Source organism: Aegilops tauschii, chromosome 3 (genome assembly GCF_002575655.3).
Source record: "Aegilops tauschii subsp. strangulata cultivar AL8/78 chromosome 3, Aet v6.0, whole genome shotgun sequence".
Lineage (NCBI taxonomy): Eukaryota > Viridiplantae > Streptophyta > Magnoliopsida > Poales > Poaceae > Aegilops > Aegilops tauschii.
The window spans coordinates 586,672,774-586,744,862 of NC_053037.3; the positions used below are offsets into that span (position 1 = coordinate 586,672,774).

Here is a 72,089-nt window from a genome sequence, read left to right on the forward strand (position 1 = left end):
AGATGCTGGCCATAAATTGTCGGTATACACCTTTCCTTTGAATTTCTTCATGAAATTTGCATCAAGGTGACGCATGCATTCCCTATGCTCTACTTCAGGGAACACATTGTCCACGGCCACTTCTAAACCTTTGTAGGCATCTATATGAATGACCAACCCATTGGGATGTGCAATAGCCCGGCGCAGATTATGCAAAACCAAGTCCAGCTCTCCTCAGATTCTGTCTCCAGCACACCGTAGGCAACTGGAAATACAAAACTGTGTGCATCAACTGCACAAGCTGCTACTAACTGTGCTTTAAACCTCCCTGTGAGAAAAGTGGCATCAATAGCCAAATAAGGCCTGTAGCCTGCCAAAAAACCCCGGCGACAAGCCTTAAAGTAGACAAAAACCCTCCTAAAGCATTCCTTGGTCTTTGTCACTCCCCTGAATGTGTACTCCACGGCGTGGTGATCAATATCTACAATACTACCTGGGCTTGTCCTCTCCACTTCACCTTTGAATGAATACAACAATTGAAAACTTTCCTGCTAGTTACCATAAATAGAATCCATAGCATGTTGTTTACCATTGAACAACCTCATGTATGGTAAATCTATCTTGAACTTATCTTTGATGTTCTTCTGCAATTCCTTTGGACCCACTTGCTGGTTTTCTTTCACCCACTTCTTTACTTCTTCTGCCACCCGTCTTGACTTGGCTCTACGTACTGATTGTATCCTTCCTAAGGGTTGATTCCTGGCATGAGTGCTTAAAAGGGTTCACTTTGACCTGAACATTAGTGCTATTTCGCATTTTAGATGCAAGCAGCCTCCATGGAATACCCTCAGTCGGACAGTGCACTCTGTAACGTACTTGATCGCTCTTGTCAACTTTGAAAGTACGTTCTACCTTGATGCAGTATGTCACAAGTGCATTTCTACACTCAGTCATGGATGCAAAAACGGTACCTTCTTCCATATGAGGGTTCAAAGGGTCCCATTCAACAGCTGCAAGGTCTTCATCCTCACCCACCACTTCATCATCCACACGGACTGCATTGTGAGCCTCATCTTGGTTTTCAGCCCGAGGTGCCCGTCGTAAATTCTGAATAACATCAGAATATAGCTTCTCTTCATCAACCCCAGAATTGTAGTCATCAGGCTCCACTTCAAGGGGGACCCTACTGCCGTTGCCCACACTTGTCAAGCCACCACGTCGCCGTGCACCAACTGAACTGTTCTGGCTAGAGATGCCATTACGACGACTTGGTTCTCCCCGAGATGTTGCACCCGTCATCCTAGGTCCAAATCCCTGCTCAAGCACATCAATTTGCAGCCTCACATGAAAATTATCTTTCTCTTTATGCCTAGCAAACATGGTAGCCAGCTCTTCATCATTACTAACTGTCACCCATTTCTTTTCCCCATCATAGTATTTGTATACCACTTCATCAAGCAAACCCCAAGGATATTGGCTACAAATTGCCTCCCCAAATTGTCTGAAACTCCAATTACTAGCCATTGGCAACCGATAATCGAAATCTCCTTGGTATTTCTTCTTATCCTTTGCATCGAACATGTACCGGTCCCTTCTAATGTTCACCAAGAAAGCAAACCGCAACTCCATCCTAACGAACGAAAAACAGAGACGCAATCAGCACACTAATTGGGCAAACCTACTCGAATCGACTGTTCAAATGCACAACCAAGCTCAATCTAAACAGGAGGCGTGACTTACCCCTCGGGAACCCAGTCGTGGACGCGGCGGATCTCCGGCCCGATGCCTTCCTCGCCAAATACGCCGGGGTCGCCGCTGCTCGCCATTTCGCCCTGGGGTTCTTCCTCCTAGTTCAAACAGCTCCAGCAGCCCCCACCTTTGAGCGCTCCGGCCGGGCGCACGGAAGGAGGCTGCGCCGCGGGTCGAGCAGGTGGCGGGCGCCCCACCCGTGGCATTGCAGGAAGGTGGCGGGCGTCGCAGGTAGCCGTGGAGCGTCGGCGCAGGACGGTAGCGGCGGAGCAGGCCGTGCAGCTGGTGGCGGGGCAGGTGTTGGCCGCGGTGCAGGTGGCGGCGGCGGCGTAGGACGGCCGGCCGGCGGATGGGCAGAGTGGGCGTCGATTTGGCCGGCTAGAATCCTACGAATGATTTGGGGATTTTGTTGCACGGGCCCACATGTCAGCTCCGGACCCACATCCACGCGGTCCCACGTGTAAGCTCCGGACCCACAACCACTAACGCCGGCGGACGGAATGGACTCAAATCTGGCCGTTTGGCCTCGTCATAGTAGCTGTGCATGGACTAGGGGCAAAACTGAGCACAATTCGCATCTTAGGGCAAAACTGAGCACATGGACACCACTGAGGGCAAAAGGATAATTTACCCATAATTAAATGTTATTTTCATTACTGAGATTAGAAGTTACATACCTTTTACAAATTTCTAGAAAAGAACAGGTGCAAATGTACTGCATTGATCATAGTCCATTTCAGCTCCACGAGCGCCTTTGTTCCGCTACATTAGTTATCCATTTTGTGACGTGAATACTAGAAGGTGTAGTCGCTATGTCCTACTGTGTGCAAGGCAGGGTCAAGGGTTCGAGACACGGAGCTTTATTTTTTTAATTTTCAAACTGCACTGACATATGGGACCCACCTCTCATAGAGGCGAAAAAATAAAATGCCAATTCAAGTTGTTTTTTGCACACGCAAGAAACAGGCCACACGCCCTCCTCTCAGCCTTCCAATCACTGACAGGGGGCCCCATGCCAAGCTGGCATGCCAAGTCAGCTCCTTTCGTATCCAAACGTGATTGCACCATACTTGCACGTCCGGTCCAAACTGTTTGCACCAGTACAATTTATGCCACAAGTTCTAGCACAAAAGTGACAGTTTACGCCAAGTTCAGGCACCACCGGTGTAATTGACTCTTTATTTTAGCTTACCTGGAAACAATCTCAAACAAATTGAAAATTTGTACTTTGTCAGCAGAGCAAGATTATCGATTCTTTATTTCGTTATTGTGCCACATCTTAATTTATTCTTTAAAGAGCCTCTCTATTTCATAAACTACATTTCTTAATTCTAAGCATGTATATCTAGAAACACTTTTCACGTGCAGCCTTGAGATCATAATTCAAGTACTTAATGGGCCAAAAGGCTCGGTGTTCTAGACATACTTTGTCTGGCCAGATGATGATGGATGCGGCCACACCGAGAGGACCCTAACAATATCTCTTCATTGTCAGAGGAGCAAATTCTAGTCTCGAGCTATCTAAACCCTCATCATATGTTTCTAATGAACCCTGAAGTTGCCCTTATGATCAACCTATTACGATTGACGTTAGAGCAAACTCAAAGTGCATCGTCCGGTATGGAGTAACTCGGTACTCTCATGGTCTTCGGAATTGTGCGTACCTTAATTTTTTTGTGTTATGGACTATAAACTTGTGACAGAATCATATCTTTGTATAACATACAACTTGCGTCAATTCAACACGAGTGTTCTTCTAGCATCGTGACCACAATGTTGCATGCATCATCGTAACACTTAACTATGCCCGTGATTAGAAAAACAAAACCATCATGCAACAATTCAGTTAGTCCTAGGGGCAAGACTGGAAATCCTATTTTTACCATTTATAAGTCTACACGTGCATATGACTTTTCCTCTTAACCTCTTGGTTTTTGCAGGTTCGTAAGCCATAAAAGTTATAGCATACAATATAAACATTAATTATAAACTTATAAATAAATAATAACACAATTATTACCAACAGTCTCTGAAATGTCCTATATTAGTTTACAGAGGGAGTATATCTTTATTTTTGAAATGTCTAATGTACTATGTTGCTTGTACAAAATTTTGGAGCCTTTCAGGTAAATGAATTTTGGAGCCTTTCAGGTAAATGAATTTTGAAGTCTTTACATATTACAGTACCTCAACCCTAGAATTAGCAGTGACAGGCTCCAATGTATGCTTGTCATTGGTATTAAAAGGATCGAGATGGGCCTAGTGAATAGTTCTCCATAGATTTTAGTTATTTTTCTTATGATATTAGGCTTTGCGGAATATAAGGTATGCCTAAATGTAATTGCGATGAGTACCACATGTATGGTGCTTGCATAATCAAGGGATAAAGTTAGAATAATGTCATCTTCCGAGTCTTGATTAAATTTGTGGCACAAGCCGTCCAAGTCTATTCTATGTCTTGTTTTAAACTAAACAATCTCATGGTCAACAAGCTCTAGAAATATTAACATCACTTCACCTTACTCAACGTGTTCATGTTTCATAAAAAAATGTTGAACTCAAGTGCCTTACTCTCTGACCTCCTGTAACCATTATCCCCCTCAACCAACCTCTCTCACCCGTGAAGACAACTCGGCCTAGCACCCTCCACCTTATACCACCGACTCTGCATGCAGTGCTTGCTTCATAACTAGGTTGGCCACATGTTATCCGTCCATCACCCATGAAGGTAGATCTTCAGTCTTCTCCACAATAACATGGCCTTTCAATGCCCTACCGCCATGCAATTTACAAACTGGAGCAAGACTGATGCTCATAGCTTCAGGAGGTGCTTTCCTCAGTGCCTCACAATCTCAGCATGTTTCACACGTCCAACTTGTACTATTCGACATTGCTCTCTCCAGATTTTTCACTCCGTCCTAATACAATAGAGTTTACATTGGCACGAAATTGATATTTAGAGTAGAGTACTACCAAGGTAGTGGAGTGCCTCCCTTTTAAAAGAGGCAATGCCATATTGGTAAAGATTGGTTGGCGAATGGCTGTACAGTACTCCCTATCAACCCAAAATTACGACCATATCTTTTAGTAAGTACTGATGCCCCAAGGTCTTAACACCCATAAATGCACTTCAACCATGTCAAACAACAATGTTGTGCTTCCATTCAATATTGTCTACACCCGGTGAAACATATATTTCTAGAATGACATGTCTTGGGGAATACTTTGTTCTTGGTTGATTGCAGTGTGTGTGGCATCGTGAGTGTGGTTTGCGGACTGTGTGTATCAGCTTACTTGCAAAACAAAATAAGAATGGAAAACAAATACACTTGTTTTACTTCATAACAACAAAATCCTACACGTCACCTTTTGTGAACTAGAGGGAGTAAGAGTGGCACATGAACATATGACGTGCAATAATAGTTATCGGGTGCATTTGAAACCCATGAAACTAATATATGTTCTACTAAAAAAAGGGAGAAAAAAATATCAAGTCTCAACAATGCAACCATGTGCTTCATTTAGTAGTTCGTGCTGGTAGATGTAAGGAAATGATGGAATGAATTAAGGTAGTGGTTGGTTGCTTTTCCAAAACAAAACCAGAATGTACACGTGTTCTAGACATGTTAACATCACTTCATCATACTCAACGTGATCATGCTTCATCACTAAATATTGATCTCATTCGGTGTACTTTGTTATCTCCTCTAACTGCCCTCCTTCTCAACCAACCTCTCTCGCCCATGAAGGCAGCTCTGCCTAGCACCCTCCGCCTACACCACCGACTCTAGGTGCAGTGTAGCACTTCCTTCACCACCAGCCTTGCCACATGTTATGCACCCCCACATAAGTAGCTCCCGTGCCTCCTCCACAACTAACACGGCCTTTCAATGCCTTACTGCCATGCAATGTACTAACTGCAGCAGACGGACGTTCATAACCACAGGGAATGCTTTCCTCAGTGCCTCACAGTCTCAGCAGGTTTTGCATGTCCTTTCAGATTGCTCTCTTCAGATTCTCCACTCCACCCCGATGAAGTAGAGTTTATACAGGCAAGAGGTTAATATTCTAGAGGACAAGAAAGTCAGTGGAGTGCTTCGCATTTAAAAGAGGCCAGGTCATATTTGTAAAGGCTGTTGGGTCAACAAGCTATACATTTCTTCCTATCAACCTAAAATTACAGCATATCTTGTACTGTTGCACAATACTAAAAACTTATGTCTCAGCGTCTTTTTTTCGCGAATACGCAAAGCTTGCGTATCATTCATTAAAAGGGAGGAGAGTAGAGTTACAATGAGTTGGGGTAGGAGCACTAGGACACTACGTACACATGAAAGGCGAAGATCCTAGTGCAAGCATGAGGGAAGATGGGTGTGCTCAGCCCCAAACGTCCCTAGGTAGCTACGGTGTAAGAGTGGCGAGACCATTGGCCCCCGCCTTGGCCCAGGAACATGCTTCCTCCTTAATGTCGTGGAGAAGTCGAGAGGTGGAGGGGGGGGGGTGCTGTCGAAGACGCATGAGTTCTGATACTTCCACATGAGCCATGCAACCAGGATGATGAGCGAGGCGATCCACTTCCGGTGTGCTGCCGGAGCCGTGGATGTCGTGTCATGCCACCAATCCAAGAAGTGCATGCTGGGAGCCGAAGCAAGGGCCTGAGGGTAGCACCAGGTGAAGCAGTCATGCCACACCTGACGCGAGAATGGGCAGCCAACGAGAATGTGCTCCATAGTCTCAGTCTCCTGGTCGCAGAATAGGCACGTGGCGTGGTACAGGAGACCGTGTCGAGCCAGGCGAGCCGCCGTCCAACATCTGTCTTGGAGAGCAAGCCAGGTGAAGAACTTGACCCGTAAGGGCGCCCAGCTCTGCCAGGTGAGCTTCCAGTGTGGAGCGCGTATGGAACCAGCAAAGAGAGCCGCGTAGCAGGATTTGGCGGAGTAGATCCCGCTCTCGGTCCAGCGCCCTCGGAGGCGATCCGGCTGATCAGAGAGCGTGAATTGCTGCAGACGGCGCCAGAGATCGACGTACTCCACCATGGCATGTGGCGTCAGGGCGGCCTGGATGTGCCTGATCCAGGCGCGATCGGCGAGTCCGTCGGCCATGGAGTAGGTCCGGCGTCGTCGGCGGGGCACGAGCTGGATGCTATGGGGTGCGACATCCGCGACGGATTGGCCATCGAGCCAGTGGTCTTCCCAGAAAAGACAGGAGCGACAGTCTCCAAGGCACCAATATGTGGACGCGCGAAATATGGCGCGAGCCTCTGGGTCATTTGGGAGCTAGTTGAATCCACGGGCGAGAAGGATCGGTGCGCTGCAGCCATTACCAGCGCATGCGAAGTGCTATACCAAAGCGGTGCAGGTCTAGGACGCCAAGGCCGCCATACTCGAGTGGTCTACACACCCGCTGCCAGTTGACAAGGCAATGACCACCGTTGGCGTCTCGGCGACCATGCAACAGGAAGTTATGGATGATGTGGTTGATGCGTTTGAGCACGGGCTTGCAGATCGCCATTGGCATGAGCATGTGGGTAGGCATCACGGAGAGAACATGGCAGACGAGGGCCAGCCGCTCGCCCCTAGATAGCATGGAGGCGCGCCAGGTGGAGAACTTCTTAACCATGCGGTCCAGCAAGGGCTGCAGAGCCGACGTGGGCACCTTGCGAACGGACAGAGGGAGTCCGAGGTAGGGCAAGGGGAACTGAGCTAGAGGGCAGGATAGAATGGCCGACACATCTGCGGTCTCGGTGTTGGTACAGTGGATGGGGGCTGCAGAGCACTTGCAAAGTTGGTGTGGAGCCCGGAAGCATGTCCGAAGACCTGAAGGATGGCTCGAACCGCGAGCAGCTGATCCATGCTCGGGTGGCAGAAGATGGCGACGTCGTCGGCGTAGAGGGATACGCTGGGGGTGGCGAGGTTGGGGCTTAGCCGTCTGAGGAGCCCGGTCAACATGGCGTGAAGCATAAGAGAGTTCAATGCATCGATGACCAGGGTGAAGAGCATAGGGGACACGGGGTCGCCCTGCCGGAGCCCTTTTGCATGGTAGATGTGACAGCCCGGGACGCCGTTCAGGAGGATGCGAGTCGAAGCAGTAGCTAGGAGGATATATATCCATTCGCACCAGCGCCTGCCGAAGCCCAGGTGGCGCATGACATCGAGGAGGAATGGCCAAGAGACGACATCAAACGCGCGGGCGATGTCGAACTTGAGGAGTACCTTGTTCGCCTTCGATCGATGAAGGTATCTCGTCGTTTGCTGCACGAGCATGAAGTTATCATGGATGCTTCTTCAGGAAATGAAAGCGCTCTGGCTAGGGGAGACGAGCTCGTTGAGCCTCTCGGCAAGTCTGAAGGGAGGACCTTCGCGACAAGCTTAGCCACAAGATGGATGAGGCTGATCGGTCTATAATCGCCAAGAGAAGCGGCATCCGCACGTTTGGGGAGTAATGTGACAAACTCCTCATTGAGGCACTGAAAGCCTCGTCCATCCATGCGGTAGAGCTTGGCAAAGGCGTCCATGAAGTCGTCCTTCACCACAGCCCAACTGGAGCGAAGGAACTCGGCCGCGAATCCATCGGGGCCCGGTGATTTGCCGGTGGGCAGTTTCTTGACGGCGTTCCATACCTCATCCTCGGTGAAGGGCTGGTCCAGGGAAGAGAGGTCAAAGGAGTGAGGGTCGATGGCGTCAAGATCCAGAGAGTGCTCGCGCGTGTCCGCGGTGCCAATGATCGCCGCAAAGTGATGAAAGGCCGCCTCAGTCATGTCCCGATCCCCGGAGATGGTGTTGTCGCCGTGGCGAAGGGATAAGATGCGGGTGCGCTGCTTGCGGTGGGAGGCTTGAACGCACAAGAAAGCAGAGGAGGCTTCGCCATCACGTAACCAGGCCAGCCTCACCCGTTGCCATACGATGGACACTAGTAGAAAAGAGGGCTTTGGTTCAGGCCGGGTCAGCCCATTAGTCCCGGTTCAGTCCAGAACCGGGACCCATGGGGGCACTGGTCCCGGTTCATGAGGCCAGGGGCCTGCCGGGCCTCGTGGGGGCATTGGTCCCAGTTCGTCCGGCCCCTTTGGTCCCAGTTGGTGGGACGAACCGGGACCAATGGGCCTCGTTCCTGGCCCACCACCATTGGTCCCGGTTGGTGGCTTGAACCGGGACCACAGGCTGCCCTTTAGTACTGGTTCATGCCACGAACCGGGACCAATGAGGTGCCTATATATACCCCTCGCCCGCGAGCAGAGCACTCCAGTGCTCTGTTTTTCTCAGGCCGGCGAGGGGAGGGCTTTGTGGTGCTCTAGCTCACCTCTTATGCACATGAGGTGTTCGATGAAATGCCCGAGCCACACTAGTTAAGCTTTCTCCTCTCGAAGCTCGACCTCAAAGCTCCATTTTCCTCGAGATTTGTCTAGGTTTAGCGGCCCGTCACGTCCCATTCCTGAGAGATTGGTCGAACAACAAGTTCTCGTATATCTATCTGACACTACCGGCTACATATATACAAAATTATGTCTTACAATATAATCTCCTAATTAAATTGTAAGAACACAGGGTCCACATAGTATTCTCCGTTTTCAGCGATCACGTGGTCAAGGAAGAATGCCGCCAATTCCTCTTGAATTGCTCGCATACGATCTGGTGCTAGGAGTTCATCCCGCATCCGAAAGATCTAATTTGAAAAAGGGGGTCAATACATATATATATGAATAAATGAAACTCGACACAAATGATAGTAATAAAATAAAATTGTGAATATTATTGCTTACGCACTTCATATTGTTCGTCAGAGTAGCCCCGCTCACAGGTCGTGTGGCGGATAGACTCGCAAACGTAGTATCCACAGAAATCATTCCCTTGTTCCTGCCACAACCACTTTACAAGAAATAGAGGTCAATCTAACTGATAGGCAAGCATACTAAATGGCATTGATGAAACTAGCACTTGAATCACTAGGAGATGTGCGGAACATGCTACTATAGTACTTACTTTCGGGTGTCTAAATTGCAGCTTCTTCGGCAGTCCCGGAGCTTTTGTGGTGAATTTTCTCCAAACCCTGCCAGACAAAGAAAACAATTACTTGATATCAGGAAATGAACAAAGTTGCTGATATGGTGGATAATGATCGATTTAACTTACTTCTCGAGCATTTGAGTCATGTCCGCATAGTCCTGGGGATCTTTTCGTCTCGAGTCTAAGACGGTTACTACTCCCTGCTCAAGCTTAATCTCTAGGAGAATATAGTGGAAGCTGCGCATGCATGCATAAGTCATCAATTACATTACCATAACCTGGACTAATAAGGGAAACCGAATATGCACAAGACAGTAACACTCACTTGAAGTTGTAAGGAAAGAGTATTATATCTTTGTTTTGATTTAATACCAACGATCGTAGCAAGTTGGCCTCGGCTTCTTTGGCATGTTTTTCAACCGTATATGCATCTATGAGATTTGTGTTAATGAACCCAATATCACCGATTTGTCTTTTCTTCAATTCAGTGATCTTCAATCTGCATAATATAGTGAGGATAATTATAAATACATGCAATGAAAGAGCTGACCTATATAGAGAGACTTAATGACAGAAGTAGTACTACTTACAGACAGTAGCAAGTGATCGTTGATTTATCGAGGGCCTTTTGATTGAAAAACTAGAATAACTCCTCAAATGGAACATTCAGCAGTTCAATTCCAACGAGGTCATGCTCCGGTTTAACTCTCAGCGTCAAAGTATTCATCCCATCAGACTCTCTGCAGGTTTTCATGTACCAATCATGTAATCTTCACATCATCGTTGTTAGAATAGTTTCATCTTTGATGAAAGGCTTCCCGTAATGGTATTTGTGTTCGTCCACCTCCATGATTTCATAATGTACATCGTCGGGCAGGTAATCTCCAATATCGCTAGACACCTTGAGCGGGGGGCACGATTGGTTCGCTCGTTCGCCGAGCTTGGCAATTTTTTCCCAGCTCATTGTTCTTTTAACCTCTGATCACTGACAGTACTTCCCGACCGCTCCGTTTCGGCAAATGTCTTTGCAAGAATGCGCTCATAGTTGCCTCTCGGCGGAGACTTTGGTGGTTTTGTCAGGGCAGCCAGAGTGCGCTTTGCTTTCACCGGATCTACCTTGTCCTCCGGAGGTGGATGTATCTTTGCTTTCACCCCTTCAAAGAAGTTCGTCACTTCGGCTCGCATGATCTTCGCGGTTTCCTCCTCGGTCCTCTCGTATGCTAACTTCTCAGGAGTCTTCAGAGAAGGACCGAATCTGTATTGCCTCCCGCCTCTCGCAGCTGTACTGCTAGACGCCGGCAGAGCAGACGGAGCGGCTGCGGCTGTCTTCTTTCCTTGCTTACGAGGCGGAGGAGAAGGACTACGACGCGCCGGAGCGCCGGCGGGTCTCTTCCGCCCTTGCTGACGAGGCGGAGAAGGAGGAGGCTGGCTGCTCTGGCACGCCGGCGCAGGCGAAGAAGGAGGCGGAGTGCCGCCACGCGCCGGAGAAGGAGGCTGAGTGCCCTGATCACTCGCCGGAGGAGGAGGCGGAGGAGGAGGCGGAGTGCCGCCACGCGCCGGAGAAGGAGGCTGAGTGCCCTGATCACTCGCCGGAGGAGGAGGCAGCGGCGGAGTGCCCTTACTCGCCGGAGGCGTCCAGTTCGGAAGGTTAATGAGCTCCTTCCGCCATAGGCACGGAGTCTTCAGAGCTAAACCCAGCCGAGTCTCCCCTTCATCGGTAGAGTGGTCAAGCTGGAGGTCCTCAAATCCCTCTGTTATTTCATCCACCATCACCCTAGCATATCCTTCTGGAATCGACCGGCAGTGGTAGGTTGCGCCGGGTTCAGGAGGTAAAACAGAGCCAACAACCGCCTTGACTTTGAAGTTCTGCCATTGCGCCATAAGGTGGCAATGTTGAGACTCCGTGATAGCATCCACGGGGTAGCTAGCAGGAGCCGTCAAAACATGCTCCGGCTGAAGCAGCTCGGTGGAAGCCACGCTGCTTCTCCGCTGAGATGGCGGGGTAGCTTCGGGGGTCGTTTCGGCATGTCGATTGCCGTCTCGTTCGTCTAGCGCTTGAACCCTTTCGTGCAGCTTCTGAATTTGGATCTGCTCCATTTTTTTCCTCCTCTCCTGGCTTTTGTAACCGCCTGCGTCCGGAAAACCAGCCTTCCATGGAACGGAGCCTGGCGTGCCTCGTGTCCGTCCAGGGTGCTCAGGATTCCCGAGGGCCATTGTGAGCTCGTCGTTCTCTCTGTCTGGAACGAACGTCCCTTCCTGCGTTGCATCGATATATTGCTAAATCTTCTTGACTGGTATTCTCAAAAGCTCGTTCGTCCAAACGCACCTCCCTGATACAGGGTCCAATTTTCCGCCAGCCCCGAAGAACCAAGTCCGGCAACGGTCTGGCCAGTTCATTGTCTGTGGTTCGATCCCTTTTTCAAGCAGACCATTCTCAGCCTTGGCCCCCTTAGGCCGGGCTTTGAGGTAGCCACCTGACCCCGTGCGATGGTGAAGCTTCTTCTTCGCAGCATTCTGCTTGTTTGTCGCTGACATCTTCTTACTCTTTTCCGATGTCTTGTGGGCCACAAATGCGGGCCAGTGATCTCTGATCTTCTCATACCGGCCGATGAATTCTGGTGTCTCTTCTTTGTCGACAAACGTTTTCAGCTCATTCTTCCACCTCCTGAATAGGTCTGCCATCTTCTTAAGAGCATGAGACTTGATTAATTGCTCTTTAACTGGCTTCTCCGGATCCTCCTCTGGCGGTAGGGTGAAATTTGCCTTCAGCTCAGTCCAAAGAACATCTTTTTGCATATCATTGACATAAGACACCTCAGGATCTTCCTTCTTAGGCTTATACCATTGGTGGATGCTGATCGGGATCTTGTCCCTAACAAGAACCCCGCACTGAGCAGCAAATGCTTCCTTTGTCCGGATGGGTTCAATCGGTTGGCCGTCGCGCGCAATTGCTATGATCTCAAACCTTTCATTCGAGCGCAACTTTCTCTTCGGACCTCGTCTCTTTACCGAAGTTGTGCTTGATCCGGAGGGCTAGAAAAAAGAAGAAAGACGAGGGTTAATTAATATGTGTACATACCAAAACAATGAATGCATCAATTAGCTAGTCAGCACATGCTTAACTAATATATTTACCTGGCCGGACTCTGTTCGGTCACCGGAGCCGTCACCACGGGCTCCTTCTTGCACCAGCATTGGGTCACCGGAGCCATCATAATCATGTCTTTCCTCCTCCACTCTTCGATCACCGTAGCCTGCTTTTTCACCCTGTTCTTCCAGACCATCATTGTCGTTCAGATACGACAAGATATCACCTCCGGCTAAGATTATGTCCCCAAACACCTCTTCTGCTTGCTCGTCTCGTCCGTGCTCCATTGTTTCTGCAAATATTACAACATGGCAATTATTACACAAACATGGCAGCAGGTGGATATATTAGTGCAAATGTAGACCTAGCTTATTCCAGGTTTGGGGTGGCCTCGGCAACGCTTCAAGGGTAGGGGCGCGGCGGGAGGGGGTAGGAGACCGACATCGTTTTTTTCTAGGGTTTGGGTGTCCTTGAGAGTTTTGGTCGAGCGAGAGGGCCCGGGGGGTGCTCCCGTGGTATAAGTTATCACGGTCGAAGTTATCCGGGAGGGGTTTATCCGGGAGGGGGAGGCAACTGGCGATGAAAACTAAAACTTTTCACAAGTGTTTGTTATATAGTCCGATGTCCCCCCCTCATGTCGAAGTTATCGGGGAGGGCCTGGGTAGACGACAACGACGACGCTCTTTTTCTAGGGTTTGGGTGGCCTCGATAGTTGGTCGGGCCAGCGGACCGCCTCTCTCTCATGGATGTCCGACGTCCCCCCTCATGTCAATGTTATCGGGGAGGGGGTAAATTTTACAAAGTTTTCATACAATCAAAGAACTCTATATATATCATCATCATCTATCATCACAATCAAAGAACTCTATATATCATCATCATCATCATATCATTTATAGAAAAATTCTAAAGAGAAAATAATCTATAGTACCGGTTCGTCCGGCCCCTTTGGTCCCAGTTGGTGGGACGAACCGGGACCAATGGGCCTCGTTCCTGGCCCACCACCATTGGTCCCGGTTGGTGGCTTGAACCGGGACCACAGGCTGCCCTTTAGTACTGGTTCATGCCACGAACCGGGACCAATGAGGTGCCTATATATACCCCTCGCCCGCGAGCAGAGCACTCCAGTGCTCTGTTTTTCTCAGGCCGGCGAGGGGAGGGCTTTGTGGTGCTCTAGCTCACCTCCTATGCACATTAGGTGTTCGATGAAATGCCCGAGCCACACTAGTTAAGCTTTCTCCTCTCGAAGCTCGACCTCAAAGCTCCATTTTCCTCGAGATTTGTCTAGGTTTAGTGGCCCGTCATGTCCCATTCCCGTCTTCACCGCCGTCGATCGCCCACGCCGATCTCGTCGTCGGCACCACCGTGGTGAGCCTCTTGTTCTTATCTTCTTTCTGAAAGAAAAAATTCTTACTTTAGATGTATGGTTTAATTAATTAGATGCTCTGGAGAGCTATATGTTGTTAGATGAGAACTATGTATGTACTTTGGTTTTAATGTGATGATGAACTTCTATTAATTTGGTCACTTAATTATCTATTCATGATGTTCTGTAATGGTTTTTGACACACTTAATTATATATAATGCACGCAGATGAACCGGCAATGGATGTACGGTGACATACACACCTCCGAGTACATTAAGGGCGTGCATTATTTTCTCGAAGTGGCTGAGGCAAACAAGCAGAATGGTTTTATGTGTTGTCCATGCCCTAAATGTGGGAATACGAAGTCTTACTCTGACCGGAAAATCCTTCACACCCACCTTCTTTACAAGGGTTTCATGCCACACTATAATGTTTGGACGAGGCACGGAGAAATAGGGGTTATGATGGAAGACGGCGAAGAAGAAGAGGACGATGACAACTATGTGCCCCCTGAATACGGTGATGCTGCAACGGGGGAAGCTGCTGAAGATCAAGAGGAACCAGACGATGTGCCCGATGATGATGATCTCTGCCGGGTCATTGTCGATGCAAGGATGCAATGCGAAAGTCAAAAGAAGAAGCTGAAGTTCGATCGCATGTTAGAGGATCGCAAAAAAGGGTTGTACCCCAATTGCGAAGATGGCAACACAAAGCTCGGTACCGTACTGGAATTGCTACAGTGGAAGGCACAGAATGCTGTGCCTGACAAAGGATTTGAGAAGCTACTGAAAATATTGAAGAAGAAGCTTCCAAAGGATAACGAATTGCCCGACAGTACATACGCAGCAAAGAAGGTCGTATGCCCTCTAGGATTGGAGGTGCAGAAGATACATGCATGCCCTAATGACTGCATCCTCTACCGCGGTGCGTACAAGGATCTGAACGCATGCCCGGTATGCGGTGCATTGCGGTATAAGATCAGACGAGATGACCCTGGTGATGTTGACGGCGAGCCCCCCAGGAAGAGGGTTCCTGCGAAGGTGATGTGGTATGCTCCTATAACACCACGGTTGAAACGTCTGTTCAGAAACGAAGAGCATGCCAAGTTGATGCGATGGCACAGTGAGGACCGTAAGAAAGACGGGAAGTTGAGAGCATCCGCTGACGGGTCGCAGTGGAGAAAAATCGAGAGAAAGTACTGGGATGAGTTTGCAGGTGACCCAAGGAACGTATGGTTTGGTTTAAGCGCAGATGGCATTAATCCTTTCGGGGAGCAGAGCAGCAATCACAGCACCTGGCCCGTGACTCTATATATGTATAACCTTCCTCCTTGGAAGTGCATGAAGCGGAAGTTCGTTATGATGCCAGTTCTCATCCAAGGCCCTAAGCAACCCGGCAACGACATTGATGTGTACCTAAGGCCATTAGTTGAAGAACTTTTACAGCTGTGGAATGGAAACGATGTACGTACGTGGGATGAGCACAAACAGGAGGAATTTAACCTGCACGCGATGTTGTTTGTAACCATCAACGATTGGCCCGCTCTCAGTAACCTTTCAGGACAGACAAACAAGGGATACCATGCATGCACGCACTATTTAGCCGACACCGAAAGTATATACCTGGACAAATGCAGGAAGAATGTGTACGTGGGCCATCGTCGATTTCTTCCGACCAACCATCAATGTCGAAAGAAAGGCAAGCATTTCAAAGGTGAGGCAGACCACCGGAAGAAGCCCGCCATGCCCGCCACGCGTACCGGTGATCACGTATTTTCTATGGTCAATGATTTACACGTAATCTTTGGAAAGGGTCCCGGCGGAGTAGCTGTTCCGAATGACGCTGAGGGACGCGCACCCATGTGGAAGAAGAAATCTATATTTTGGGACCTACCCTACTAGAAAGACCTAGAGGTCCACTCTTCAATCGACATGATGCACGTGACGAAGAACCTTTGCGTGTATGGGAAGACAAAAGATACAGCTGAGGCACGGGAGGACCTACAATGTTTGCAGGAAAAAGATGGCATGCCTCCAAAGCAGTATGAAGGTCCTGCCAGCTACACTCTTACCAAAGAAGAGAAGGAAATCTTCTTTGAATGCCTGCTTAGTATGAAGGTCCCGACTGGCTTCTCGTCTAATATAAAGGGAATAATAAATATGCCAGACAAAAATTTCCAGAACCTAAAGTCTCATGACTGCCACGTGATTATGACGCAACTGCTTCCGGTTGCATTGAGGGGGCTTCTACCGGAAAACGTCCGATTAGCCATTGTGAAGCTATGTGCATTCCTCAACGCAATCTCTCAGAAGGTGATCGATCCAGAAATCATACCAAGGCTAAGGAGTGATGCGGTGCAATGTCTTGTCAGTTTCAAGCCGGTGTTCCCACCATCCTTGTTCAATATCATGACGCAGGTCCTAGTTCATCTAGTTGACGAGATTGTCATTCTGGGTCCCGTATTTCTACACAATATGTACCCCTTTGAGAGGTTCATGGGAGTCCTAAAGAAATATGTCCGTAACCGCGCTAGGCCAGAAGGAAGCATTTCCATGGGCCATCAAACAGAGGATGTCATTGGGTTTTGTGTTGACTTCATTCCTGGCCTTAAGAAGATAGGTCTCCCTAAATCGCGGTATGAGGGGAGACTGACTGGAAAAGGCATGCTTGGAGGGGACTCAATAATATGCAGGGACGGATATTCTTGGTCTCAAGCACACTACACAGTTCTACAGAACTCTACCTTGGTGACCCCGTATGTCGATGAACACAAGAACAGTCTGCGCTCCAAACACCCGGAGCAGTGCGACGACTGGATTACATGTGAACACATCAGGACTTTCAACAGTTGGTTGGAAACATGTCTCAGAGGTGATAGAGCACTGTTTGTGATGAGCTGTACTCGTTGTCCAGGGGACCATCTTCGACTGTATTGACTTACAAAGGATACGAAATAAATGGGAATACATTTTACACGATCGCCCAAGATCAAAAGAGCACCAACCAAAACAGCGGTGTCCGCTTTGATGCAGCAACCGAGAGGGGAAAGGACACATATTATGGTTACATAGTGGACATATGGGAACTTGACTACGGGCATGATTTTAAGGTCCCTTTGTTTAAGTGCAAATGGGTCAATCTGTCAGGAGGCGGTGTACAGGTAGACCCACAGTACGGAATGACAACAGTGGATCTGAAAAATCTTGAGTACACTGACGGACCGTTCGTCCTAGCCAATGATGTGGCACAGGTTATCTATGTGAAGGACATGTCTACCAAACGAAAAAGAAAAGATAAGGAAGCGAATACATCATATGATGAGCCAAAGCGCCACATAGTTTTTTCAGGAAAAAGGGACATCGTGAGAGTGGAGGGCAAGACAGATATGTCTGAAGATTATGAAAAGTTTCATGAAATTCCTCCCTTCAAAGTCAAGGCTGACCCAAGCATCCTGATAAACGATGAAGATTATCCATGGTTACGGCGCAATAAGCAAATGACACAAGCGAAGAAAAAGTGAAGACTTTCTCCCGCAACTATTATGATGATACCATGCCAACTTTGTAACGGACGAGTATGATACCATTGTCCGTTTTGTACACGAAGTGCATCCAGTTTTTGCCGTAACCCTCTCAACTTTCTTGCACATGCTATGTGGATGAAATGATGATACCATGCCAACTTTCAACCTTTTCAGAGTTCATTTGAAATGCTTTTCAATTTCAGGGTCTTATAGCTCAAAATAATCAATAAATGCATGAAAAATAACAAATGAAGTCAGAAAGGGCAGAAAGAACCGGTACTAAAGGAATCAACTAAAAAGCTTTTATAAACCTCTAGTATTATTGAAACTGAAATTATATATAATTTATGTAACTAAAATTATCAAATTATTTTCTGTTCAAAACATTAAAAGCAAAAATAATTTTCATAAAATAAATACAAAAAGCAAAAAAGAAAATAGAATAAATAAGTATAAACAAAATAAACTTTTATAAATAAGTAGAAACAAAATAAAATAGAATAAATAAGTAGAAACAAAATAAAATAAATAAAATAAACCTTTAAAAAATAAATAAGTAGAAACAAAATAAAATAAACTATAATAAAACAAAATAAATAAACCTTAATAAAATAAATAAAATAGAAACAGTAAGTATTTTGTTGTGAGTAGAAACAAAATTAAAAAATAAAGCAACAAAGAAAACAAAAAAACATTGGAAAAAAAATGCCACCTCCTCGGCCACCACGGCCTGAATACGACTAGAAACCCAGCTAGTTGGGCCAGGATTCAGGCCCACGGGCAAAGCAGTGTCAAATTAGGCCCATAGGCCTGCAGTTCAGAGGAGTTCGAGAGAGAGGAGGCAGCAGTGCTTATGAACAGGTAGTCGACGCTCTCAACTAGCGAGGTGGGACTAAAGTCCCTCCACCACGCCGCTGTGCAGGGCCATTGGTCCCGGTTGGTGGCACGAACCGGGACCAATACCACCATTTGGTCCCGGTTCGTGGCAACAACCGGGACCAATGCCCCCCCTTTAGTCCCAACCGGGACCAAAGGCCGCCGCTTCCCGCCCTTTGGGCTGCTGAAAAGAGGCCTTTGGTCCCGGTTGGTGACACCAACCGGGACTAAAGGGTGGCATTGGTACCGATTTGTGCCACCAACCGGTACCAATGGGTTTGCTATATAAGCCAACACTTGTGAAAATTTTGTCAGTTCTTCGATCCCTCCGACGACGCCGCCAGGCTGCCCGAGCTCGCCGTGCCTCTGCCGCGCCCCCGACCACGCCGCCGTTGCCCCGCCCCGACCACGCCGCCGTCACCCCTGCCCCCTGACCACGCCGCGCGCCCTCGCCGTGCCTCTGCCGCGCCCCCGACCCGCCCCGTCGACGCCGTCGCCGCCCTCTGCCCCGTCGACGCCATCGCCCCTGCCCCGACAACGCCGCCGTCGCCCCTGCCTCCCGACCACGCCGCGCGCCCTCGCCGTGCCTCTGCCGCGCCCCCGACCCGCCCCGTCGACGCCATCGCCCTTGCCCCGACCACGCCGCCGTCGCCCCTGCCCCGACCACGCCGCCGTCGCCCTCTACACCGACGTCGACGCCGTGCCTCTGCCCCTGCCCCGACCACACCGCACCTCTCCTTGGTCAGGCCGGCGCCGCCCCCTGTCCTCCCTCTGTTTTTTTACATATTTATGATGTTTTTTTCCAGATTATATGTATATGTGTGAGTAATGTATGTGTGTATATCTGATTATATGTCCTTTTTTTAGATTTTTTCTTCATATATATGATGATTTGTTTTTTGCATTTTTATAAAAATGTATATATGTATGTATGTTCTCTGTGCATATAAAAGTTAGATTTTTAGTACATTTGGGTACATTTTAGGTTAGTTTTATCTATATATGTTCTCTGATTTAGTACATTTTAGGTTAGTTTCATTTTTAGAAAAGTTTTATATATTTAGGAAAAGAAGGAAGAGAAGGAAGAAGGAAGAGGAAAAAAAGAAGGAGAGGAAAAAGGAAAATAAGAAGAAGAAAAAAGAAGAAAAAGAAGAGGAGAAGAAGAAAGGAATAGAGGAGACGAAGAGAAAATAGAATATTCTATTTTCTCTTCGTCTCCTCTATTCCTTTCTTCTTCTCCTCTTTTTTTTCTTCTTTTTTTCTTCAATCTTCTCCTCTATTAATATCTTCTTCTCCTCTTTTTATTTCTTCTTCGTCTTCTTATTTTTTATCATATATGTCATTGTCGATATACCCCGTGTCCCGATAACTTCAACACGAGGGAGGGGGGGGGTTCGACCTACCCCCTCCTCGATAACATTATTTTCCCATGTATGTATGTCGTCGTTGTCGATATAACCCCCTCCCGGATAACTTCGACCGTGATAACTTATACCACGGGAGCACCCCCCGGCCCTCTCGCTCGACCAAAACTCTCGAGGACACCCAAACCCTAGAAAAAAACGATGTCGGTCTCCTACCCCCTCCCGCCGCGCCCCTACCCTTGAAGCATTGCCGAGGCCACCCCAAACCCGGAATAAGCTAGGTCTACGTTTGCACTAATATATCCACCTGCTGTCATGTTTGTGTAATAATTGCCATGTTGTAATATTTGCAGAAACAATGGAGCACGGACGAGACGAGGAGCAGAAGAGGTGTTGGGGGACATAATCTTAGCCGGAGGTGATGTCTTGTCGTATCTTAACGACAATGATGGTCTGGAAGAACAGGGTGAAGAAGCAGGCTACGGTGATCGAAGAGTGGAGGAGGAAAGACATGATTATGATGGCTCCGGTGACCCAATGCTGGTGCAAGAAGGAGCCCGTGGTGACGGCTCCGGTGACCGAACAGAGTCCAGCCAGGTAAATATATTAGTTAAGCCTGTGCTGACTAGCTAATTGATGCGTTCATTGTTTTGGTATGTACACATATTAATTAACTCTCGTCTTTCTTCTTTTTCTAGCCCTCCGGATCGAGCACAACTTCGGTAAAGAGACGAGGCCCGAAGAAAAAGTTGCGCTCGGATGAAAGGTTTGAGATCATAGCAATCGCGCGCGACGGCCAACCGATTGAACCCATCCGGACAAAGGAAACATTTGCTGCTCAGTGCGGGGTTCTTGTTAGGGACAAGATCCCGATCAGCATCCACCAATGGTATAAGCCTAAGAAGGAAGACCCTGAGGTGTCTTATGTCAATGATATGCAAAAAGATGTTCTTTGGACTGAGCTGAAGGCAAATTTCACCCTACCGCCAGAGGAGGATCCGGAGAAGCCAGTTAAATAGCAATTAATCAAGTCTCATGCTCTTAAGAAGATGGCAGACCTATTCAGGAGGTGGAAGAATGAGCTGAAAACGTTTGTCGACAAACAAGAGACACCAGAATTCATCGGCAAATATGAGAAGATCAGAGATCACTGGCCCGCATTTGTGGCCCACAAGACATCGGAAAAGAGTAAGAAGATGTCAGGGACAAACAAGAAAAATGTTGCGAAGAAGAAGCTTCACCATCACACGGGGTCAGGTGGCTACCTCAAAGCCCGGCCTAAGTGGGCCAATGATGAGAATGATCTGCTTGATAAAGGGATCGAACCAGAGACAATGAACTGGCCAGACCGTTGCCGGACTTGGTTCTTCGGGGCTGGCGGAACCTTGAACCCTGTATCAGGGAAGTGCGTTTGGACGGACGAGCAAATGAGAATACCAGTCAAGAGGCTTGAGCACTATATCGATGCAGCGCAGCAAGGGACGTTCGTTCCAGACAGAGAGAACGACGAGCTCACAATGGCCCTCGGGAATCCTGAGCACCCTGGACGGACACGAGGCACGCCAGGCTCCATTCCGTGGAAGGCTGGTTTTCCGGTCGCAGGCGGTTACAAATGCCAGGAGAGGAGGAAAAAAGTGGAGCAGATCCAAATTCAGAAACTGCACGAAAGGGTTCAAGCGCTAGAGGAACGAGACATAGCTCGCAACCAGCGACCTGCCGAAACTACCCCCGAAGCTACCCCGCCATCTCAGCGGAGAAGCAGCGTGGCTTCCACTGAGCTGCTTCAGCCGGAGCATTTCTTGACGGCTCCTGCTAGCTACCCCGTGGATGCTATCACGGAGTCTCAACATTGCCACCTTATGACGCAATGGCAGAACTTCAAAGTCAAGGCGGCTGTCGGCTCTGTTCGACCTCCTGAACCCGGCGCAACTTTTCACTACCGTCCGATTCCAGAAGGATATGCTAGGGTGACGGTGGACGATAACGGAGGGATTTGAGGACCTCCAGCTTGACCACCCTACCGGTGAAGGGGAGACTCAGCTGGGTTCTGCTCTAAAGACTCCATGCCTATGGCGGAAGGAGCTCATCAACCTTCCGAACTGGACGCCTCCGCCTCCTCCTCCTCCTCCGGCGAGTAAGGGCACTCCGCCTCCTCCTCCGCCTCCTCCTCCGGCGAGTGATCAGGGCACTCAGCCTCCTTCTCCGGCGCATGGCGGTACTACCCCTCCTTCTCCGCCTGCGCCGGCACGCTCGAGCAGCCAGCCTCCTCCTTCTCCGCCTCGTCAGCCAAGGCGGAAGAGACCCGCCGCCGCTCCGGCTGCTCCGGCACGTCGTAGTCCTTCTCCTCCGCCTCGTAAGCAAGGAAAGAAGACAGCCATAGCCGCTCCGTCTACTCTGCCGGCGTCTAGCAGTACAGCCAGAGGCGGCAGGCAAAACAGATTCGGTCCTTCTCTGAAGACTCCAGAGAAGTTACCATACGAGAGGACCGAGGAGGAAACCACGAAGATCGTGCGAGCCGAAATGACGAACTTCTTTGAAGGGGTGAAAGCAAAGAAATATCCACCTCCGGAGGAGAAGGTAGATCCGGTGAAAGCGAAGCGCACTCTGGCTGCCCTGACAAAACCACCAAAGTCTCCGCCGAAAGGCAACTATGAGCGCATTATTGCAAAGACATTTGTCGAAGCGGAGCGGTCGGGAAGTACTGTAGTGATCAAAGGTTAAAAGAACGACGAGCTGGGAAAAAAATTGCCCAGCTCGGCGAACAAGCGAACCAATCATGCCCCCCGCTCAAGGTGTCTAGCGACATCGTCTCTAATGATCCGAGGATGGTGCCCGGTTATAGCAATCTTGGAGATTACCTGCCCGACGATGTACATTATGATTTCTTGGAGGTGGAGGAACACAGATACGAGTACGGGAAGCCTCTCGTCAAAGATGAAAGATCTCTAACAACGATGATGCGAAGATTACATGATTGGTACATGAAAACCTGCAGAGAGTCTGGGGGAGGAATACTTTGACGCTGAGAGTTAAAGAGGAGCATGACCTCGTTGGAATTGAACTGTTGAATGTTCCATTTGAGGAGTTCTTCCAGTTTTTCAATGAAAAGGCCCTCGATAAATCAACGATCACTTGCTACTGTCTGTAAGTAGTACTACTTCTGTCATTAAGTCTCTCTATATAGGTCAGCTCTTTCATTGCATGTATTTATAATTATCCTCACTATATTATGCAGATTGAAGATCGCCGAATTGAAGAAAAGACAAATCGGTGATATTGGATTCATTAACACAAATCTCATAGATGCAACTGAGGTTAAATATCATGCCGAAAATACCGAGGCCAACTTGCTACGATCGTTGGTAATAAATGAAAACAAAGATATAATACTCTTTCCTTACAACTTCAAGTGAGTGTTATTGTCTTGTGCATATTCGGTTTCCCTTATTAGTCCAGGTTATAGTAGTGTAATTGATGACTTATGCATGCGTGCACAGCTTCCACTATATTCTCCTAGAGATTAAGCTTGAGCAGGGACTAGTAACCGTCTTAGACTCGAGACGAAAAGATCCCAGGACTATGCGGACATGATTCAAATGCTCGAGAAGTAAGTTAAATCGATCAATATCCACCATAACAGCAACTTTGTTCATTTCCTGATATCAAGTAATTGTTTTCTTTGTCTGGCAGAGTTTGGAGAAAATTCACCAAAAAAGCTCCGGGACTGCCGAAGAAGGTGCAATTTAGACACCCGAAAGTAAGTACTATAGTAGCATGTTCCGTGCATCTCCTAGTGATTCAAGCGCTAGTTTCATCAATACCATTTAGCATGCTTGCTTATCAGTTTGATTGACCTCTATTTCTTGTAAAGTGGTTGTGGCAGGAACAAGGGAATGATTTCTGTGGATACTATGTTTGCGAGTCCATCTGCTACACGACCTGTGAGCGGGGCTACTCTGACGAACAATATGAAGTGCGTAAGCAATAATATTCACAATTTTATTTTATTACCATCATTTGTGTTGAGTTTCATTTATTCATATATATATGTATTGACCCCTTCTTCAAATTAGATCTTTCGGATGCGGGATGAACTCCTACCACCAGATCGTATGCGAGCAATTCAAGAGGAATTGGCGGCATTCTTCCTTGACCACGTGATCGCTGAAAACGGAGAATACTATGTGGACCCTGTGTTCATATATAATTAGGAGATTATATTGTAAGAGATAATTATTGTATATATGTAGCCGGTAGTGTCGGATAGATATACGAGAACTTGTTGTTCGACCAATCTCTCGGAGAAGGAGAGGTGGTCGATATCACTTCTCTCTGTATGCATATATATGTTCATGAAGATCTTCTGTTTCCTTCATTTGCTTACTAGCTAGCGTGTCTAGTCCTCTCTATAGGTATATAGTACGTAGCGTCGACCAAGCACGGAGATAAGAGAGGACACTTCTCTCTATTAATTAGCTAGCTAACACAATATATGAAACACCTAAATTAACCCCCCAAAACCCCCAACCCCCCTCCCCCTTTCAAAAAAAACAAAAACCCCAGCCCCTGAAATGCTGACGCGTGGATGCCTATTGGTCCCAGTTAGTGCCACCAACCGGGACCAAAGGCCCTCCTGCCTGGGCTCGCCGCACCGGCCACGTGGAGGCCCATCTGTGCCGGTTCGTGTAAGAAACGGGACTAAAGGGCTAGGGCATTAGTAACGACCCTTTAGTCCCGGTTCAACAACCGGGACAAAAGGCCCTTACCAACCGGGACAGATGACCCTTTTTCTACTAGTGGGAGCGCTCCAGAGATGCGAGACCCAGGTATGCCTGCTTGAGACGCCGACGCAGCCAGAATTCTTGGCTGGAAAGAGGCCTGCAGTCTTGGGCCGCGTCGAGCCGCGCAATGACCTCGCATGCAACCAAGAGCTACAGGGACACGTTGCCGATGGTCTTGGCGCTCCAACTCTGCAGGCGGCCAGCGGTGAGGCGCAGACGGTCGAAGAATTGACGAAACGGGTCGGGGTCGAGTGGGGCACTAGACCAGGCGTCCGAGACCACCTGCATGAACCCAGGCAACTGAGGCCAAAACTTCTCGAAGTGGAAGCGACGCACACCCGGAGAACGCAGGGTGCAGTCAAGCATCAGAGGGCAATGATCCGAGGCCGCGGAGGACAGGCAATGCAGGAGGCAGCTGGGAAAGGCGGACTCCCAAGAGGTGGTGCAAAGGACTCTGCCGATCCGGACCAACGTATGGTTTTCGCGCTCATTGGACCAAGTATATCGCCTGCCATGAAGGTACAGGTCCCTGAGCTCCATGTTAGCCATGAAACGGCGGAAGCGCCGAATGAGACGCAAGTTCAGGCGAGAGTTGTTCTTGTCCGCGGCCGCGGTAATCAGGTTGAAGTCGCCGCCAAGGATCCATGGGCCGGCGCACGAGGCGCGCACATCCTGCAGGTCTTGCAGAAAGGACATCTTGTCGGCGTCGCTCTGCGGCCCATACACTCCTGTGATCCAGAATGGGTGCTCGCCCAAGAGTGAAGAAACCGCAGCGGTTATGTGGTTAGCGCCAATGGTCGGGTTAGAGATGGCAAGTTCGGAGGAGCGCCAGGCGAGAAGTATTCCACCGCATGAGCCAATCGCAGGCAGGGAGTAGAAGGTGTCGAAGGAGGGGCCAAGCGTTTCCGAGACCAGGAGGGGGTGACGTCGTCGAGCTTGGTCTCCTAGAGGCAGGCGATGACCGGCAGGTCCGAGGAAATAACACTACAGACGGCCATGCGCTTGGCGCCAGAGTTGAGGCCGCACACATTCTAGAACAAGATTTTAGGTTTACAATCCATAAACATGGAGATGGGTCCGGGCAAGGAGAGAACGCAGAGTGGGGGGGGGGGGGGGGGGGCTAGGCTGCCATGACGGTGGGCGAGGAAGGTGGGGCCGAGGCGCGGGCTTCAGGCGGCACCTCCCAACCATAGAACTCCGCAAAGGCCCGAATCACATCCGGGGCTAGCGGCTCCTCAAACAGCCTCGCGTAGCGGGCTAGTGCCACGGCATCAACCGGCTCGTCCTGCTTCAGCAGCCCCAGGCGAAGCAAAAGAACCCTCTTGGCCTTCATCTCCGAGTCCAAGACTCCCCCCGGGGGAGGGGGGGGGGGGGGGGGGGGGGGGGGGTCCGCATGCACTGCTAGAGGACGAAACGAGGACACGGCCGTGATTAAGCCATGTTTCTAGACACTCATGCACTCGCTTGATTTATAATTCCCGCCGGCTGTCGTAGTGCAGAGGCATCCAGTCCGGCCATCAGGTTGTTTATCACCGTAAGTATTTTTGTATATCAAGCATTGAATTTTCAAAGCCAGATCGGCCTGGACAATCTACCACTAGTAACCACTACTATTTAGTCTAGTTAATTTGTACACTGCATGTACAATGATCTACTCTCTTTGTAAACAAATATAAGATTCTAAAACGTCTTATATTTGTTTAGAGAGGGAGTACTACTTGGATGATTACCAACTCGAGAAAAAATACTGATTCGATGTGTGTTTATTTGAAAACAATTGTTGCAATGCATGATCGTTCGTGTTGGAAAGAAATGCTACAACTTGTTTGATGAGCGAGGCATGGTCATAGAGATTAAGCTGGTATAAATGAATTTTTATTACCGAAGCACATATTGATATGCTTGGCTATCTACACATTATCTTACTGAGACTTATTATATCGTAACGTGTGTTGTCCTTTCTTATCCCCTTAAAGTCTAGATCCATGACGTGTGTTGTCTTCTTTGTCTCCATTAAGCGCAACTCCTTGCTCCACCCCTGCCCCCATGAAGTCACAGCTCGCCGGCCTCCTCCAACAACCAAAACAACCTTTCCCATTCAATTCTCTCATGCTATGCAATGCATTAACCAGAGAAACGTCGATGTTGGTGACAACAGGGGATCTGTTCCTCAACGCCTCGCATTCCCAGTAGGTTGCAACGTCCAACTGCTCCAATCGACATGCGTTGTTCTCTACACATTCTCAATGCTACCTTGTTCAAGGTGGAGGCACTAGGGAGTGCCTCCCTTGTAAGAGAGGCCAGGCCAATGTAGGTAAGGTTGGTGAACGAACAAGCTATAGAGTACCTTTCAACACCAAATACGACCATACCTTACCTTCTACTCCCACCGTTTCTAAATATAAGGCTTTTTAGATATTTCAATACAGACTACAGACAGATGTATAGATGTATTCTAGAGTGTAGATTCACTCATTTTCCTTCGTATGTAGTCCATATTATAATCTCTAAAAATGTGTTATATTTAGGAACGGAGAGAGTTGTAAAATGCCTTTTAAGATCCATACATGCACTCACAATCATGTTAGAACACTAGTGTGCTCCAAACCACGTGAAAGCATATAAGAGATAACCCCTGAATGACACAGGCGAGGCAAGAGAAATGAGCTAGGGAATACTTGGTGCTTGGTTGCTTCGCACAGCTGTGTGGTTGTGGGCTTGTCACTGCTGTGGTGTGTGGATGTGTGCCGACCTAACAAAAAAGAAGAAAAACAGAAGGAAAAAAACACCCTTGCTGCTTCATGATCAACATGTTCACCACGTAATTAAATCCTTACACGATCCAAGCTATGCGGAAAGCATCATCAAGCAGAATTCACAACACGTGCCGTTCGAGTAATGGCACATCTCATGATTGTGCGAACAGGTTGAGTTTCGCTTCTACTAGCAAAAAGAAGTGTGTTCAAGGGATCACATCAGTAACTACAGGAGCGCGCGGCTCGTATTTACGGGACGAAGTGTTCATTATATTGCAGGTTAGCGGCCCGGACCTCGCAGAAGCTTCACATTTTACATGGAAAAGGCGGTACCTGCAATGCACACGCAGATGTTCAGTTCAGTTGGCTCTTCATAAAACAGAAACTATACTAGGATCAGAGGAGCACCAGGGCAGCATACCTTTCAAACTCTAGCTTCTGGACGACAATACCATTCAGCAAAAGCTCCGAGTCGAACACTCCCAAACCTGCAACAGTGGCAACAAAGAATTACAGAATTGATCCATAAATTCGAGACATGGAGAAAGCACAGAAGAAATAACTTAAAGAACAAAAGGCATGTGGCGCCAGTGTATTGGTAAATACCATTCTTAATGAACGGTAAACAGATGTTGCAGTCTTGTTCACAAGAGATTACAAAGGCTCCTTCAAAATTCTTATTCTTCATCATAGACACTGTGATCCTCTCCAACAGCTGACAAGCCAGCAAACATAATCAGCATAAAAGCAAGTTAATAAAAAAAGATAATGATGTCTAGAAGACCTTCAATTGTATCCATGACAGCAGTGAAAAAATAAACTGGCAATCGTTCAATTTATCGCAACACAGGTGCACATCAAGAGGAAAGAACTAAGTCAAGAAAAATGAATGCAACGCAGGTAACAAGAAAATCTTCCAAGTAACAGATACAGGGCTGCAATTTGGCTCCGTAGCATACTTCTGTACCTCACAGATTTCTTTTTAGTCTGCATTGCAATCACAGTGTCTCAGAATTTTTGGTGCAATTTACGTAACATGCTACAAACTGCTACAAAATTAGTCACTTGGACAATTCATCAGATCCAAAAATTAGTATATCTATTCAGAACATTAAACTCACACTGGAAGCCAGTGGAGAAGCCAACTGACACTAAGAAATGAATGCAGCAAAGGGTAATATAAATTTTACTGCAAACCAAAACATGATGCGGATCACTACCAAAAGAAAAGGGACATTGTCATGGATAGTCACAGGATAACCAATTTCTTCGGAAGATAAGGATGTAGGATAACCAGTTGCATACCTTGCCACCAGCTGCCACTACTAAACATTTCAGAAGCTCCTTGCTAGGCTTAGCATTTCGCGTGATTAGTACTCTTCTACCCTACAATGGATTTCGGGGATAAATGAACATCACAATAAATTTTCTAAGATATTATGATTATACAATTGTCCTCTGCAACTATTTATTTTTCTCCTATTTTGATCAGAAATTTCAATGCTAAAAGATTAGACACTAACCTCTAACAGTGGCTTTTTGCAGGCTTGGCTTAGTGCGACGGGCATGCTGAAGCGTAGCTCCTTTTCCTTCTTTGTATCCCTCATTATGTATTTTTTCTCATCAATGAAGCACCTTGCTTCTCCACAGCATTCAAGCCATGATGGTGTGACTACAGGTATGCCCATGGCCATTGCTTCTAGCATGTTCTTTGTACGAGCAAACTTTTCAGCAACAAAGTGTGTAGCCTCTGAAATAGTTGTTGCCACTGGTAATCCGAAGTGCATCAATATCTGTCAATGTCCAAAAAATTGAAAAGGTGAGGAACATCAAGCTATCTTCAGTTACTTGTATATAGTATATGCAGATGCTGAAATGAAATACCTTTGTTTGATCTTTGATTGTTTCGCTGTCCATGCTTTGGCTGAACAGAACACGGACTGTGGACATATTTCTCTTTCTTCGCCTGCTTGATTGCAGAACCGGAGATGCTTCACTCCGAAAAAGACTAGCAAGCTCCCTGGAAGCTGGTGATTTCAGAAGGCCTCTTTTCAGTGGCTTCTTTGATGTATGTGCCTTAGATTGGGGCTCTGTGCTACTTAACTCTCTCAGTGGTACTCTATTCGCCAAACAAGAGTCACTGACTTTCTGTTCAGATGTTGATTGTTTTTTCAGTTCAGCGCTTAGTGTTCTTTCAAGCTGATTGGTATCCGAAGTTTCTTTCTGAACTCCTTTCACCTTGCTGCGAGTTGTTGTAGCTGATGCTTTAAGATTACCTGAAGAAGACTTGTGGGTCAATTTCATGCCTTTTATGGTATCAGGATCAAATATGCTTGCTGGTTTTGCTCTTGGTAACTCTGTTACTTCTGTAGTTTCGGCTCTGTCTGCATTTGATCTGGTAGCTTTCTTGAACCCAACTTTTGAGCTTCCTGAGGTAAATGTATATGTTCTCTTTCTTTTAGGGTGGATTACAGCATTTTTACCTAATAAACAGGGACTATTTGAGCCCTCTGTACCAGATCCCATGATTACGTCTGACACCTCATCATTTATGGCTCCTCTTGAAACCCGACTCTCCATGCTTCTTTTTGCTTTCCCGGTCATCTGTTTTGCATTCCTCCTTGTTTTTGACTTACTGGGACAATTCATCAAAGGGATTGAACTTTCACCCCTTGGTCTTTCTATGTGGTCTACCTTGAGTTGCTTGAGTTGCGATGTCATTCCCCCTGAGCTCTGAGGTAAGCAGGCTTGCTTTTGCTCTTGAACTAGCAAGTTTACTGAGCAAATTGTATCCACTTTGTTTTCTTTTCCCAAAGTGTTTTCCAGGTGTTCATGCTCCCTGACATCAGAACTGACAGTTGGTCCATTGAACAGTGCTTCCATCGCTTCAGCTGCCATTTGAGTGTTTGGCCCAATATCATATGCTGCATATGAATCTTCAGTAGCACCAACTGGTTCTGGTTTCTTCAGATAGTTCATGCCCAAGTCCTCATCAATACATTCTAGCATGGCCCCAGCCCTGGTACCTGATCCATAGCCACCACATCCCTGGGAGTTCAAACGATTTTTGACATGAACTCTTGGATTTTCCCTGGAAACGTTACCACTTATGCAATCATCGAGGTTGGGAGTATCCAACCAGTCAAAAACAGCTGCCTTCTCAAGTGGGTAACTCTGGTCAACCCTTTTAGCCAAGAACTGAGCTACTTTTGAGCCTAAAGTGGGAGGTGACTTTGTCGCACTTATCTGCTCAACGGTTATTGTCTGAGAAGCTTCCATGTCATCTTCTACTAGCAGCCTATCCACAATATCAAAAGCACTGGCCTGCGATGCATCTCCTGGCTCCTGCGAATTAAGGTACTCCAACCTTGCACGTTCTCTTGGAGCAGTCATTGCTCGTGCTGTAAGCAAGTCCCTGTTACCAACACTACATAGATCATTATCTGAGAGCGAAACTGTTAAAATAACAAGGGAACGGAACTGGCACTGAAATTTCTCAGATTAAATTGATTGGAATGGTAATAAAATACTTAGGACGCCAAGGTATCCAATTCATATACAGACACCCAAATGTGAATACTACAGCAACACAGAATGAATGGTGGTCATAACATATTTGGGATGCCAAAGTATCCAATCAGTATAGGCATGCGCAGATGCACTTAAAGAGAATGTAGGAACACAAGGAATGTAAATGAGTTGTGCTGACTGCGGAGTTGTTCAGGGATACGGAGCGTTAAGACAGTACAGGCAACTGCAAGCAGAGCTTGCCAATAGACAGGATTTTGAGGTGACCGGTGGTTGATGGACACTATCAACGATTAAAAAAATGTTAGGTTCAGATTAGACAGTGTTCACACAACAGAAAGTGCATATCAGAATTTGCATCTATAATGTGGATTTCGGATGGTTTAGGCTGCCACTAAGATCATTTTCAGATATGCATCACAGTGACTAAAAGCTTATTGATATTGCTAAACGATACTGCAATCAGTTGCATGCGCGCTATTTCCTCTAAAACACAGCAACATTAGTCCTTCTCCACGGCGCAGATTAGGCATCCGGAGCGTAGAGAGTAAATCAAACTAGCATATATTCCCGAATTCGAATCGGACAGTGATGAGGAACATGGCGACTTCAGCATCCTACAAACCAGCAGCACGAAATTTCTCGACGGCACCAGAGACCACGAACCCAGAGATCGATCGGTGCGGCGCGCACCCAGAGATCGCGAACGGCGGCAGGATTTAACCAATCGTCGGATGGAGAACAGCCTCGTACCTCGGAGCCCAACGGCCGGCGACTGGGGCGGGGCGGAGTCGCAGCAGCAGGGAACGCGATGTTCCGGCGAGGGAGAGCGGGAGACGGCGACGCGGGTGAGAGGCGGAGGGGCGCGGGGCCCGTCGGGTCGGAGCGCGGGTGAGGAGGCGTCAGCGACGACGCCGAGGTACGGGCGGCGGCGGCGGGGTGAGGGAGGGAGGGAGGGGAGGGGAGGGGGCCAGTGGGAGGGAAGGAAGAAAGCCCGCGCACAGGGAGGGGGAGGGGGAAAGGGAAGTGTGCGGGAGAAGCCAAAAACATCGCGCCGCGGCTCCCCCTTTTTTTTTGGTTTTCTCTTTTCTGAAATCTTTTGGAGCGAAGATGATCTTGCCCCGATAATCATGTCTTTGGTGGAGTTTCTAGGACGAAAATAAATAATGGATTTTTTTTGCGGGGCATAAATAATAATGAAATGTTACCATTACCTACGATTTGAAATGTGTGCCGTTCTCCACTAAAGTAATGTGTGCCGTTCGATTACCTTCTCCGCACAGTCTGTACGAATAACTGTGGCAAACACCTATATATATGCACATACACTCGCCCCTATGAACGCACGCACAACCTATCTCGATGCGCACCTCCAAGGGGCTGGGTCGATACATCATTTTGAAATTGATAAAGTCATCACGGACGCATCTGTAATCAACGGAGGCGTCTCCTCTCACTGAACGAATATCGTCGAAAAGCCAAAGATAAATCTAGCAAAATGCGAGCACCAGCGACTTGAACCAAGCCGACAAGGCCAAAATGGAAACCATGAAAGAGATGAGCCGATCGTCGGGCAGCAATAAGAATGATGACTTTTCGTCGTAGGGTTGTCCTTATGTCCTCAACGAGATGCTTCAATCTTACTACATTCAGGCTCATGGTGTGAGATGGATCGTTCCCATATGCCTCTCACTCATACCGCCCAACCCATCGTAACGGCTCTTTTGCTCTCTCTCTCTAGTTTGGCTACTAGCACTAACATATTTAGGAGAGTAATGCAGAGGCAAAACGACCTTTATAAGGGCAAGTCATGCGTGGATCATGGAAGGTTGTTGACCGCATTAGCTATCCATCCCTATGAAATCCGAACTAACGTCTAGCAGAAAAGAAATCTAAACATTAAGGTGCTCAGAAAGGAGATAGTACTTTCTTAATAATATCCATCCATGCCTTACCTTGGCCAAACCACACATTTTAAGATACCCTCACAGTCACTTGCAACAAAAAATCATTTTGTGCACCAGACTTAGCAAAATTGTTCTGTAAATTTTCATCTATCTATGTCATATCTCAAGAACGCAAAGAAAAATTAATAGTAGAAATTGCCACATTTAGGAATAGAACATGTTCAACACAAAAGTAGGATCCTTCTTGCAAATTCATGCAGATAAATTACGCGATACACGCTAAACCAAGAAAAGCATGAAGATATGCAATAACATGGCAGGTGGATGCATTTTTTGAACTAGAAAGCACACATCATCAGACGTAGTGACCTGATCAAATATCCATACGAAGAAAGGTACTAGAAACGCAAATCACTGAAGGACAACATTTGATCTTTCTTTGACTTACAGCTAGGGCACCTCCCTTAGTGGCATGCTATTAGAGCGATGATGATGCTTTTTTCAACCCAACCTTCTTCTGCAGCGCCCTGCTAATAGTAGGCGCAGCCCCGCGGTAGTGCTTGGTTGATGTATATGGTAGAAGAAAATGATGGAGGTGACACCACTGTCATGGAGGTGCATATTGCAGAACTCCGCCCCGCCTGATGTGCTTGCACACAATGAGGCTCATACCGACTCTTCCACAACCCCAAGACAATTTATCCATTATGCTTAGTATTAGGATTAGGGCTCTTGATAATCTCCAAGTGCAAGGAATTGTCGTGGCACTTCTCAATGATGGAGGTGGTAAGTATGGAGTGTCAACACACAAGAAGCTAAAGGTAGGATTGGCATTCGCTCAGGTCCTATCTGCCACTGATACAACCTTACATACACCGAACGTTTGATTTATCTAGAAAGGATAGGTTTACTAGATACTAAAGAACGTAAAAATAGGATATGTTCCCTAGATACTAAAGAACGTTGAAATAAAAGTTAGGTGCTACCTAAGTAAAAGTACAATACAAAAAAAAAAATACAACAAGTAGTGAGTGGAATAGTGTGGTGGTATGGTGTACGTAATTGTCCCTAGCCAATCAACTAAGTGTTGGGGAACGTAGTAATTTCAAAAAAATTCCTACGCACACGCAAGATCATGGTGATGCATAGCAACGAGAGGGGAGAGTATGTCTACGTACCCTCGTAAACCGAAAGCAGAAGCGTTTATCAACGCGGTTGATGTAATCGTACACCTTCACGATCCGTCCCGATCAAGTACCGAACGTACGGCACCTCCGCGTTCAGCACACGTTCAGCTCGATGACTGATACGTCTCCGTCATATCTACTTTTCCAAACACTTTTGCCCTTGTTTTAGACTCTAACTTGCATGATTTGAATGGAACTAACCCGGACTGACGTTGTTTTCAGCAGAATTGCCATGGTGTTATTTTTGTGCAGAAATAAAAGTTCTTGGAATGACCTGAAACTTCACGGAGATTATTTTTGAAAATAATAAAAAATATTGGCGAAAGAATCAAGGCCAGGGGGCCCACACCCTGTCCACGAGGGTGGGGGGCGCGCCTACCCCCCCCCCCCCCCCCCCCCCCCCCCCCGGGCGCGTCCCCTGCCTCATGGGCCCCTGGTGCTCCACCGACCTCAACTCCAACTCTATATTTTCACGTTCGGGGAGAAAAAAATCAGAGAGAAGGATTCATCACGTTTTACGATACGGAGCCGCCGCCAAGCCCTAATCTCTCTCGGGAGGGCTGATCTGGAGTCCGTTCGGGGCTCCGGAGAGGGGAATCCGTCGCCGTCGTCATCATCAGCCATCCTCCATCACCTATTTCATGATGCTCACCGTCACGTGTGAGTAATTCCATCGTAGGCTTGATGGACGGTGATGGGTTGGATGAGATTTATCATGTAATCGAGTTAGTTTTGTTAGGGTTTGATCCCTAGTATCCACTATGTTCTGAGATTGATGTTGCTATGGCTTTGCTATGCTTAATGCTTGTCACTAGGGCCTGAGTGCCATGATTTCAGATCTGAACCTATTAGGTTTTTATGAATATATGTGAGTTCTTGATCCTATCTTGCAAGTCTATAGTCACCTACTATGTGTTATGATTCGGCAACCCCGAAGTGACAATAATCGGGACCACTCCCGGTGATGACCGTAGTTTGAGGAGTTCATGTATTCACGATGTGTTAATGCTTTGGTGTGGTACTCTATTAAAAGGAGGCCTTAATATCCCTTAGTTTCCAATAGGACCCCGCTGCGGGAGGGTAGGACAAAATATGTCATGCAAGTTCTTTTCCATAAGCACGTATGACTATATTTGGAATACATGCCTACATTACATTGATGAATTGGAGCTAGTTCTGTGTCACCCTATGTTATAACAGTTGCATGAATAATCGCATCCGGCATAATTATCCATCACCGATCCAATGCCTAGGAGCTTTTCACATGTTGCTCTTCGCTTAGTTACTTTACCGTTGCCACTGTTACAATCACTACAAAACTGCTATCGTTACTTTTGCTACCATTACCGTTACTTTCATACTACTTTGCTACTAAATACTTTGCTGCAGATATTAAGTTATCCAGGTGTGGTTGAATTGACAACTCAACTGCTAATACTTGAGAATATTCTTTGGCTCCCCTTGTGTCGAATCGATAAATTTGGGTTGAATACTTTACCCTCGAAAACTGTTGCGATCCCCTATACTTGTGGGTTATCAAGACTATTTTCTGGCGCCGTTGCCGGGGAGCATAGCTCTATTCTTTGAGTCACTTGGGATTTATATCGGCTGGTCACTATGAGAAACTTGAAAGACGAGAAAACCAAAATTTAACCCTCAACTACGAGGGGAGGTAAGGAACTGCCATCTAGCTCTGCACTTGATTCACCTTCTGTTTTAAGTAAACTTGTGACACATAAACCTGCTTCTACTATTAATTCTGATATGTCGCATGTTATTGATGATGTCACTTCTACTATGCATGATACTTATGATGAAACTACTTCTATGCTTGATAATACTGTGCCACTAGGTGAATTTCTGGATGAACAACTTGCTAGGGCTAGAGAGAATGAAATAATTGAAACTGATAATATAGATGAAAGTGATGATGAAGATTCTCCCCCTAGATATGAATTGCCTGTTGTGCCTGAGGGTTATGTTATGGATGAAGAAACTGCTAGAGATTTTCTTGCCTGCAATGATAGGAGTGATCTTAAGAAATTATTAGTTAAGCTGAAAGAAAAATCTTTGAATGCTAGAATGAAATATGATCCTGCTTATGCTACTTCACCTATTTTTGTTACTGATAAGGATTACGATTTCTCTGTCGATCCTGAGATAATTACTCTGGTTGAATCTGATCCTTTCTATGGCTATGAATCTCTTACTAAATTAAATGATATAGCTACCCTATTCACTAATGATGAGAAAACTCGCTACTATTATATCCTTAAGTTATTTCTGTTCTCATTAAAGGGTGATGCTAAGACATGGTTTATTCTCTTGATCCTGGTTGTGTGCGTAGTCCCCAGGATATGATTTATTACTTCTCTGCTAAATATTTCCCTGCTCATAAGAACAAGCTGCTTTAAGGGAAATATATAATTTTGTGCAAATTGAAGAAGAGAGTCTCCCACAAGCTTGGGGGAGGCTTCTCCAATTACTTAATTATTTGCCTGATCATCCTCTCAAGAAAAATGAAATACTTGATATCTTTTATAATGGACTAACCGATGCTTCGAGAGACCACCTGGATAGTTGTGCTGGCTGTGTTTTCAGGGAAAGAAGTGTTGATGGAGCTGAAATTCTATTGAATAATATGTTAACGAATGAAAACAATTGGACACTCCCTGAACCAACTCCTAAGCCAACTCCGAAGAAAAGGGGTATTCTATTTCTCAGTCCTGAAGATATGCAAGAGGCAACGAAATCTATGAAAGAAAAAGGTATTAAAGCTGAAGATGTTAAGAATTTACCTCCTGTCGAAGAAATACATGGTCTTGATAACCCGACACAGGTAGTAAAGGTAAATTCTCTCTATAGATATGATAAAGCTGAAATCCCGCCTACTAAGATTGCTAGCCAATGCTTAGATGAGTTTGATAATTTTATGATTAAGCAACAAGATTTCAATGCTTATTTTGGTAGACAATTGAAACACAATGCTTATATGATTGAACACTTGAGTGATTATATGTCTAGAGTTAAAGGTGAACTTAAACTCATTAGTAAACATGCTTCTATGGTTACCACTCAACTTGAACAAGTACTTAAAGCTCATAATGACTTGCTCAATGAATTAAATAGTGAGAAAAATGATAATGTTGTTAGAGTTATGACTATAGGGGGTAAAATGACTCAAGAGCCTTGTATCCTGAGGGCCACCCTAAGAGAATTGAGCAAGATTCTCAGAGAACTAATGTAGATGCACCTAGTCCTTCTAAGAAGAAGAAAAAGAAAAATTATAGGACTTTGCATGCTTCTCGTGAACCTGTTGTTGACACACCTGAGAATCCCAATGATATTTCTATTTTTGATGCTGAAACACAATCTGGTAATGAACATGAACCTAGTGATAATGTTAATAATGATGTTCATGTTGATGCTCAACCTAGTAATAACAATGATGTAGAAATTGAATCTGCTGTTGATCTTGATAACCCACAATGAAAGAATCAACGTTATGATAAGAGAGACTTCATTGCTACGAAGCATGGTAAAGAAAGAGAACCATGGGTTCAAAAACCCATGCCTTTTCCTCCAAAACCATCCAAGAAAAAGGATGATGAGGATTTTGAGCGCTTTGCTGAAATGATTAGACCTATCTTTTTGTGTATGCGTTTGACTGATATGCTTAAAATGAATCCTTATGCTAAGTACATGAAATATATTGTCACAAATAAAAGAAAGATACCGGAAGCTGAAATTTCCACCATGCTTGCTAATTATACTTTTAAAGGTGGAATACCAAAGAAACTAGGAGATCCAGGAGTACCAACTATACCATGCTCCATTAAAAGAAACTATGTTAGAACTGCTTTATGTGATCTTGGAGCCGGTGTTAGTGTTATGCCTCTCTCTTTATATCGTAGACTTGATTTGAATAAGTTGACACCTACTGAAATATCTTTGCAACTGGCCGATAAATCAACTGTTATACCTTTCGGTATTTGTGAGGATGTACCTGTTGTGGTTGCAAATGTTACTATTTTAACGGACTTTTTTATTCTTGATATTCCCGAGGACGATAGTATGTCGATTATCCTCGGTAGACCCTTTTTAAATACTGCAGGGGCTGTTATTGATTGCAACAAAGGCTATGTCACTTTTCATGTTAATGGTAATGAGCATACGGTACACTTTCCGAGGAAACAACCTAAAGTCCACAGTATCAATTCTATTTGAAAAATTCCAACTATTACTATTGGAGGCTTTGAATTTCCTCTTCCTACTGTCAAAAAGAGATATGATATTCTTATTATTGAGGACGTGCATATCCCCGTTGAGGTAACCTAGTGCTATTCGAAAATTCTTCGGTTTCATGCGATTCGGAATGAGTTTGTTAACAAGACCTCATCAACCTTGTTAGTGGATTCCTTTTGATGAGCATGAGATGGATGAAGTTAGAAAGCACAACTCTCTGTACCCTCCTTATACTTTCCTTTATTTAGATTAAATAAAGCAAAAATAGTATTTTCTGTCTGTTTTCTGATTTATCCGTGCAATAAAAAAATACCCCGAAAATAAAATTTCTCCAAATGCCCTGAAATTGAAATATGATTTTTTCTGGAATATTAGACAATATCTGGCACTGAGAACACAGCATGGGGAGCAAGCACCTGGCCAGGAGGGTCCAGGGCGCGCCCACACCCCCTGGGCGCGCCCCCTGCCTCGTGGGCCCATGGTGGCTCCCCTCCACTTATTCCAGCCACCACACGCTCCTTCTTCCTCCCCAAAAAATCATCATCCAGCTCAAGCACGAGTTTTAGCTCATCTTGCTGCCATTTTCGATCTCCTTGCTCAAAGCTCCACTCACAAAACTGCTTTGGGGGATTGTTCTTCGAGGAAGAAATATGTTTAGGAAGATGTACCAAGGTGGTTCTTCAAGGAAGCAAGGACCCAGACCTGCAATACGTGAGCCGGACCATGAACCACCAAGAGAAGCTCAAGTGCGGCCCTGTGAATGGCCATCAAAAAACTTCATGGTCCGAGCAGGAATTAAGGAGGAATTTGAGGCATATGTGTGTAACGCTGATTTGGAGGGCTTCGTGTCAGATAAGTGCCTCCAACACTATTACCTTACTGATTCCTTTGTGAGAAGATTTAGATTTTCATCATCACGCAACTCTCACACAGTCCTGTTTGATCTTTATGATAAATCCTATACCATGGACCTAGAGGATTTTACTACTGCTTGTAAACTCCCGCAGTGGGGTAGTGCTAGTGAACCCCGCAAATATGAGTTTAGAGATTTTCTTGCTAGTATCACAGTGGGGGAATCTAGAGAAATAACACAAGCTACCATAGGGAGCATTCATTTTCCTGCTATACATTATTTTGCTCTCTTTATAGGTAGATGCATAAATGGTAAGGATGAAGCTTGCCACATGTGTGTTCCTGATCTCAGCGTTCTCAGGAGTGCTGTGTTAGGAGATAAACAATATAACTTGGGGGCTATTGTTGCACGTAGGTTGCATAATAACGGTATAAATGGAGATTTGTTTGGTGGAATTTATGCAACCCGCTTAGCTAATTATCTTGAGATACCTATTCGTGATTATGATATGGAATTGCCTCCTGCTTGTCTAGATTTTAATGCCATGGTTCGCCATCAGTTTGTTGAGAGGATTGAACAGCCTCTCCAGTACCGACTAATCTTTGACAGGCGTCACGCTGTCAATATTGTTCTCCCTGCTCCTACTCTCTTTGACTTTCAGGCAAAGGGGAGATATGTCATAACCAGGGAGGACGCAAATGAGTACGAGAGGAGGACGAGGGCAGCTCGCCTCCAAGCTGCAGCCCACGATGCAATAGCCGCTGCATCTCAGTACGACTCCAGGTACAACTTCGGATATCCGCCAGGCCAGCCGTGGCCATAGGCCAACTTAGGCCAAAAGCCTAGGCTTGGGGGAGTACGTATTTCTCACCGACATTACATTTATGTTCACACACTCACGCTAGTTGTCGGTGCTCATACTTTTTCATTGTACTATCCATGCTAGTTTATTTTCCTTTTTATGCTTTCTTCGTGTGTGTTTGAAAAACCTTAAGAAAAACCAAAAAAATAGTTGTAGCTTTTAGCTAGTTTACTTTTCATGCTGTAGTGGTAGTAATTAAAAGAAAACTCAAAAAGATCTCTTGTTCTTCTTTTGCTTGTTGGGAGCTTTCCCGTGTAAATAGTTTTATTTCTTTTCTTTTCCTTGGGGGTCGAGAGGGGGAGACCATTATGAAAATATTGAAGTGGCTCTTATATGCGTTATTGTTGATTTAACCAACAGTCCATATTGCCTTGTCTTCTCATGTTTATTGAATGCTTGCAGATTCCAGCTTAGTCCAAAGCACGTGCACTATTATTATTATCATCGTTCGGTCGTGCAAGTGAAAGGCAATTATGACGATATATGATGGACTGATTGAGATGAGAGAAGCTGGTATGAACTCGACCTCTCTTGTTTTTGTAAATATGATTAGTTCATCCTTCCTGATTCAGCCTATTATGAATAAACATATTTGCAATGATAATTAGAGATTATAGTTGCTTATGCCATGCTTAATTAGCTAGGAGTTTATAATGGTTTACCTTGCGTGCCAACATGCTATTAAAATGGTTGTGATGTGGTATAGTAGGGTGGTATCCTCCTTTGAATGATTCGAGTGGCTTGACTTGGCACATGTTCACGCATGTAGTTGAAACAAAATCAACATAGCCTCTACGATATTTATGTTCATGGTGGATTATGTCCTACTCATGTGTGACGCCCCCGATTTGACCGTACACTAATCATGCACGCAAATGTGTACGATCAAGATCAGGGACTCACGGGAAGATATCACAACACAACTCTACAACATAAATAAGTCATACAAGCATCATAATACAAGCCAGGGGCCTCGAGGGCTCGGATACAAGTGCTCGATCATAGACGAGTCAGCGGAAGCAACAATATCTGAGTACAGACATAAGTTAAACAAGTTTGCCTTAAGAAGGCTAGCACAAAAGTAGCAACGATCGAAAAGGCAAGGCCTCCTGCCTGGGACCTCCTAACTACTCCTCGAAGCCGAACTCCATGTAGAATCATCCTCGGGATCTCTAGCTCCTGGACTCCAGCATCTGGTTGCGTCAATCAGGTATAGAAAGGGGAAAAGAGGGAGAAAAGCAACCGTGAGTACTCATCCAAAGTACTCGCAAGCAAGGAGCTACACTACATATGCAATGGGTATATGTGTAAAGGGCCATATCAGTGGACTGAACTGCAGAAAGCCAGAATAAGAGGGGGATAGCTAATCCTGTCGAAGACTACGCTTCTGGCAGCCTCCATCTTGCAGCATGTAGAAGAGAGTAGATTGAAGTCCTCCAAGTAGCATCGTATAGCATAATCCTACCCGGCGATCCCCTCCTCGTCGCCCTGTTAGAGAGCGATCAACGGGTTGTATCTGGCACTTGGAAGGGTGTATTTTATTAAGTTTCCAGTTCTAGTTGTCATAAGGTCAAGGTACAACTCCGGGTCGTCCTTTTACCGAGGGACACGGCTATTCGAATAGATAAACTTCCCTGCAGGGGTGCACCACATAACCCAACACGCTCGATCCCATTTGGCCGGACACACTTTTCTGGGTCATGCCCGGCCTCGTAAGATCAACACGTCGCAGCCCCACCTAGGCTCAACAGAGAGGTCAACACGCCGGTCTAAATCCTATGCGCTCAGGGGTCTGGGCCCATCGCCCATTGCACACCTGCACGTTGCGAGGGCGGCCGGAAGCAGACCTAGCCTAGTAGGCGTTCCAGTCCAATCCGGCGCGCGCCGCTCCGTCGCTAACGTCAAGAAGAGCTTCGGCTGATACCACGACGTCGGGATACCCATAACTACTCCCGCGTAGATGGTTAGTGCGTATAGACCAAATGGCCAGACTCAGATCAAATACCCAGAACTCATTAAGCGTGTTATTTATCCGCGAACGCCGACCAGGGCCAGGCCCACCTCTCTCCTAGGTGGTCTCAACCTGCCCTGTCGCTCCGCCATAAAGTAACAGTTGGGGGCCGTCAGGAACCCAAGCCCACCTCTACCGGGATGGAGCCACCTGTCCTTTCTGCCCCCTCATCAGAATCACTTGCGGGTACTCCTCGAGCCGACCCGACTTTAGTCACCACATGTGTCATGTAGATAATGTATATAGTATATACCCGTGATCACCTCCCAAAGTGATCACGGCCCAGTAGTATAGCATGACAGACGGACAAGAGTGTAGGGCCACTGATGGAACACTAGCATCCTATACTAAGCAGTAGGATAGCAGGTAAGGGTAACAACTATAGCAACAATGACAGGCTATGCATCAGTATAGGATTAACCGAAAGCAGTAACATGCTACACTCTTCTAATGCAGGCAGTATAGAGAAGAATAGGCGATATCTGGTGATCAAGGGGGGCTTGCCTGGTTGCTCTGGCAAGTAGGAGGGGTCGTCAACTCCGTAGTCGAACTGGGCAGCAGCAGCGTCGTTCTCGTAGTCTACCGGAGAGAAGAGGGGGGAAGAAACAGTAAATACAATGCAAACATAAGCATGACGATGCGTGACATGACAATGAGCAGTGCTAGGTGTGTCCTAACGCGGCAGTAGGTGGTACCGGCGAAGGGGGGGAACATCCGGGAAAGTATTCCCGATGTTTCGCGTTTTCGGACAGACGGACCGGAGGGGGAAAGTTGCGAGTTCGATAGGTTAGGGATGTGTGGTGGACGAACGGGCTGCGTATTCGGATTCGTCTCGTCGTTCTGAGCAACTTTCATATACAAAGTTTTTCCATTCGAGCTACGGATTATTTTATATTAATTTTTAAATACTTAAATCATTTTAGGATTTATTTAATTAATTTATTCAACATTATCTAGAATAGTAAAATATGACGTCAGCATGACATCATGCTGACGTCAGCAGTCAACTATGCATTTGACTGGGTCAACTACGGGTGGGTCCCGCATGTCATACACTTCTTAGCTTAATTAGGGTTTAACTAATTAATTACTGTTTAATTAAATTAAATAATTAATTAGATTAATTTAATTAGGATTAATTAACTTAATTAATTTAGTTAATTAATTAATTAAATTTATTCTTATTATTTGTTTTATTTATATATTTATTAATATTTATTAATTAATTATTATTATTATTATTATTATTATTAATTTTTTTAATTCTTTTTTTTATATAAACGTTCTGTGGGCTGGGCCCCACATGTCATTGGCCCTAGGGGCCTTGGCGGGTTTGATCGCTAGCGGGCGTGGGCACCAGCCCACCCGATAGGGCGCTGCGGCCAGTGGTGAAGGGGGCCGGCGCGAGGCCCAGCGCGGCGACCGTGGCCGGAGCGAGGCGGCGCGGCAAGGCCAGCCGGAGCGAAGGGAGGCGCGGCGGCGGGCCGCGTGGGCGCAGGGGGGTTGCGGGCGGTGCGGTGGCGCGGAGTAGGACGCGCCCGGGGCGGCGATGCGCACGGGGGCGAGGCACAGGTCGCGGGTTGGCAGGGGCGACCACGGTGAGGCATGCGAGCGGGGAGACGCGGGGAAAGGTGGCCAGCGGCGGGGTCCGAACTCGGCGGAGGTCGATCCGCAATAGCACGCACGGTGGAGGCAAGGCGATGGCCGGAGCGGGCGTGAGGCGCGGGAGAGAGGGGAGGTGGAGGCCGAGCCTCACCGCGGGTGTAGGGAACGTAGCAGTGGGGCGCGGGGAGGAGACGGAGACGGCGTGATGGAGAGGAGGCAGGCCGGCGATGGCGTCCGGCGAGGTCCAGGCGGCGGCGCGGGCTCCGGACGGCGTCGGCGCGACGACGAGGCGGGTCGAGCCCTCGATCTCGATCCAGATCGAGGGGGGAGTGGGCGACGGCGAGCATGGGGTGTGGCATCGGGGTGGCGACGGTGTGCGCTGGCGGAGGCTCCGGGCGAGGGAGGGGGCGGCCGCGTCGGGGGCGGGGCGTGCGCCCGATCCAGACGGGGAGGAGAAGGTGATCGGGAAGAGAGTGGGTGAGGCCTAGGGTTTCGGGGGGGGGGGAGGGTATGTAGGCCGGGGGAGTGGGGTGGGCCGTGTGGGCAGGCCTGGCCGGCCGGCTGAATGGCCAGCTGGGCCACGAGGCCCACGAGGGCAGGGGGTTTCTCCTCTTTTTATTTTTATTCCTTTCCAGTTTCTTTTATTTATTTTCTTTTCTGTTTTATTTTATTACTAGTAGATTTTTAGTTTTATGAAAATATGAGACCAACACTTAAATTAGTGTTTTAAATTACCCCTCTGCCACAAGAAGTTTCACACTTTAATAAAATAGGTTTATATTTGTTTGCTAATTAAAAGCATTTAAGTAATTGTTTAGCCCCTGTTTTAATTAATTTCTTGCATCTAAACATTTTATCAAAATGTGGTTTCTCCACCACAATCACCCATGATTTATTTTCTAATTTTGAACAATTTAGTTTTCAGTTTTTAGTTTAGTTTTCATTATTTGAAAACTTTTATTGTTGGCCTATATTTTAAATTTTAACTTGAATCGTTTTTGAACTAACTCGAGTTTATAAACAGTAACCGAGGTGACGTGGCACCATTAGCAGAGGTTTACTGTAGCTTGATCATCCGGGCGTCACAATTCTCCTCCACTACAAGAAATCTCGTCCCGAGATTTAAGAGGGAAGTAAAGGGGGAAGGTTCGGGTTACGAAATTCTAGGGAGTGTTCTTGGTCTTGGTTGTTCTTCTCGAAGAGGTTGATCCATTACATTGATGACTTCATTCTGCTGTTTCAGTTCATCATGTTAAAGTTGTCATCCTTTCTTCGGGAACTCCATCGTACTTACGACAGAGTAAGGGGGTATTCTGGAAGAACGGACTTCTGCAGGGTTTACTATCTGGTCAATATCATCGGGGAAGGTGGCAGAAAGTATCTCTCGAACTAAATCTTAAGAAAAGGCGAGAGCAAGTAAGAAAGTACCATGAGGAGTTTCAAACGGGTAGGCAATCGTTCGAAGCCTGAAACAAAGTGTGAAAGGGGTTCAAAGCAATCGGAATAAGTATTATGTCTGATGCCAGTATAGATCAGTAGGACGGTGGTCCGTGAATTACATACGAGGCCACGCACGATGAATAAATTTGGGAACAGGGGGGTGCACAGGAGAGTCAGGTTTCGATCCTGTGGAACTGTGGGTTGTGGGCCCACCATGTGGGTTAAAAGTAGGAAGGGCGGTGACATCTTGCACGATCATGATAGCAAGGCATGTCAGAGGGTAGCCTGTCAGTTATATGTCAGCCACATCGTCGGTACCAAGGGCGAGGGACGAAGAGAACCATTTTCCTGCTCGTTGAAACGAGGCGGACCATTAGGCAAAGTTCTCGTCCATCGGTGGTTACCGAAATGTCACCAACAATAGTAACAGGGTCTTACTGACAGAGTTGTACACCGAGGTGTTTACATAAGCAGGAGAATATTACTGCTTAGATCATATAGATCACCAGAAAGGTTAAACCAAACAATGGAAAGGAAAATATGATTATCAGATTAAACAGAAGAATGGAAAGGAAAATGTGTTTAAACACATATTTCAAGGGTATATCCTTCCCAAGGACAAGCAGAGCATGATATCCATGACATGATATAATGTAGAAAACTCTTTAGGTACGGGAGAGAATTTTCATGACATTACCCATACAACGGTGTTTGGATAATTGTGCAGGAAACATTTAGCATTGTGCTTCAATGTTCCCGTTGAAAATGGGAGTACCATAGACATGCTTTGAGATAGCATTGACATCGTCAACAGGTGAAGATCATAATTTGGAAACAAAAAGGATCCATCAGGAACAACTTATAGAATAAGTCTTACAATTTCCTCATGGAAGAATGGCTAACCTTGCTAAAAAGGAAACTATAACAATAGGTCCACCGGACAGGTGTGTTAAGCATGGCATCACCTTACCGGGTCTTATAAGGACCAATGTTATAACTCTTGGAAATATGTTCCAACCATCATATCTGACCGAGATTCAGATCTGATTGATGTCAGGATAACTCAGACTCAGGATGCCTGAGAAGAAAGGTGCAACACAAATTGTCGAGATGACATTGTAAGATTCTCGAGAATTGAACTATGGAAGCGAGTTCCGAAACAAGAGTTCATCATTAAACCAAGGAGAGGATGAGGGGGTGGCTGATGGATTCAGCGACAATTCCTCGAAATTTCCAAAAAGATGGATTTCCATAATCATGTGAACAAGGAGATAACATTTGTCAGATCAAATGGTATAATGATGTATGCTCGAGGAAAACATACACGATTAAACATTGGTTGAAAGGTGCACCCGAAATATGGGCTGGTTTGCACGACCAACGTCGGAATGGTGATTCAATAATCAATAGTCTAAGAATGAACGGCCGACCATTAACTTCAAAGCAATAGGGTTGCTAGAAGGGCAGGATCCAAACAGCACCGCTCACTCGTTGGTACCCTGGTTGGAATCAACACGAGGACCCAAGAAGGAATGGTGATGGTGAGAAGTATCACCATACCAAGATTTCTTAAGAGGTGGTGAAATTCTCACAACATTGAGGACAAAAGAGATGTTAATGTTCCAAGGTAAGGAAGAACAATTGCTGGATTGCAAGGAACTCAAGGTATAACACAAAACAAGAACAAGTTTGTGTTGGAGGAAAGGTAGTAGAGTGGTCGATGATAATACTAATCATCGAGGGCAAGGATGGTCTTTCTCATCATGAATTCCATTGATATCCTGGAAGAGCTCGGAATACTGATGATGATCACGACACATTTGTCGAGAGAATTCATGAAGATGTAATCGATTGGCGATGACATCAAGTCAAGGGAATGATGAAGCAAAAGGTTATTGGAACCAGGGGTACGACACAAACTCGAAATCAAGTTTGTTGTTCAAGGCTAAATGATATGGCAAGGAAAATCGACGTAAGATTAGCTCACTGTCGAAATTTGTGCACTGGGAAGGACCAGGTAGCACAGTTAAAATCGGCACGATAATGACATAGCTGAGCAGGCTAGGGATGACGTGATCGAGTACGAACTCGTAAGCAAAGGAGATTACTAAGAGTTGTTTAATCGTGATGCGGACTCGGTTCAGTTATCGGTGTCTTTGCGTGATCAATAACTCAGAGCCCGTGAAAAATTGGAATCGGTGAGAATGTAGCACTTGATGAAGAACTCATAAGAAGTTATGCAGTTCCGTGATAATCTTGAGATACCAGGGGGGTAATACTCGACGACAAATCAAAGTAGAGGTTGGACTGGGGTATTACTCTGCAGAAGACAAGTGCTTAAACTTGCACGAGAAATGGTATTTAAAGGAGAACATGGTCAGAAACAACGATCATAAATGATCGAACCACGGATACAAGATGAACTTATAACAAGGGGGGTAATTATTTTTACAAGCAGCTTCCATGATAAGTTATACATCGTGTCCATGGGCATGAACGCAAGGTTCAAGGTCGACTCCCACTTCTTCAATGTATAACCTTCCATTCACTCCTCGCTTTGATAAAGGCATTAGTGTTGAAAGTTTTACCTGGTGAAATACCAGATGAGTATGACTCGTGAAAACTTCTGAGTTCACACATATTAAGGAAGACATAGGTTCGACCCATCAGGGCATCTTAGGAACATATACCACAAACTTCAGGAGTAAATAACACAAGCTCAAAAGTAGAGCATGGTTGACAAAGCAGAGGATACAATTTACCAAAGGCATTATGTATCCGAGGAAAAGCTCACAGGCTTATTGAATAAGAAGGATGTTGTCGGATAAAATCCAACAAAGGATCTGGTGGTCCACAAGGGATCTGACGTGAGCAACGGTACTACACTAGAGGAAGAAGAATGCAAGGAGATCAGATTATAGAAACAACTAACTAACTCAACGCTCAAAGGCAATGGAATTATGATTTCCAAATCAAGGGATCCGAAGCAATGCTCTGATTAGGGATGGATAAGTTGAATAGCCTTAGGGATACAATCGACAGTAATTTGATTAGTCGAGAACCAGCTCCTGTTCAAATGACATCTGAGCCGGAAGGATGAATTCTAGGATTGGACCGAGGAATGCGAGCATCGCAAAATATTGAATCAACCGACTCAAATGATAATGGCAAAGGATGCTAATAAGATTACCAGACTTATGGGATTAATCATAATTAAAGCAAGCAAGAAATTCCAGAGCAATAGGTTGCTGAGGATTTTCGAAAGATCGAATGGTATTTCGAAGACTTTGTGAAATACATGAATCATTTGGGGATGAGCGGATACTCGATAAGTGCGAGAAATTATTCGTAGGGGTATTCAGGTGGAAAAGAACTGCAAGGCAGTGGTACAAGGGATTCTTAAAAAGCCGGAGAGCAATTCGATGTATCTGGTAATAACACGAGAAACTCAGAGTAATTGTATGAACAACAAGTGTATGTTGTTATCCATATGGATATATCGGTAGTAGGGAATTGAAAAGGCAGAGGGCACAAGGGTCTCGGGAATGATCGAAGAGTATCTTCAACATCTTCTGGTGCAGTCGGCGACCATCTGTGATAAAGGGCTCTCCGGGAGAAAGTATTTACGAGAACCTACAGTTAGTCCTTTTAGCAAAATCATTTAACCCGAATAGGAGAGAGTTCAGAGTCCTAGAGTATAGACAAGGAGTAAAAGATCCTAATACCACCCAATGGCGACGTGGGCCCGTAAGCCACACAGCCATGTTAGTAAAAGTTTTGTAAAGGCTAGACTCAACTTCGGCCAAGGAGTTGGAAAGGGGGATTCCTACAGGCAGTTGGCTCTGATACCAACTTGTGACGCCCCCGATTTGACCGTACACTAATCATGCATGCAAATGTGTACGATCAAGATCAGGGACTCACGGGAAGATATCACAACACAACTCTACAACATAAATAAGTCATACAAGCATCATAATACAAGCCAGGGGCCTCGAGGGCTCGAATACAAGTGCTCGATCATAGACGAGTCAGCGGAAGCAACAATATCTGAGTACAGACATAAGTTAAACAAGTTTGCCTTAAGAAGGCTAGCACAAAAGTAGCAACGATCGAAAAGGCAAGGCCTCCTGCCTGGGACCTCCTAACTACTCCTCGAAGCCGAACTCCATGTAGAATCATCCTCGGGATCTCTAGCTCCTGGACTCCAGCATCTGGTTGCGTCAATCAGGTATAGAAAGGGGAAAAGAGGGAGAAAAGCAACCGTGAGTACTCATCCAAAGTACTCGCAAGCAAGGAGCTACACTACATATGCAATGGGTATATGTGTAAAGGGCCATATCAGTGGACTGAACTGCAGAAAGCCAGAATAATAGGGGGATAGCTAATCCTGTCGAAGACTACGCTTCTGGCAGCCTCCATCTTGCAGCATGTAGAAGAGAGTAGATTGAAGTCCTCCAAGTAGCATCGTATAGCATAATCCTACCCGGTGATCCCCTCCTCGTCGCCCTGTTAGAGAGCGATCACCAGGTTGTATCTGGCACTTGGAAGGGTGTATTTTATTAAGTTTCCAGTTCTAGTTTCATAAGGTCAAGGTACAACTCCGGGTCGTCCTTTTACCGAGGGACACGGCTATTTGAATAGATAAACTTCCCTGCAGGGGTGCACCACATAACCCAACACGCTCGATCCCATTTCGCCAGACACACTTTTCTGGGTCATGCCCGGCCTCGTAAGATCAACACGTCGCAGCCCCACCTAGGCTCAACAGAGAGGTCAACACGCCGGTCTAAATCCTATGCGCTCAGGGGTCTGGGCCCATCGCCCATTGCACACCTGCACGTTGCGAGGGCGGCCGGAAGCAGACCTAGCCTAGTAGGCGTTCCAGTCCAATCCGGCGCGCGCCGCTCTGTCGCTGACGTCAAGAAGAGCTTCGGCTGATACCACGACGTCGGGATACCCATAACTACTCCCGCGTAGATGGTTAGTGCGTATAGACCAAATGGCCAGACTCAGATCAAATACCCAGAACTCGTTAAGCATGTTATTTATCCGTGAACGCCGACCAGGGCCATTCCCACCTCTCTCCTAGGTGGTCTCAACCTGCCCTGTCGCTCCGCCATAAAATAACAGTCGGGGGCCGTCAGGAACCCAGGCCCACCTCTACCGGGATGGAGCCACCTGTCCTTTCTGCCCCCTCATCAGAATCACTTGCGGGTACTCCTCGAGCCGACCCGACTTTAGTCACCACATGTGTCATGTATATAATGTATATAGTATATACCCGTGATCACCTCCCAAAGTGATCACGGCCCAGTAGTATAGCATGGCAGACGGACAAGAGTGTAGGGCCACTGATGGAACACTAGCATCCTATACTAAGCAGTAGGATAGCAGGTAAGGGTAACAACTATAGCAACAATGACAGGCTATGCATCAGTATAGGATTAACCGAAAGCAGTAACATGCTACACTCTTCTAATGCAAGCAGTATAGAGAAGAATAGGCGATATCTGGTGATTAAGGGGGGGGCTTGCCTGGTTGCTCTGGCAAGTAGGAGGGGTCGTCACCTCCGTAGTCGAACTGGGTAGCAGCAGCGTCGGTCTTGTTGGAAATATGCCCTAGAGGCAATAATAAATAGGTTATTATTATATTTCCTTGTTCATGATAATCGTTTATTATCCATGCTAGAATTGTATTGATAGGAAACTCAGATACATGTGTGGATACATAGACAACACCATGTCCCTAGTAAGCCTCTAGGAGACTAGCTCGTTGATCAATAGATGGTTACGGTTTCCTGACCATGGACATTGGATGTCGTTGATAACGGGATCACATCATTAGGAGAATGATGTGATGGACAAGACCCAATCCTAAGCCTAGCACAAGATCGTGTAGTTCGTTTGCTAAGAGCTTTTCTAATGTCAAGTATCATTTCCTTAGACCATGAGATTGTGCAACTCCCGGATACCGTAGGAATGCTGGGTGTACCAAACGTCACAACGTAACTGGGTGGCTATAAAGGTGCACTACAGGTATCTCCGAAAGTGTCTGTTGGGTTGGCACGAATCGAGACTGGGATTTGTCACTCCGTGTAAACGGAGAGGTACCTTTGGGCCCACTCGGTAGGACATCATCATAATGTGAACAATGTGACCAAGGAGTTGATCACGGGATGATGTGAGTTACGGAACGAGTAAAGAGACTTGCCGGTAACGAGATTGAACAAGGTATCGGGATACCGACGATCGAATCTCGGGCAAGTAACATACCGATAGACAAAGGGAATTGTATACGGGATTGATTGAATCCTCAACATCGTGGTTCATCCGATGAGATCATCGAGGAGCATGTGGGAGCCAACATGGGTATCCAGATCCCGCTGTTGGTTATTGACCGGAGAGTCGTCTCGGTCATGTCTGCCTGTCTCCCGAACCCGTAGGGTCTACACACTTAAGGTTCGGTGACGCTAGGGTTATAGAGATATTAGTATGCGGTAACCCAAAAGTAGTTCGGAGTCCCGGATGAGATCCCGGACGTCACGAGGAGTTCCGAAATGGTCCGGAGGTAAAGATTTATATATGGGAAGTCTTATTTAGGTCGCCGGAAAAGTTTCGCACTTTATCGGTATTGTACCGGGAGTGCCGAAAGGGGTCCGGGGGTCCACCAGCCCCGGGGGGCCACATGGGCTGTAGGGGGTGCGCCTTGGCCTATATGGGCCAAGGGCACCAGCCCCAAAAGGCCCATGCGCCAAGAGATAAGAAAAAAAGGGAGAGTCCTAAAAGGGGAAGGCACCTCCGAGGTGCCTTGGGGGGGAAGGACTCCTCCCTGGCCGCACCCTTCCTTGGAGGAAGGGCCAAGGCTGCGCCCCCCCCTCTCCCTTGGCCCTATATATAGTGGGGGGGAGGGAGGGCAGCAGCAATCCAAGCCCTGGCGCCTCCCTCTCCCTCCCGTGACACCTCTCCCCCCCGTTAGTGCTTGGCGAAGCCCTACCGGGATCCCCGCTACTTCCACCACCACGCCGTCGTGCTGCTGGATCTCCATCAACCTCTCCTCCCCCCTTGCTGGATCAAGAAGGAGGAGACGTCGCTGCTCCGTACGTGTGTTGAACGCGGAGGTGCCGTCCGTTCGGCGCTAGGATCATCGGTGATTTGGATCACGACGAGTACGACTCCATCAACCCCGTTCTCTTGAACGCTTCCGCTCGCGATCTACAAGGGTATGTAGATGCACTCTCCTTCCCTCTCGTTGCTAGTAAACTCCATAGATTGATCTTGGTGATGCGTAGAAAATTTTGAATTTCTGCTACGTTCCCCAACAGTGGCATCATGAGCTAGGTCTATGCGTAGTTTCTATGCACGAGTAGAACACAAAGTAGTTGTGGGCGTCGATGTTGTCAATTCTTCTTGCCGCTACTAGTCTTATCTTGTTTCGGCGGCATTGTGGGATGAAGCGGCCCGGACCGACCTTACACGTACTCTTACGTGAGACAGGTTCCACTGACTGACATGCACTAGTTGCATAAGGTGGCTAGCGGGTGTCCGTCTCTCCCACTTTAGTCGGATCGGATTCGATGAAAAGGGTCCTTATGAAGGGTAAATAGAAATTGGCATATCACGTTGTGGCTTTTGCGTAGGTAAGAAACGTTCTTGCTAGAATCCCATAGCAGCCACGTAAAACATGCAACAACAATTAGAGGACGTCTAACTTGTTTTTGCAGCATGTGCTATGTGATGTGATATGGCCAGAAGATGTGATGAATGATATATGTGATGTATGAGATTGATCATATTCTTGTAATAGGAATCACGACTTGCATGTCGATGAGTATGACAACCGGCAGGAGCCATAGGAGTTGTCTTTATTTTTTGTATGACCTGCGTGTCATTCTATAACGCCATGTAAATTACTTTACTTTATTGCTAAGCGTGTGAGCCATAGAAGTAGAAGTAATCGTTGGCGTGACAACTTCATGAAGACACAATGATGGAGATCATGATGATGGAGATCATGGTGTCATGCCAGTGACAAAGATGATCATGGTGCCCCGAAGATGGAGATCAAAGGAGCAAAATGATATTGGCCATATCATGTCACTATTTGATTGCATGTGATGTTTATCATGTTATGCATCTTATTTGCTTAGAACGACGGTAGCATAAATAAAATGATCCCTCACTAAAATTTCAAGAGACGTGTTCCCCCTAACTGTGCACCGTTGCGAAGGTTCGTTGTTTCGAAGCACCACGTGATGATCGGGTGTGATAGATTCTAACGTTCGAATACAACGGGTGTTGACGAGCCTAGCATGTACAGACATGGCCTCGGAACACATGCGAAGCACTTAGGTTGACTTGACGAGCCTAGCATGTACAGACATGGCCTCGGAACACAAGAGACCGAAAGGTCGAACATGAGTCGTATAGCAGATACGATCAACATGGAGATGTTCACCGATGATGACTAGTCCGTCTCACGTGATGATCGGACATGGCCTAGTTTGACTCGGATCATGTATCGCTTAGATGACTAGAGGGATGTCTATCTGAGTGGGAGTTCATTAATCAGATGAACTTCATTATCATGAACATAGTCAAAAGGTCTTTGCAAATTATGTCATACGCTTTAGTTCTACTGTTTAAGATATGTTCCTAGAGAAAATTTAGTTGAAAGTTGGTAGTAGCAATTATGCGGACTGGGTCCGTGAACTGAGGATTGTCCTCATTACTGCACAGAAGGCTTACGTCCTTAATGCACCGCTCGGTGTGCTGAACCTCGAGTGTTGTCTGCAGATGTTATGAAACATCTGACATACACGTTTTGATGACTACGTGATAGTTCAGTGTATGATGCTAACGGTTTAGAATTGTGGCACCAAAGACGTTTTGAAACGTCACAGAACATATGAGATGTTCCGAAGACTGAAATTGGGATTTCAGACTAGTGCCCACGTCAAGAGGTATGAGACCTCTGACAAGTTTCTTAAGCCTGCAAACTAAGGGAGAAAAGCTCAATCGTTGAGCATGTGCTCAGATTGTCTGAGTACCACAATCGCTTGAATCGAGTGGGAGTTAATCTCCCAGATGAGATAGTGATAGTTCTCCATAGTCACTGCCACCAAGCTAGTAGAGCTTCGTGATGAACTATAACATATCAGGGATAGTTATGATGATCCTTGAGCTATTCGCGATGTTTGACACTGCGAGAGTAGAAATCAAGAAGGAGCATCAATAGTTGATGGTTAGTAAAACCACTAGTTTCTAGAAGGGCAAGGGCAAAAGGGATACTTCATGAAACAGCAGGTCATTTGCTGCTCTAGTGAAGAATCCCAAGGTTGAACCCAAACCCGAGACTAAGTGCTTCTATAATGAGGGGAATGGTCACTGAAGCCGAACTACCCTAGATACTTGGTAGATGAGAAGGCAGACAAGGTCGACAGAAGTATATTGGATATACATTATATGAATGTGTACTTTCCTAGTACTCCTAGCAGCACCAGGGTATTAGATACCGTTTCGGTTGCTAAGTGTTAGTAACTCGAAATAAAAGCTGCGGAATAAACGGAGACTAGCTAAAGGTGAGATGACGATATGTGTTGGAAGTGTTTCCAAGGTTGATGTGATCAAGCATCGCATGCTCCCTCTACCATCGAGATTTGGCGTTTGCATTGAGCATGATTGGATTATGTTTATCGCAATACGGTTATTCATTTAAGGAGAATAATGGTTACTCTGTTTATTTGAATAATACCTTCAATGGTCTTGCACCTAAAATGAATCTCAATCGCAGTGATACACATGTTCGTGCCAAAAGATATAAAATAGTAATGATAGTACCACATACTTATGGCACTGCCATTTGAGTCATACTGGTATAGAACGCATGAAGAAGCTCCATGTAGATGGATCTTTGGACTCAGTCATTTTTTAAAAGATTGAGACATGCGAACCATGTCTATTGGTATATATGCATGAAGAAACTCCATGCAGATGGGTCGTTTGGACTCACTTGATTTTGAATCACTTGAGACATGCAAATCATACCACATGGGCAAGATGACTGAAAGTCCTCGTTTTCAGTAAGATGGAACAAGAGAGCAACTTATTGGAAGTAATACATTTTGATGTACGTAGTCCAATGAGTGCTGAGGCATGCAGTGGATCGTTATGTTCTTACTTCACAGATAATTTGTGTAGATGCTGAGTGTATTTACTTGATGAAACACTAGTCTGAATTATTGAAAGGTTCAAGTAATTTCAGAGTGAAGTTGAAGATCGTCGTAACAAGAGGATAAAATGTCTGTGATATGATCATAGAGATGAGTATCTGAGATACGAGTTTGGCACTCAATTGAGACATTGTGGAAAGTGTTTCACAATTAATACCGCCTGGAACACCATAGTGTGATGGTGTGTCCGAACATCATAACTGCACCCTATTGGATATGGTGCATACCATGATGTTTCTTATCAAATTACCACTATCGTTTATGGGTTAGGCATTAGAGACAACCGCATTCACTTTAAAAGGGGCACCACGCAATTCCGTTGAGACGACACCGTTTAGAGAAACCTAAGTTGTCGTTTCTTATAAGTTTGGGGCTACGAAGCTTATGTGGAAAGGTTTCAGGCTGATAAGCTCGAACCCAAAGAGGATAAATGCATCTTCATAGAAAACCCAAAACAGTTGGGTATACCTCCTATTTCAGATCTGGAAGCAAAAGTAATTGCTTCTAGAAACGAGTCCTTTCTCGAGGAAAAGTTTCTCTCGAAAGAATTGAGTGGGAGGATGGTGGAGACTTGATAAGGTTATTGAACCGTCACTTCAACTAGTGTGTAGCAGGGCACAGGAAGTTGTTCCTGTGGCACCTACACCAATTGAAGTGGAAGCTTATGATAGTGATCATGAAACTTCGGGTCAAGTCACTACCAAACCTCGTAGGACGACGAGGATGCGTACTACTTCAGAGTAATGTGTAATCCTGTCTTGGGAGTCATGTTGTTGGACAACGATGAACCTATGAGCTATGGAGAAGCAATGGTGGGCCCATATTCCGACAAATGGTTAGAAGCCATGAAATCCGAGATAAATGGATCTTTAAGAAGAAGACGGACATGGACGGTAATGTAACCGTCTATGAAGCTCGACTTGTGGCAAAGAGAATTTTCACAAGTTCAAGGAGTTGACTACGATGAGATTTTCTCATCCGTAGCGATGCTTAAGTCCATCGGAATCATGTTAGCATTAGCTGCATTTATGAAATCTGGCAGATGGATGTCAAAACAAGTTTCCTTACCAGTTTTCGTATGGAAAGGTTGTATGTGATACAATCAGAAAGGTTTTGTCGATCCTAAGGATGCTAATAGGTATGCTAGCTCCAGCGATCCTTCCATGGACTAGAGCAAGCATCTCGAAGTCAGAATATACGCTTTGATGGAGTGATCAAAGTTTTTGGGTTTATATAAAGTTTGTTAGAAACTTGTATTTACAATAAAGTGAGTGGGAGCGCTACAACATTTCTGATAAGTATATGTGAATGACATATTGTTGATCCGAAATGATGTAAAATTTCTGGAAAGCATAAAGGGTTGTTTGAAATGAGTTTTTCAAAGGAAGACCTGGATAAAGCTGCTTACATATTGGGCATCAGGATCCATAAAGATAGATCAAGACGCCCGATGATACTTTCAAAGAACGCACACCTTGACATGATTTTGAAGGAGTTCAAAATAGATCAGCAAAGAAGGAGTTCTTGGCTGTGTTACAAGGTGTGAGTATTGAGTAAGACTCAAGACCTGACCACAGCAGAAGAGAGAGAAAGGACGAAGGTCGTCCCCTATGCTTCAGACGTAGGCTCTACAGTATGCTATGCTGTGTACCGCACATGAAGTGTGCCTTGCCATGAGTTGGTCAAGGGGTACAATAGTGATCCGGGAATGGATCACATGACAGCGGTCGAACTTATCCTTAGTATCTAGTGGACTAAGGAATTTTCTCGATTATGGAGGTGAAAAGGAGTTCGTCGTAAAGGGTTACGTCGATGCGAACTTTGACACTAATCCGGATGACTCTGAGTAGTAAACCGGATTCGTATAGTAGTGCAGTTATTTGAAATGGCTCCAAGTAGCGCGTGGTAGCATCCACAAGATGACATAGATATTCGTAAAGCACACACGGATCTGAAAGGTTCAGACCCATTGACTAATAACCTCTCTCACAAGCATAACATGATCAAACCAGAACTCATTGAGTGTTAATCACATAGTGATGTGAACTAAATTGTTGACTCTAGTAAACTCTTTGGATGTTGGTCACATGGTGATGTGACCTATGAGTGTTAATCACATGGTGATGTGGACTAGATTATTGACTCTAGTGCAAGTGGGAGACTGTTGGAAATATGCCCTAGAGGCAATAATAAATAGGTTATTATTATATTTCCTTGTTCATGATAATCGTTTATTATCCATGCTAGAATTGTATTGATAGGAAACTCAGATACATGTGTGGATACATAGACAACACCATGTCCCTAGTAAGCCTCTAGGAGACTAGCTCGTTGATCAATAGATGGTTACGGTTTCCTGACCATGGACATTGGATGTCGTTGATAACGGGATCACATCATTAGGAGAATGATGTGATGGACAAGACCCAATCCTAAGCCTAGCACAAGATCGTGTAGTTCGTTTGCTAAGAGCTTTTCTAATGTCAAGTATCATTTCCTTAGACCATGAGATTGTGCAACTCCCGGATACCGTAGGAATGCTGGGTGTACCAAACGTCACAACGTAACTGGGTGGCTATAAAGGTGCACTACAGGTATCTCCGAAAGTGTCTGTTGGGTTGGCACGAATCGAGACTGGGATTTGTCACTCCGTGTAAACGGAGAGGTACCTTTGGGCCCACTCGGTAGGACATCATCATAATGTGAACAATGTGACCAAGGAGTTGATCACGGGATGATGTGAGTTACGGAACGAGTAAAGAGACTTGCCGGTAACGAGATTGAACAAGGTATCGGGATACCGACGATCGAATCTCGGGCAAGTAACATACCGATAGATAAAGGGAATTGTATACGGGATTGATTGAATCCTCAACATCGTGGTTCATCCGATGAGATCATCGAGGAGCATGTGGGAGCCAACATGGGTATCCAGATCCCGCTGTTGGTTATTGACCGGAGAGTCGTCTCGGTCATGTCTGCCTGTCTCCCGAACCCGTAGGGTCTACACACTTAAGGTTCGGTGACGCTAGGGTTATAGAGATATTAGTATGCGGTAACCCAAAAGTAGTTCGGAGTCCCGGATGAGATCCCGGACGTCACGAGGAGTTCCGAAATGGTCCGGAGGTAAAGATTTATATATGGGAAGTCTTATTTAGGTCGCCGGAAAAGTTTCGCACTTTATCGGTATTGTACCGGGAGTGCCGAAAGGGGTCCGGGGGTCCACCAGCCCCGGGGGGCCACATGGGCTGTAGGGGGTGCGCCTTGGCCTATATGGGCCAAGGGCACCAGCCCCAAAAGGCCCATGCGCCAAGAGATAAGAAAAAAAGGGAGAGTCCTAAAAGGGGAAGGCACCTCCGAGGTGCCTTGGGGGGGAAGGACTCCTCCCTGGCCGCACCCTTCCTTGGAGGAAGGGCCAAGGCTGCGCCCCCCCCTCTCCCTTGGCCCTATATATAGTGGGGGGGAGGGAGGGCAGCAGCAATCCAAGCCCTGGCGCCTCCCTCTCCCTCCCGTGACACCTCTCCCCCCCCGTTAGTGCTTGGCGAAGCCCTACCGGGATCCCCGCTACTTCCACCACCACGCCGTCGTGCTGCTGGATCTCCATCAACCTCTCCTCCCCCCTTGCTGGATCAAGAAGGAGGAGACGTCGCTGCTCCGTACGTGTGTTGAACGCGGAGGTGCCGTCCGTTCGGTGCTAGGATCATCGGTGATTTGGATCACGACGAGTACGACTCCATCAACCCCGTTCTCTTGAACGCTTCCGCTCGCGATCTACAAGGGTATGTAGATGCACTCTCCTTCCCTCTCGTTGCTAGTAAACTCCATAGATTGATCTTGGTGATGCGTAGAAAATTTTGAATTTCTGCTACGTTCCCCAACAGGTCTCGTAGTCTACCGGAGAGAAGAGGGGGGAAGAAACAGTCAATACAATGCAAACATAAGCATGACGATGCGTGACATGACAATGAGCAGTGCTAGGTGTGTCCTAACGCGGCAGTAGGTGGTACCGGCGAAGGGGGAACATCCGGGAAAGTATTCCTGATGTTTCGCGTTTTCGGACAGACGGACCGGAGGGGGAAAGTTGCGAGTTCGATAGGTTAGGGATGTGTGGTGGACGAACGGGCTGCGTATTCGGATTCGTCTCGTCGTTCTGAGCAACTTTCATATACAAAGTTTTTCCATTCGAGCTACGGATTATTTTATATTAATTTTTAAAGATTTAAATCATTTTAGGATTTACTTAATTAATTTATTTAACATTATCCAGAATAGTAAAATATGACGTCAGCATGACATCATGCTGACGTCAGCAGTCAACTGTGCATTTGACTGGGTCAACTACGGGTGGGTCCCGCATGTCATACACTTCTTAGCTTAATTAGGGTTTAACTAATTAATTAATGTTTAATTAAATTAACTAATTAATTAGATTAATTTAATTAGGACTAATTAACTTAATTAATTTAGTTAATTAATTAATTAATTAAATTTATTCTTATTATTTGTTTTATTTATATATTTATTAATTAATTTATTATTTTTATTATTATATTATTATTGTTAATTCTTTAATTCTTTTTTTATATAAACGTTCTGTGGGCTGGGCCCCACATGTCATTGGCCCTAGGGGCCTTGGTGGGTTTGATCGCTAGCGGGCGTGGGCACCAGCCCACCCGATAGGGCGTTGCGGCCAGTGGTGAAGGGGGCCGGCGCGAGGCCCAGCGCGGCGACCGTGGCCGGAGCGAGGCGGCGCGTCAAGGCCAGCCGGAGCGAAGGGAGGCGCGGCGGCGGGCCGCGTGGGTGCAGGGGGGTTGCGGGCGGTGCGGTGGCGCGGAGTAGGACGCGCCCGGGGCGGCGATGCGCACGGGGGTGAGGCACAGGTCGCGGGTGGGCAGGGGCGACCACGGTGAGGCATGCGAGCGGGGAGACGCGGGGAAAGGTGGCCAGCGGCGGGGTCCGAACTCGGCGGAGGTCGATCCGCAATAGCACGCACGGTGGAGGCAAGGCGATGGCCGGAGCGGGCGTGAGGCGCGGGAGAGAGGGGAGGTGGAGGCCGAGGCTCACCGCGGGTGTAGGGAACGTGGCAGTGGGGCGCGGGGAGGAGACGGAGACGGCGTGATGGAGAGGAGGCAGGCCGGCGATGGCATCCGGCGAGGTCCAGGCGGCGGCGCGGGCTCCGGACGGCGTCGGCGCGGCGACGAGGCGGGTCGAGCCCTCGATCTCGATCCAGATCGAGGGGGGAGTGGGCGACGGCGAGCATGGGGCATGGCATCGGGGTGGCGACGGTGTGCGCCGGCGGAGGCTCCGGGCGAGGGAGGGGGCGACCGCGTCGGGGGCGGGGCGGGCGCCCGATCCAGACGGGGAGGAGAAGGGGATCGGGGAGAGAGTGGGTGAGGCCTAGGGTTTCGGGGGGGAGGGTATGTAGGCCGGGGGAGTGGGGTGGGCCGTGTGGGCAGGTCTGGCCGGCCGGCTGAATGGCCAGCTGAGCCACGAGGCCCACTAGGGCAGGGGGTTTCTCCTCTTTTTATTTTTATTCCTTTCCAGTTTCTTTTATTTATTTTTCTTTTCTGTTTTATTTTATTACTAGTAGATTTTTAGTTTTATAAAAATATGAGACCAACACTTAAATTAGTGTTTTAAATTACCCCTCTGCCACAAGAAGTTTCACACTAATAAAATAGGTTTATATTTGTTTGCTAATTAAAAGCATTTAAGTAATTGTTTAGCCCCTGTTTTAATTAATTTCTTGCATCTAAACATTTTATCAAAATGTGGTTTCTCCACCACAATCACCCATGATTTATTTTCTAAATTTTGAACAATTTAGTTTTCAGTTTTTAGTTTAGTTTTCATTATTTGAAAACTTTTATTGTTGGCCTATATTTTAAATTTTAACTTGAATCGTTTTTGAACTAACTCGAGTTTATCAACAGTAACCGAGGTGACGTGGCACCATTAGCAGAGGTTTACTGTAGCTTGATCATCCGGGCGTCACATCATGCTTGCACTCAATGTTTATTAATTTTAATGCATGTTCATGACTGTTGTCGCTCTCTAGCTGGTCGCTTCCCAGTCTTTTGCTAGCCTTCACTTGTACTAAGCAGGAATACTGCTTGTGCATCCAATCCGTTAAACCCCAAAGTTATTCCATATGAGTCCACCATACCTTCCTATATGCGGTATCTACCTGCCGTTCCAAGTAAATTTGTATGTGCCAAACTCTAAACCTCAAATGAAATTCTGTTTTGTATGCTCGAATAGCTCATGTATCAACTAGGGTTGTCTGTATCTTCCATGCTAGGTGGGTTATTCTCAAGAGGATTGGACTCCGCCCCTCACTCACGAGAAAATGGCTGGTCACCGGGATGCCCAGTCCCATGCTATAAGCAAATCAAATCAAAATAATTGCAAACAAAACTCCCCCGGGACTGTTGTTAGTTGGAGGCACCCGTTGTTTCGGACAAGCCATGGATTGATGTTTGTTGGTGGAGGGGGAGTATAAACTTTACCATTCTGTTTGGGAACCGCCTATAATGTGTGTAGCATGGAAGATATCGAGATCTCTTGGTTGTTATGTTGACAATGAAAGTATACCACTCAAAATATTATTTATCTCTATTTTAAAATCGAGCTCTGGCACCTCTACAAATCCCTGCTTCCCTCTGCGAAGGGCCTATCTATTTAATTTTATGTTGAGTCATCATCCTTTTATTAAAAAGCACCAGTTGGAGAGCACCGCTGTCATTTGCATCCATTACTATTAATTTATATTGAGTATGACTATGAATGGATCTCTTTTACCATGAATTACAACGTTTAGTCAGTCCTTGATCTTCAGAGGTGCTCTGCATTTATGTTTTGCAGTCTCAGAAATGGCTAGCGAGATACCATCTTGTTATATCATATTATGATTGTTTTGAGAAAGTGTTGTCATCCGAGATTTATTATTATTTGCTCGCTAGTTGATTATGCCATTGATATGAGTAAACATGAGACCTAAATGTTATTGTGAATATGGTTAGTTCATAATCTTTGCTGAAAACTTGAATGCTGGCTTTACATATTTACAACAACAAGAGCAAACAGAGTTTGTAGAAGTTTTTCTTTATCACTTTCAGTTTACAACTAAATTGCTTGAGGACAAGCATAGGTTTAAGCTTGGGGGAGTTGATACGTCTCCGTCGTATCTACTTTTCCAAACACTTTTTCCCTTGTTTTGGACTCTAACTTGCATGATTTGAATGGAACTAACCCGGACCGACGTTGTTTTCAGCAGAATTGCCATGGTGTTATTTTTGTGCAGAAATAAAAGTTCTCGGAATGACCTAAAACTTCACGGAGATTATTTTTGGAAATAATAAAAAATACTGGCGAAAGAATCAAGGCCAGGGGGCCCACACCCTGTCCACGAGGGTAGGGGGCGCGCCCCCTGCCTCGTGGGCCCCTGGTGCTCCACCGACCTCAACTCCAACTCTATATATTCACGTTCGGGGAGAAAAATATCAGAGAGAAGGATTCATCGCGTCTTACGATACGGAGCCGCCGCCAAGCCCTAATCACTCTCGGGAGGGATGATCTGGAGTCCGTTCGGGGCTCCGGAGAGGGGAATCCGTCGCCGTCGTCATCATCAACCATCCTCCATCACCAATTTCATGATGCTCACCGGCGTGTGTGAGTAATTCCATCGCAGGCTTGCTAGACGGTGATGGGTTGGATGAGATTTATCATGTAATCGAGTTAGTTTTGTTAGGGTTTGATCCCTAGTATCCACTATGTTCTGAGATTGATGTTGCTATGACTTTGCTATGCTTAATGCTTGTCACTAGGGCCCGAGCGCCATGATTTCAGATCTGAACCTATTATGTTTTCATGAATATATGTGTGTTCTTGATCCTATCTTGCAAGTCTATAGTCACCAACTATGTGTTATGATCCGGCAACCCCGAAGTGACAATAATCGGGACCACTCCCGGTGATGACCGTAGTTTGAGGAGTTCATGTATTCACTATGTGTTAATGCTTTGGTCCGGTACTCTATTAAAAGGAGGCCTTAATATCCCTCAGTTTCCAATAGGACCCCGCTGCCCCGGGAGGGTAGGACAAAAGATGTCATGCAAGTTCTTTTCCATAAGCACGTATGACTATATTCAGAATACATGCCTACATTACATTGATGAATTGGAGCTAGTTCTATGTCGCCCTATGTTATAACTGTTGCATGAATAATCGCATCCGGCATAATTATCCATCACCGATCCAATGCCTACGAGCTTTTCACATATTGCTCTTCGCTTAGTTACTTTACCGTTGCCACTGTTACAATCACTACAAAACTGCTATCGTTACTTTTGCTACCATTACCGTTACTTCCATACTACTTTGCTACTAAACACTGTGCTGCATATATTAAGTTGTCCATGTGTGGTTGAATTGACAACTCAACTGCTAATACTTGAGAATATTCTTTGGCTCCCCTTGTGTCGAATCAATAAATTTGGGTTGAATACTCTACCCTCGAAAACTGTTGCGACCCCCTATACTTGTGGGTTATCAATGACGTCCTCGCCTTCTTGATCCAGCAAGAGGGCGAAGTAGTAGATGAGTTCCGGCAGCATGACGGCGTGGTGACGGTGTTGGTGAAGAACTCCGCAGGGCTTCGCCTAAGCACTACGAAAACTATGATGGAGGATAAACTAGAGGGGACGGGGTTACCGGCACACGGCTTGGTGTTTCTTGCTGATCTCTTGGGTGCTAGCCCTACCCCTCTATTTATATGTTGAGCCTTGGGGTCTAAACTTGGAGTAAAAGCCTCCACAAAGTCGGTTTCACCCGAAAGGCAAGAGTCCTTCTTGGACTCCAGGGCCAGACGCCAGGGTTCCCGGCGTCTGGACCCAGACGCTAGGAACCCTGGCGTCTGGCCCCTGGACTCCGCAAAACTTCCTTTTGCGCTTTCCAAAAACCTTGTGGGCTTTCCCCTTTGGCCCAAATAAAGTGTTCTCGTACCCAAACATTTTGGGAAACATCCGGAACCTCTTCCGGTGAATTCCGGAACCCTTCTGGAGACCAAACACTATTATCCCATATATCAATCTTTATGTCCGGACCATTCCGGAGATCCTCGTCATGTCCGTGATCTCATCCGTGACTTCGAACAACATTCGGTCACCAACATAAAAACTCATATAATACTATATCGACAACGAACGTTTAAGCGTGCGGACCCTACGGGTTCGAGAACTATGTAGACATGACCGAGACACCTCTCTGGTCAATAACCAATAGCGGAACCTGGATGCCCATATTGGCTCCTACATATTCTACGAAGATCTTTATCGGTCAAACCGCATAACAACATACGTTGTTCCCTTTGTCATCGGTATGTTACTTGCCCGAGATTCGATCGTCGGTATCTCAATACCTAGTTCAATCTCATTACCGGCAAGTCTCTTTACTCGTTCCATAATGCATCATCCCGCAACTGACTCATTAGTTACAATGCTTGCAAGGCTTATAGTGATGTGCATTACCGAGAGGGCCCAGAGATACCTCTCTGCAACAATCGGAGTGATAAATCCTAATCTCGATCTATGCCAACTCAACAAACACCATCAGAGACACCTGTAGAGCACCTTTATAATCACCCAGTTACATTATGATGTTTGGTAGCACACAAAGTGTTCCTCCGGTATTCGGGAGTTGCATAATCTCATAGTCATAGGAAGATGTATAAGTCATGAAGAAAGCAATAGCAAATAAACTAAACGATCAAGTGCTAGGCTAACAGAATCGGTCAATTCAATCACATCATTCTCTAATGATGTGATCCCGTTAATCAAATGACAACTCATGTCTATGGCTAGGAAACTTAACCATCTTTGATTCAACGAGCTAGTCAAGTAGAGGCATACTAGTGACACTCTGTTTGTCTATGTATTCACACATGTACTAAGTTTCCGGTTAATACAATTCTAGCATGAATAATAAACATTTATCATGAAATAAGGAAATAACTGTCGCAAACACTTATATATATATATATATATATATATATATATATATATATATATATATATATATATATATATATATATGCACATACAGTCGCTCCTATGAACGCACGCACAACCTACCTCGATGCGCACCTCCGAGGGGCTGGGTTGATACATCATTTTGAAATTGATAAAGTTATCACATACGCATCTGTAGTCGACGGAGGCGTCTCCGCTCACTGAACGGACATCGCCGAAAAGCCGAAGATAAATTTAGCAAAATGCGAGCACCAGCGACTTGCACCAAGCCGACAAGGCCAAAATGAAAACCATGAAAGAGATGAGCCGATCGTCGGGCAGTAGTAAGAATGATGACTTTGCCTCGTAGGGTTGTCCTTATGTCCTCAACGAGATGCTTCAATCTTACTACATTCAACCTCATGGTGTGAGATGGATTGTTCCCATATGCCTCTCATTAATACCGTCCAACCCATCGTAACGGCTCTTTTCCTCTCGCTCTCTCTCTCCCTCTCTCTCTCTCTCCTAGTTTGGCTACTAGCACTAACATATTAGGAGCCTACAAGAAAGGTAATGCAGAGGCAAAACGACCTTTATAAGGGCAAGTCATGCGTGGATCATGGAAGGTTGTTGACCGCATTAGCTATCCATCCCTATGAAATCCGAACTAACGTCTAGCAGAAAAGAAATCTAAACATTAAGGTGCTTAGATTTATGATCGTTGCATATTTGATATAATAAATACAGAAAAGAGATTGTACTTTCTTAATAATATCCATCCAAGCCTTACCTTGGCGAAACAACACATTTTAAGCTACCCTCACAGTCACTTGTCAACAAACAAAATCATTTTGTGCACCAGACTTAGCAAACTTGTTCTGTGAATTTTCATCTATCTATGTCGTATCTCAAGGATGCAAAGAAAAATTAATAGTAGAAATTGCCACATTTAGGAATAGAACATGTTCAACACAAATGCTTAAGAATGTTCACAAGAAAGTAGGATCCTTCTTGCAAATTCATGCAGATAAATTACCCAATACACACTAAACCAGGAAAAGCACGAAGATCTGCAATAACATGGCAAGCGGATGCATATTTTGAACTAGAAATCACACGTCATCAGACATAGTGACCTGATCAAATATCCACACGAAGAAAGGTACTACAAGCGCAAATCACTGAAAGACAACATTTGCTCTTTCTTTGACTTACACCTAGGGCACCTCCCTTAGTGGCATGCTATTAGAGCGATGATGATGCTTTTTCAACCTAGCCCTCTTCTGCAGTGCTCTGCTAATAGTAGGTGCCGCCCCACGGCAGTGATTGGTTGATGTAATGGTAGAAGAAAATGATGGAGGTGACACCACTGTCATGGAGGTGCATATCGCAGAACTCCGCCCCGCCTGATGTGCTTGCACACAATGAGGGTCATACCGACTCTTCCACAACCCCAAGACAATTTATCCACTATGCTTAGTATTAGGATTAGGGCTCTTGATAATCCCCAAGTGCAAGGAATTGTCGTGGCACTTCTCAATGATGAGGTGCTAAGTATGGAGTGTCAACACACAAGAAGCTAAAGGTAGGATTGGTATTCGCTCAGGTCCTATCTGCCATTGATACAAACTTACATACACCGAACGTTTGCTTCATCTAGAAAGGATAGGTTTACTAGATACTAAAGAATGTAAAAATAGGATATGTTCACTAGATACTAAAGAACGTAGAAATAAAATTTAGGTAGTGAGTGGAATAGTGGTGGTATGGTGTGTGGAATTGTCCCTAGGAAATCAACTAAGTTACTAAACTGATTATCATCATTGCAGTTTTATATGTTTGAGAAGCCTTTGCTAACATACTATCTGTACTTGGAATCATACGTTCTTTTGATTAGAACTATTAACAAGCATCCGCAACTAGTAATAAGTTGATTAAGGTAAACCCAACCATATCATTAAGATAGACTGGTCCCCTTTAATCCCATATGCATCAATTTCTACACCCACCCTCGGCAATTCATTCCGACCGGCCAATGCATAGTCTTATCAATATACTACTAAGCCCAAGGCGTGACCCACGCGCCTGCTCATATGATGGGCACCATAGGACAATAACATAACCACACGCAGCTCAAACCAATCATAGCAATTCACCAATTACGTATAGGACAACAATAATCGATTCTGACATAAAAAAGATGCAAGAAACCATTGGATAATGACTCATAGCATCAAACACCATGTTCAAGTAGGGGATTACGGTGGGTTGCGTGAGAGTGGACTGTCATGGTAACGATTCCGACAGTAAGAGAGGGGTAGGATAAAGGAACATGATCTATCGAGATGCATATGGGTGACACGGTGTTTTAGCGAGTTCGGGCCTCTCGCGGTGGAGATCGTGCTCTGGAGAGGCTTTGTTTTATCTGAGTATATATCCGGAGATTACATTGTGAGAGAGAGAGGAGAACGGATCTCCATGACTGAGCTAAGTCCTGAGACTAATGGCGAGAGAGACAGGGGAGAAGAAAGAGTATCTGCCCCCAAGTCTAGTGGTGGGGGTGGCTTATATAGAGTGCGCCACCCCCTCACCTCTTATATTACAAAGTGGGGGCGTTAATGCCATAATGCCAGCCTACTACGAGGAAGATGCTTCGACTGCCTTGCCGACTACTGGTCTTCGCATATCCGAGTGAGTCATACGGCCGAGTGATTGACTGTCATCCGAGTGGACGGTGCGTTGATATGTCCGAGTGGGTAGTATGTCTGTATGAGATTTATCTGGACCCACCTGATGTGTGGACCCCATGCTTTATGACATTTGGCCCATTTGTGGGCCTACCTGTTATGGGTATCCCCAACATGGACCGCTGAATAGAGAGGAAGCAAGGTGATGGAGATGTCGGTGAAAGCGACGACGTTGATAAAGACGATCGCCGCAATGATGGTTCCCCAGCAGCACCGGGAGAGAGGGGAGAGAGGCTCCCCTCCTTTTATTTCTTCCATGGCCTCTCCCCTAGGCGGGTGCCATGGGGTCGGAGTGCGGGTGGGGACGGGGTAGAGGCGTCGGCAGCGATGACAAGGTACGGGGAGGCGACAGCGGCGTGGATGAAGGGAGGGGAGGCGGCAGTGGGGGAGAATAAAGTCCGCGTGAAGGGGAGGAGGGAGGGGAAATGTGCTGGAGAAGCCAAAAACATCGCGCCGCGGCTCCCCTTGTTTTTTGGTTTGGTGAAATCTTTTGGAGCGAAAATGATCCTGCTCCGATAATGTCTTTGGTGGAGTTTCTAGGACGAAAATAAATAATGAAACGTTTTTTTGTGGGGGATAATAAATAATGAAATTTCACTGTTACCTAGTACAATATGAAATGCATGTCGTTTTCCACTAAAATAATGCGTGCTGTTCGATTAACTTCGCCAGATAGTTTATACAAATAACTGAGTTGGTACTTCATTTTAAGATTGATGAAGTCATCACAGACACCTCTATAGTCGACGGAGACGTCTTCTCTCACTGAAGGAACATCACCGAAAAGCCTAAGATATATTTAGCAAAATGCGAGCTGCAACGACTTGAACCAATCCAACAAGGCCAAAGTGGAAACCATGAAAGAGATGGGCCGATCGTCAGGCAACGGGTCAGACTGGTGACTCTGTGTTGTAGGTTTGTCCTTATGCCCTCAACCATGAAAGGTATTATCAATGATTTGAGCAAGTTGGCCTCGACATCTTTGGCGCTTTTTTTAACCTGAAATTCATCTATGAGATTTGGGTTAATGAACCTAATATCATACATTTCTGCTTTTCTGCACTCGACGATCTTCAATCTGCATAATACAGTGAGGATAATTATAAATACATGCAATGAAAGAGCTGAGCTATATATAGAGACTTAATGACATAAGTAGTACTTACAGACAGTAGCAAGTGACCGTTAATTTATCGAGGGCCTTCTGATTAAAAACTGAAAGAACTCCTCAAATGGAACAGACAACACATCAATTCCAACGAGGTCGTGCTCCTCTTTAACTCTCAGATACAAAGTATTCGTCCCCCCAGACTCTCTGCAGGTTTCATGTACCAATCATGGAATCTTCGCATCATCGTTGTTAGAGATTTTTCATCTTTGACAAGAGGCTTCCCGTAATGGTATTTGTGTTCATCCACCTCCAAGAAATCATAATGTACATCGTCGGCAGGTAATCTCCAAGATTGCTTATAACCGGGCACCATCCTCGGATCATTAGCGACGATATCGCTAGACACCTTGAGTGGGGGGTACGATTGGTCCGCTTGTTCGCCGAGCTGGGCAATTTCTTTCCCAGCTCGTCGTTCTGCTAACCTTCGATGACTGATAGTACTTCCCGACCGCTCCGCTTTGATATATACCTTTTCAGTAATGCGCTCATAGTTTGTTTTCGGCGGAGACTTTGGTGGTTTCTTCAGGGCAGCCAGAGTGCGTTTTGCTTTCACCGGATCTATCTTCTCCTCCGGAGGTGGATGTTTCTTTGCTTTCACCCCTTGAAAGAAGTCCTTCACTTCTTTTTCCACGATCTTCTTGTTTTCTTCCACGGTCCTCTCGTACGGTAACTTCTCTGGAGTCTTCAGACAAGGACCGAATCTATATTGCCTCCCGCCTCTGGCTGTACTGCTAGACGCCGGAGCAGACGGAGCGGCTGCGGCTGTCTTCTTTCGTGCTTGCTTACGAGGCGGAGGAGAAGAACTACGACGCTCCGGAGCAGCCGGAGCGGCGGCGGGTCTCTTCCGCCCTTGCTGACGAAGCGGAGAAGGAGGAGGATGGCTGCTCGGGTGCGCCGGCGCAGGCGGAGAAGGAGGCGGAGTGCCGCCACGAGCCGGAGAAGGAGGCTGAGTGCCCTGATCACTCGCCGGAGGAGGAGGCGGAGTGCCCTTACTCGCTGGAGGAGGAGGAGGCAGAGGCGTCCAGTTCGGAAGGTTGATGAGCTCCTTCCGCCATAGGCATGGAGTCTCCAGAGAAGAACCCAGCTGAGTTTCCCCATCACCCGTAGGGTGGTCAAGCTCGAGGTCCTCAAATCCGTCTGTTATTTCATCCACCATCACCCTAGCATATCCTTCTGGAATCGTTCGGCAGTGGTCGGTTGCCCCAGGTTCAGTAGGTAAAATAGAGCCAACAGCCGCCTTGACTTTGAATTTCATCCATTGCGTCATAAGGTGGCAATGTTGAGACTCCGTGATAGCATCCACGGGGTAGCTAGCAGGAGCCGTGAGGACAGGCTCCCGCTGAAGCAGCTCGGTGGAAGCCACGCTGCTTCTCCGCTGAGATGGCGGGGTAGCTTCGGCAGGTCGTTTGCTGCGATTTGCTTCTCGTTCCTCTATCGCTAGTACCCTTGCGTGCAGCGCCTGCAGTTGGGTATGCTCCACTTTTTTCCTCCTCTCCTGGCATTTGTAACCGCCTGCGTCCGGAAACCCAGCCTTCCACGGAACGGAGCCTGGCGTGCCTCGTGTCCGTCCAGGGTGCTCAGGATTCCCGAGGGCCATTGTGAGCTCGTCGTTCTCTTTGTCTGGAATGAACGTCCCTTGCTGGGCTGCATCGATATACTCTTGAAGCCTCGTGGCTGGTATTCTCAGTTGCTCGTCCGTCCAAACGCACTTCCCTGATACAGGGTCCAAGGTTCCGCCAACCCCGAAGAACCAAGTCCGGCAACGGTCTGGCCAGTTCAATGTCTCTGGTTCGACCCCTTTATCAAGCAGGTCATTCTCAGCTTTGGCCCACAACGGCCGGGCTTTGAGGTAGCCACCTGACCCCGTGCGATGGTGAAGCTTCTTCTTCGCAGCATTCTTCTTGTTTGTCACTGACATCTTCTTACTCTTGTCCGATGTCTTGTGGGCCACAAATGCGGGCCAGTGATCTCTGATCTTCTTATACTGGCCGATGAATTCTGGTGTCTCTTCTTTGTCGACAAATTTTTTCAGTTCATTCTTCCACCTCCTGAGTAGTTCTGCCATCTTCTTAAGAGCATGGGACTTGATCAATTGCTCTTTAACTGGCTTCTCCGGATCCTCCTCTGGCAGTAGGGTGAAATTTGCCTTCAGCGCGGTCCAAAGATCATCTTTCTGCAGATCGGAGACATAAGTCACCTTAGGGTCTTCTTTAGCCGGCTTAAACCATTGGTGGATGCTAATCGGGGTCTTGTCCCTAACAAGAACCCCGCACTGAGCAGCAAATGCTTCCTTTGTCCGGATGGGTTCAATCGGTTGGCCATCGCACGCGATTTCTATGATCTCAAACCTTTCATCCGAGCGCAACTTTTTCTTCGGGCCTCGTCTCTTTACCGAAGTTGTGCTCGATCCGGAGGGCTAGAAAAAAGAAGAAAGACGAGAGTTCATTAATATATGTGTACATACAAAAACAATTAATGCATCAATTAGCTAGCTATAGTCAGCACATGCTTAATTAATATATATACCTGGCCGGACTCCGTTCGGTCACCGGAGCTGTCATCACGGTGTCCTTCTTGCACCGGCATTGGGTCACCAGAGCCATCATGATCATATCCTTCCTCCTCCATCACTACTAGAAAAACGGCTATAGCTAATATGGACATTAATGGCGCACCGTGTATGTGGTGTGCCACTGCTATATAGTAGTGGCGCACCAGATATAGGTACGCCATGGTTACCAATGGCGCATTCTTAGGAGGTGCGCCATTGGTAACCTGGGAGCAGCTAGATATTTTTGATAGCCACCTACCA

The 72,089-nt window shown here is 46.3% G+C and overlaps 1 protein-coding gene across 1 annotated transcript; it reads right to left on the reverse strand.

Moving 5' to 3' along the window:
• Positions 1-27,525: 27,525 nt before the first annotated feature.
• On the reverse strand, positions 27,526-32,067 carry LOC109762480 (uncharacterized). Its single transcript, XM_020321339.4, has 7 exons — positions 31,765-32,067; positions 29,368-30,898; positions 29,007-29,276; positions 28,789-28,869; positions 28,090-28,198; positions 27,905-27,971; positions 27,526-27,816 (listed from the first exon to the last, which is right to left on the reverse strand). The coding sequence occupies exons 2-7, from the start codon at positions 30,874-30,876 to the stop codon at positions 27,690-27,692; spliced, it is 2,163 nt and encodes a 720-aa protein (XP_020176928.1). The 5' UTR covers positions 30,877-30,898; positions 31,765-32,067; the 3' UTR covers positions 27,526-27,689.
• Positions 32,068-72,089: the final 40,022 nt, after the last annotated feature.

What these genes read in the sequence shown, in the direction of transcription:
- LOC109762480 (XM_020321339.4), bottom strand. Translation starts at nt 30,876, where the DNA reads ATGACTGCTCCAAGAGAACGTGCAAGGTTGGAGTACCTTAATTCGCAG. An exon ending in CAATCAAAGATCAAACAAAG is followed by an intron (nt 29,277 to 29,367) that starts GTATTTCATTTC and finishes GGACATTGACAG; the next exon opens with ATATTGATGCACTTCGGATT. An exon ending in TTTACCGTTCATTAAGAATG is followed by an intron (nt 27,972 to 28,089) that starts GTATTTACCAAT and finishes CCACTGTTGCAG; the next exon opens with GTTTGGGAGTGTTCGACTCG.